This window comes from Apodemus sylvaticus, chromosome 6, assembly GCF_947179515.1.
Source record: "Apodemus sylvaticus chromosome 6, mApoSyl1.1, whole genome shotgun sequence".
Lineage (NCBI taxonomy): Eukaryota > Metazoa > Chordata > Mammalia > Rodentia > Muridae > Apodemus > Apodemus sylvaticus.
In genome coordinates, this window is record NC_067477.1 from 109,334,218 (window position 1) to 109,406,069 (window position 71,852).

General features: G+C 43.2%; 3 protein-coding genes across 4 annotated transcripts in view; all 3 read right to left on the bottom strand.

Annotated features, from left to right (window-relative positions):
* The window catches only part of Wdr35 (WD repeat domain 35), a 56,904-nt gene extending 49,394 nt beyond the window's left edge, over positions 1-7,510 (bottom strand). For both annotated transcript variants that reach the window (XM_052186124.1, XM_052186122.1), the window contains exons 1-4: positions 7,366-7,510; positions 6,518-6,635; positions 3,490-3,561; positions 2,075-2,167 (exon numbers count right to left, since the gene is read on the bottom strand). In XM_052186124.1, coding sequence (XP_052042084.1) covers positions 2,075-2,167; positions 3,490-3,561; positions 6,518-6,635; positions 7,366-7,389 — 307 coding nt within the window. In that variant the 5' untranslated portion in view covers positions 7,390-7,510. The remainder of the gene's footprint in view (positions 1-2,074; positions 2,168-3,489; positions 3,562-6,517; positions 6,636-7,365) is intronic.
* Positions 7,511-11,370: 3,860 nt separating this feature from the next.
* On the bottom strand, positions 11,371-30,768 carry Matn3 (matrilin 3). The gene is made up of 8 exons (XM_052184764.1): positions 30,523-30,768; positions 25,960-26,526; positions 23,126-23,251; positions 20,037-20,162; positions 18,020-18,145; positions 15,667-15,792; positions 13,376-13,486; positions 11,371-11,579 (listed from the first exon to the last, which is right to left on the bottom strand). The coding sequence occupies exons 1-8, from the start codon at positions 30,728-30,730 to the stop codon at positions 11,524-11,526; spliced, it is 1,446 nt and encodes a 481-aa protein (XP_052040724.1). The 5' UTR covers positions 30,731-30,768; the 3' UTR covers positions 11,371-11,523.
* A 9,785-nt stretch (positions 30,769-40,553) lies between these two features.
* On the bottom strand, positions 40,554-58,882 carry Laptm4a (lysosomal protein transmembrane 4 alpha). Its single transcript, XM_052186125.1, has 7 exons — positions 58,622-58,882; positions 46,767-46,887; positions 44,552-44,628; positions 44,344-44,466; positions 43,208-43,303; positions 42,698-42,796; positions 40,554-41,156 (listed from the first exon to the last, which is right to left on the bottom strand). The coding sequence occupies exons 1-7, from the start codon at positions 58,730-58,732 to the stop codon at positions 41,082-41,084; spliced, it is 702 nt and encodes a 233-aa protein (XP_052042085.1). The 5' UTR covers positions 58,733-58,882; the 3' UTR covers positions 40,554-41,081.
* Positions 58,883-71,852: the final 12,970 nt, after the last annotated feature.

The window sequence follows — 71,852 nt, forward strand, 5'->3', positions numbered from 1 at the left end:
TGTCCTAGAAAATAGGACCACTAATCTTAGCACTTGGAAGACTAAGGCAGGAGAATCGTAAGTTTGAGGCTAGGTTGGGCTATGTATAGCAAGACCCTGTCAAAGAAGGAAGGAAGGAAAGAAGGAAAGAAGGAAAGAAGGAAAGAGGGAAGGAAGGAAGGGAGAAGGAAAGGAGGGAGGGAGGGAAAGAGAGAGAAGTTGCTAACTTCTAAAAACACACTCTTGGATAAATAATTGTAAGTGTTCTATAACCTAAGACATTTAACTTCAAAGCCTTCAAATCACCACAAACAAAAGTTTGATTAGGTATTATCCCTAATTGCTTCAAGATTATCATAGAAAATATCACAAATATCCCTCTCTTATTTGATATTTCTCTCTTCTTGTCAATTAAGGAAATGAAATTGCATTTGCTTTCTCAGGGCTGAAATAGAGGATTTTTCTAAAAGCTCAACTTTTACCACTGGGTGATCTATTCAGACAGTGAGGAAACATAACAATAACAGCTTTACAGGTTATTAAGCCCCTGTGATGATTAATTGTCACATTAATCATGATTAGAAATACACACATATTATTAATTAAAACTCAGTCTGTTTTTTAATTTTTTAAATATGGCCTCAGAGAGATAACTCAGCAGATAAGGGTGTTTGTCCCCAAAGCTGAGGACCAGCGCTCCATCCCTAGAACCGCGTGGCAGGAAATGACTTTTAAACACTGTCCTTCATCTCTGCACACACATCGTGACCCATTGGGCACACACAATACACACACAGAGGCACACAAAATTTTAAAGTTCAACTACAACATGACATTTTTTAATGAATTTATAATTGGGAAGCTGGACAGATGGCTCAGCATTTATGAGCAAGAACTGCAGCTGTTCTAGATGTCGCAAGTTCGATTCCCAGCACCCATACAAGGTAGCTCACAGCTGCCTGGAGCTCCAACTGCAGGGCGCTGGCTCCTGTCCCCATCCTCACACACACGTGCTCCCACCAGATGCCACACACATACACATAATACAAAGTAAATCTTTACAACGTAAGTTGTAGATAGGGTATCCAGATCGTCTTACACGTGTACATATTTAACTAAGCCTTTCTCAGCCTTAAGAATATGTATTCTGAGTTGCTTTTCCAATAATAGAGATGCATCCCAGTTAATCTTTCTCTTCTTCTCCCCTCCCCAGCCCTCCCCTTCTCCAGCTGTCTCAGAGACAAGAGGCATGAGCTATAAGTCACTCATCAGCGATGAAATAAATTGGATCCACAAAAAAAAAAAAGGAAGCTCACTGGCCCAATACAGGAAATATAATAATAAAGGAAGTCTTGCCTTTGATTTCTTCAAAAATGTGTTTTATCTAATATTAACTCCAGCTGACCACACAGGAATTAATTCTTATTGGAAATCTGGGGGTGGTGGAGTTATTTTATATGGAAACTATTCTGAGTGTCTCAGTTTATTGTGGCAATGTCAGCAGTCACCAATTCACTTTCCTAATGTGGGGTAGCAGATCAAAGAGCAGGATGCAGGCTACTGACCTGGCTAAGGTCTATTGCAGACATGCTGTTTCTCCATCCAAATACTGTGCTTGCACTCTGGTTTGTAAAAAATATCAAAGCCACTCTCCTGAGCCAGAGAGATGGCTCAGGGGTCAAAGGTGCTTGCTGTCAAGCCTGACAACCATAGTCTAACCCTAGGGTCTCACATGATGAAGAGAACCAACTCCCACAGACTGTCCTCTGGACTCCGTCTGTGTGGCAAAGGTACATATGCACAAAAGACACATTTTAAAAAAATCTTAGCATAACTCTCACATCCATAGAGAGATGATTCAGTGGATAAGAGGACTTGGCTGCTCTTGCAGAGGACCAGAGTTCAGTTTCCAGCATCCCCATAAGGTCACTCACAATGGCCAGTAACACCAGCCTCAGTGGATCTGACACCCATTGTGACTTCCAAGGCTACCTATACACAAGGCACACACACACACACACACACACACATACACACACACACACACAGAGAGAGAGAGAGAAATACTTTTTTAAAAGCAGCTCTTTTAATGTACCTTTATACAGCATCCAGACAATGATAAGCCCATTTTGATCACTGGTAGTCAACTTCTGATACTGTTCATTCCATGTTACAACTTGAACAGCACCTATAACATAAAAAAAAAAATTTAGAAACTCTAAGGTGACTATAACTTGTTTCAAAGTTGTATGTTTGTGTAAATGAGCACAAGATGTTAAAATCAAAAGTCTGTGCATAGTCAGCCTTAAATATTAAAATTTGAATATGAATATAAAAACATCATGAGCCGGGCGGTGGTGGCGCACACCTTTAATCCTAGCACTAGGGAGGCAGAGGCAGGTGGATTTCTGAGTTCGAGGCCAGCCTGGTCTACAAAGTGAGTTCCAGGACAGCCAGGGCTACACAGAGAAACCCTGTCTCGAAAAATACCAAAAAAAAAAAAAAACCATCATGATATGCCATTACTAATATTAATAATTATCTGCAACAAGGCAAAACACTCTTTTGTGTACCTCTGTCTCTCGCCTTCCAGGGCCTCTCACGACCAGCTAACAGCAGTGCCACAGAGCTGATGTGGAGCAGACATCAGCACCAAACTGGCCAGACCCCCCCAGAGGGTATTTCCTGTGCTCTCAGTCGGTGGGTCCCATAATTGATTTTCTCTTTCCCTCCCATGCCAGTTTCCCACGCTGTCCCACACCCTGGAGCACATTTAGGTTCCAGTAATGACTCATTTTGTTTTCTTAGCCCTAAATTACCTTAGTGTGCATTTCTTAATGATAGTCTCTTTATAATCCATACTACAAATATGAAATTAACACTGAAGAAATATCATCTAAGACAGTTCATTCAAATATTATCAACTGCCAAAGTGTCCTACACAGCGCTTGCTCTTCCCTCTAGGCTCCCACCTAAGTCCTGCAGTTCTACCCTTCAGCCTCCTTTAACTTGCTCACAGAATAGATCCTTTAAGAGGATAACATATTTATTTAAAATTAAAATTCCACAGACAGAGAACACAATTTTATAATGTATAAATTATAGGGTTTTCCAGATTTATCAGAGATGATATTTAATTTCTGCAAAATGTTGTATAATATCCCAATTATATCAGACATGAATTATGGTTTAATAAAAGTGATTATTTTTCAATGCTATAAATATTTAAATTTTATTTAAATATTAGTATTTCATTTAACATGTTTGTCTGACATTTCTACCTTAAGTAGATGATGGCTTAAATGTCTAAATGCTGTTTAAACATGACAAGTTAAAAAGTTATATGAAACTGGGCTGTAGTAGCATAGGCCTTTAATTCTAGCACTTGGGAGGTGGAGGCACAGGGATGGCTCTGAGTTTGAGGCCAGCCTGATCTACAAAGCAAGTTCCAGGATAGCCAGGGTCACACAGAGAAAACAAACAAACAAACAAAAAAGTTCCATGACTCACCACTGTGACCTTCAAGATTCTGGTTCATGGAAAGGTTACTAGGGGCTGCTAGGCCCCTCAGTTTTGAGTCATCTAAAACAATCAAAAAGAAGTCTTTGATTAAATATATAAAAGCAAAAGGTACATGATTTTGGCATTATCTTGAGTTATGAGAAGGGTGTGTATCTGTGAGATGGTATAAGGTTTTTACAGTGTTCTTTCTTCTGACCTATTTTTCTCCTGGTACGAATGTGAGCAGTCACATACAGATGCCTTGTGAGACATTGTTCTATCAAAATAAAGCAAAGTGCATGAAGACTTAGCTCAATGTACTAAATATACAACCACCATTACTTAATATCCTCTTCAGATATCTTAAGTAAAAATGTATATAGACATAAATTAAGATCTGTAAAAACATTTAAGGGATTAAATAGCTAAGAGTTTAGAATCTAGTTTTTACTAGTTTTCATACATTCATTCATTCATTCAACAAATGGTGATATGTGCACTGTGCCTAGGCACTATGGAAAATTCTGGCAATGAAATAAACAAAACAGTCCTTTTCCTTCCAGAAAGCTTGTTTTCCATGGGAGCGGGAGGGTCAGACATTACATACATGTAATTATTATTTGGGAAAGTGGAGGCAAAATCAGAAACAGTAACAGAGCTGGTTAATTTAGAGAGACGTGGCACCGGGGAAGCTTTCTAAAGAAATAATATCTTAGCTGAGATGGCACTGTGGCAGCAAGATGCCAGGACTGGGTGCTCTCCCGGGACAGCAAACGGAGAGTGAAAGGACTCTGTACCTTACAGGAACCAGAAGAGGACCTGTGCAGACAACAGGGGGAAATGACCACACGCAGAGCTGCAGTGACAGCCACAAGAAAAGTCATGACATACTTAAGGAAATGACAACAACTTTACAGTGTATAATCACTTAGAAAATGTGTTAGACATAAAACAGAGCACCTAAATCCTTTATTTTAAGTATACAAATATTATGATAACCTTGAGTATTTGTGAAGATGGGAATGATAAAACTCAATCCTTAGGAAATCTGTTCTCTATGATACTACGAGAGGGCTGAAAAGATGGTTCTGTTAAGAACATTCTGCCAGAGGACCCAGGCTCAATTCCCAGCACCCACAGGGCAGCTCACAAATGTCTGTAACTCCAGTTCCAGGGAATCTGACACCTTCACACATACATGCACTGGCAAAACACCAATGAACATAAAAGATAAATAAAGCATTTTTAAAAGACGCTGTAAAAAAAAATTCCTTATTCTCAAAACAGAGAAAAATCCCTCAAGTGTTCTCTAAAACCATCAGTTCTAATTATCTGGCTGCTATCTCAGTAACTTTCTCAATAATATAAAGACACAGTCAAACACTGCACTGAGTAAGAAAGAATAAATGTTAACTCTGGTATGGTAGTACACATCTTTAATCCCAGCAATCAGGAAGCAGAGGCAGGATTTCTGAGTTCTAAGCCAGCCTGGTCTACAGAGTGGGTTCCAGAATAGCCAGGGCTGCACAGAGAAACCTTATCTTGAAAATGCCCCCCCCAAAAGTTCTCAAATGTGTGAATGTCTGTGTGTGTGTGTGTGTGTGTGTGTGTGTGTGTGTGAGAGAGAGAGAGAGAGAGAGAGAGAGAGAGAGAGAGACTTTTTAAAAGATCAAGTGGAAATAAAATCAAGCTGGCTTGAGAACAAAAATCTGATAGTACTGACAGATAGATAGAGAGAGAGAGATAGAGAGATAGATAAATTCTTTTTTTTCTTTTTTTTAAATATTTTTATTTTCTATATTCCTTGTTTACATTCCAAATGACTTCCCCTTTCCCGGATCCCCCCTCCCTATATGTCCCATAAACCTTCTTCTCTCCATCCCTTCTCCAATCACCTCCCTCCTTTTTCTCTGTCCTTATATTCCCTTCCCATGCTAGATCAATCCTTTCCAGGATCAGGACCCTCTCCATACTTCTACATGGGAGTCATTTGTTATGCAATTTGTGCCTTGGGTATTCAGGGCTTCTGGGCTAATTAATATCCACTTATCAGAGATTGCATTCCATGTGTATTCTTTTGTGATTGGGTTACCTCACTTAGGGTGATATTTTCCAGATCAAACCATTTGCCTAAAAATTTTGTGAATTCATTGTTTCTAATTGCTGAGTAGTATTCCATTGTGTAAATATACCACATTTTCTGTATCCATTCGTCCTTTGAGGGGTATCTGGGTTCTTTCCAGCTTCTGGCTATTATAAATAAGGCTGCTATGAACATAATAGAGCATGTGTCTTTATTGCATGCCGGGGAATCCTTTGGGTATATGCCCAGGAGAGGTATAGCAGGGTCCTCTGGAAGTCTCATGTCCAGTTTTCTGAGGAACCTCCAGACTGATTTCCACAGTGGTTGTACCAAGATAGATAAATTCTTACAAAAAAATCACTTTACTGCTGGACCTAAAAAGGCTTAATAAAAGAATGTGCCAATAAAGAAAGTGTCTCCTCGGGAGATGGCTCAGTCAGTAAAGTGCTTACTGTACAAGTGTGAGGACCTGACCTCAGAGTTCCAGAACTCATACACAACACAGGTATTGGAGCATACGCCTGTAATCTCAGAGATGAAACAAGAGGCAGACACAGACGGGTCCCTGGAAGCTTCTAAGCCAACTAGCCTGTCCTACATGGGAACTTCTCAGGCTAATGGTAGACCCTGTCTCAGAAACAGTGACAGTAGGGGCTTGAGAGATGGGTCTGTGGTTAAAAACACATGTTGTTCTTGGAGAGAACCAGTAGTCAGTTCTCAGCACCTACAGACCATCTTTAACTACCTGCAAAGGAAAGGACCCCATGCCCTCTTCTGGCCCCCACAGGCACTACATGCATGTGAAACCACCAAATACATTCAGGCAAAACACCCATACACATAAGAATAAATCCCTTTTTAAAAAATTAAAACTTCATAATGACAAATACCATAAAGCCACTAGCCACTTCTTTCTACCAATTTCACACATCTGTAGTGGTGATGATCACTTACCTGTCTGTGTCTCTAGTCTCAAAACTTTCAGTAATCCATCCTCACCACCACATGCTATGAACCCTTGGTCCTTGTTCCAGGATATACATTTCAGCTTCACATTATTGGGCACAGCAATCTGTAACAAGAATCACAGTGATGCTAGCTTTTGACGAAGGAGCTGGAAAACAGCCATCCCGGAGACATCGACTGACGAACATCTTCCAAGAAGAAACCTCCTCGAACTTTGTCGTGGAGCTTGTTACCAATCCCAACACTTAGGAGACTGAGGCAGGAGGATCTCAAGTTGGAAGCTGGCCTGAGCTTCACAGCAATATCCTGTCTCAAAAAAGAGTACGAAAAAGGGAGAAGAAAGAATAACGCCCTGCAGAAAAATGAGCTATTATGAAAATGGCTGCAGTCCTCTTAGATGTCCCGAGCTCTAGCATTCTGTAAAGAAGTGCACATAAAGGAGGGGGTTGGGGGATCACCTCATGGATTCTTTAAAGGCGGGAAATGAGGCATAAATCCGTACATTTTTTTCCTCTCTTAGGGCAGCCTGTGATAATCTATCATCTGGATCAACAAGTAGCAGAGGAAAGACCACCAGTGCTTGGTGAACACTTTTTATCTCTAAAAAGAAACTTGGCATGACTAGAATGTGGAAGAATCCTGATTTAAAAAAAAAAAAAAAAAAAAGCTGCTGGCTTGGCCAAGGACTGCCCGGGCTCAGAGACCCGCGGGAGGAGATAGGTGACAGGAAGATGGAGCCGCTGCCGGGACAGCCTCCTGCAGTCCCAGGAGAAAGAGGGCACCGGCGGGCTACAGGAATGGAGGCGGCGCGATGGCGGTCCCCAGGAGAAACTCACTTTCTTGCTCAGGTAGAAGAACATCGTGGGAACTCGGAGAAGACGGCCCACCGCGGTCAAGGCCCGCTATGTGTAGCGGGTTCTACTCCTCCATTTGCGAGCACTGGTGGCTCGGAGAAGCTCCCGTCGCCTGGCAACCACCGCCGCCCAGTCGCATCCGGGGCGCTTAGAGAACTTCCGGCGTGGCCTCTGGCCGGGTGCTGGTTGTTGTGCGCCTGCGCGGGCGATGGACCCGCAGTGTAATTGATGTAATTGGTGTGGGGTGAAGTCGACCGGTTCTTCCCTGCCACTGGGCCTGTATCTCGGCTTTGAGCCTTTCTGCTCTCAGGTTAGCGACCTGCCATCCGTGTCGCCCCCAGCGCCATCCCTTCATCCCCGCCGTTGGGCTAAACCACCACGCTAACAGCCGTGCATCAGGTGTCAGTGTAAGTTAAGAGAATGGAGCCCCTTCCAAAAAAGGTCTCAAGAATCCTGTTTTCTCTCTAACCGCTCCACCCGACCCCGACCAACATTCTTGAAAGGAAAAATCAGTTGTTGCATTTGGTAGGCTTACAAATTATAAAGTGGCGATGTGCATTCTGAGGGCTGCCTTCTTTGCAGGAACTACAGAACCCTCTGAAGTAATTTAGGAGTAGGCACTATTATTTTGCGTTGGACTCTGTCTTAGTTAGGGTTTCTATGGCTACGACAAAACACCATGACCAAAAAGCAAGTTGAGGAGCTTGAAAGGGTTTATTTGGCTTACATTTTCATATTGATGTTTATTATCTAAGAAAGTCAGGACAGGAACTCAAATAGGGCAGTAGTAACCTGGAGGCAGCAGCAGAGGCAGAGGCCAGAGAGGAGAGCTGCTTATCGGCTTGATCTCCATGGCTTGCTCAGCCCGCTTTCTTATAGAACCCAGGAGCACCAGCCCAGGGATGGCACCGCCCTCAATGGGCTGGGCCCTCCCCAATCAATAACTAGTTTTTAAAAATGCCTTACAGTATTTTCTCAAGTAAGGTTTCCTCTTTCAGATATCTCTAGTTTGTGCATCGAGTTGACACAGGTCTAGCCAGCACAGAAACCTTAAAACACCTTAAGGATTATGTCAAGAGTCCTTATAAAAGAAGTATGTGATCTGCTTATAAAAAGATAAAGAGAGAGGGAAATATGTTCTATAGATGTGTAGTCAGGTATGGGGGAAGAGGATGTCTCCATGGGCCCATCCCTTCCTCCGAGGGACCAGCCACACACACAACGATATAGTATAGAATAGAGTTTATTCAGGGCATGGGGAAGGGAGTTAAGAGGGTAGTAGAAGCAGAGAAAACAGTGAGAGGGAGAGAATAGAGGCCTACCTGCCTGTTTCCAGGTAACTGTGGGGTGGAGTTTAGACAGAATGCTAACAGTATGTATGACCTTTAGGTCATTAAAGCTACAACTGCATTGTGGCATACCCTCCCATTTAAAAATATTTGAGGTGTTAGGCCTTTTCTATCCAGAGTGACTTTTCTACATTTTAATTTTTTATACATATTCCCTCATCATGTGTGCATGTATGTGGAAGCACATGTGTGCATTTATGTGGAAGTGCATGTGGAAACCAGAGATTCACATCATGTACAATCTTCTGTAACTCACCATCTCCTTTTCTGAGGCGAGACTGCCCAGCCAATGACCTCCAGCATCGCTGGATCCCACTGTCAACCCTGGAGTTACAGGTGCAGCACAGCTAGCCAGGCTTCTAGGGATGCTGGGGAATCCAAACTCTGGTCCTCATGTTTACAGCAAGCACGTCACCCACTGAGCCATTTTCCCATGCCCCATTGTCCTTTTGGGGTATCCTAATGTTAACAAAGTTCCCCAATCTAGAAGTTCAGATAGAGCCACTCCTATGGAGTTATTTGGTTTCATTCATTTTTTTTATTATTTATGTTTTTCCTTTTTAACATAATCTGAAACTATCAATATTGGCTTATATATTCGAGCATGTGCTTCATACAGAAGTGTTAATTTCCCCCACTGCAGTCTTTCCCTACCATAAGCATACAACCTTTGAATCCTTTGACTTCCGGCTATTGTCTCACCACGTCTAGAAGTTAAGAGTCCAGGGTGTTTTTTATTTCAGTGTGGATGTTCCTTGAAAAACAACCAACAACAACAACTAAAACCTAAAGTAGATCTACCATCTTATCCAACCATGACACTATGGGGTACATACCCAAGGAATCCTAACTAACATACAGCAGAGATGCCTGTACCTCAGTGTTTAACACAGCACCATTTTCAATAGCTAAGTGGCACAGTCCACTAATGAATAAATAGTGGCATGTGGGGTAGGAGAGATGGCTCAGTGGTTATGAGCACTGACAGTTCTTCTAGAGGCGAGGGTTCAATTCCCAGCTCCCACATGGCAGCTCACAACTGTCTGTAACTACAATTCCAGACATACACGCAGGCTCTGTGAGGATCTGACACCTCACCGCACAGACATACATGCAGGCAAAACACCAGTGCACATGAAATACAAAGAAAAAATCTTTTTAAAAGGTAGCATGTATACACGCTGGGTCATTATTCAGCCATCAAGAAGAAACAGAAGATAATATCCAGATGGAGCTGGGATTCATGAAAGACAAGTATCACATTTTCTCACATTTGTGGAACTGGGGGTCACAAACGTGGGTGAGGTTTGAGGAGAAGAAGAGAAGAGCGGAAGGCAAATACAGAAAGTGAGATAGGAAACAGGTAGATAGGATCCAGGTTCATCCATTGTGTGTATGTCTGAAAATCTCACGGTAAGGGGCCGGCAAGGTGACTCAGTGGGCAGAGGCACGTGCCTCCAAGGCCAATGGCCAAGCTGGGTCACTGGAACACTGGTGGAAGGAGAGAACCAGTTCCAACGCCCCGTGCTCACACATCCACGTGTGCTGTGGCACACGTGCACTCATACAGCCATAAGCACACACACACACACACAGACACGCGCGTGCGCACAAACACTCTCGCTCAAGCACATGCACATGCACACATCTGTAATTACATCTTTCCGCATTGGTTTTATTTGGGAACTTCCTCTCCATTTATCCTGAACTGAGTAACATTTTAAGCCTCAACAGCCCGAGATTCAATTATTGAAAGAGTATCACCATTTTGTTCTTTCAGTTTCTCAATTGTTACATATTCAAAAATTATTAATTCCGTTTGACATAGTATGCTAAATAGAAAAAAAAACAAACAAGAACCATTAAAACATCAGACATGGCATTAATGTAGAAAGATAGGAACTTTTATTATATTAAAAACAATACAAACCAAATCAGATCAAGTAGCACAAAATTTAAAGAATTGTTTCATTCCAAAAGTTATAAGCTGCACTTAAAAAGTGTATTCTTCAATATATTTTGAGTGAAAAAATAGGCTTATTACTGACATTTTTAAAAGAATATTATATCTTGTTGCTTATTATACTAATTTTATAAATATGTAATTTTGCCAATTTCATGCTAAAACAAAATGATAGAATTCAAATTTTTCCCCTTGGCAAAATTCTTAGCACCATAAGTTCATAGCCAGTACTCTTTAGTTGTTCATTTCTATGACATTAATGAATTAAAAGTGTCATGTAACATCCACTTAGTCTGTGTAAATTATTTTTAGGTACATGTATTATAATCCCTTGATTGTGGCTTTAATAATATTCCAGCAAAAAAACCCAAAAATATTAAACAATTCTAAATTCTCAGTTTAATATTTATCTTTGTATGTGTAAATATTTCATAAAATTTGCACTCTCGATAGTAAAGCTGGTTCGTATTACAAATATGACCAAGAGAAAATAGACCTAAAGTTTTATGAATAAGATCATCTTACGAATATAAACAATTAAAACTTAAATGGCTCAATCAGTAGATAACAAAACATTAAACTTTTCACTCTATCTTATTAATGATTTCACAGTCATAGCTATGAGACATTAAAGCTTGCTTTTAATAAGGGTCTACACATTTATCTTCTTGGGAAATGATACTGGCTCTCCAGAAACCCTTCATACTGTTTCCCAAATAATGCATTTATAATGGCAGGTTATTGGCAGGAGCATCAGACAACGTGTACAAGAGAGTGAGAATCACGCAAACCAAGCATCCACATTTCCAGGCAGGAGTTTTGCGCAGTTTAACGATGTACTTGTCCATATTCCGTGACTTTCAACTTCTTCAAAATGTTGTCAAGTGGCTAGATGTTAAGGCCAAAGTGATTCCGTTTTACACATTAAAAAAAAAAAAAAAAAAAAAAAAAAAAAAAAAAAAAAAACAAAAAACATCAGCACACTCTGAAAGGCTTCAACACAAAAGAAAACGGTATCCCAGCAAGTGAACAAAACTACTTTCTCATCAAAAGCCTACTCTAAAATTCAAAAATTCATTGTGAAATTACACTCCTGCCAAGGTCTTTTCTTTTTCTTTCTTTCTTTCTTTCTTTCTTTCTTTCTTTCTTTCTTTCTTTCTTTCTTTTTTTCTTTTCTCTCATTGAAAATTTAATTGGAACATCTCTCAGTGGGGAGCAATGCTTATGAAGTCTTGATTAAAGGAATTACAGAACTGTCCCTTGGTTTGGCTCTCTGGAGACTTTAGTTTTGTAGGAAATAGACATTAGTAGGTGAAGGAAGAAAGGATTTCTTCCTTGCGTGGTGAGAAGGGCAGCACTACACAGGAAAGCAAAAGGCTCGCTAACCACAAATTCCATCCTAGGCATGAGAGAGGTCTGGAAGCAGATTCCATCATGCTGCCTGGGCTGGCCGTCAAGGTCTGAACACTCACTCCTAGGTCATACTGGCCCCAGCCTGAATTCCGTTCCTCTGAGATATGCCAGAGCAGAGTTGTTAACGTGAACTGTGCTGAGGCAAAGCCTTTTTCCAGAGTGAGTGCTGACTGAAACTTGCTGAGACAGTGTCATGTTACATTTTGAAACTGTTTCTTGATATTTTGGCTTGACAAATTGTATAACCATGTGTCATCTGAGGTACAACATCCCATAGATCTGCTGTTTTTGTTTTTTGTTTTAATTCTGGACATAGGAAGATTTTTGGCTGAGTTACTTTAAAATGGGCCGGAAAGATAGCTCAGTGGTTAAGAGCACTGGCTGCTCTTCCAGAGAAAGGATGCTAGTTCAATTCCCAGCACCCATATGGCACCTCACAACTTACTTTAACTCCAGTTCCAAGAGATCTGGTACCCTCACACAGACATACATCAGGCAAAACACCAATGCACGTGAAATAAAATTTAAATTAAAAGAAGAAAAATGTTTTAAGGAATCATAGCTTAATTGCTCTGTTATGCAAGAGCTCAGTTGCACACATAAATTGCTATTAAAAAGCACTAGGGAAAGAAAAATGTTGCTTTTACATTTAAATGTTGCATGAATAAAAATTGTCTATCGTGCCACTGAAAAAGAACTCTGGGTTCTTTTCAGATGCATTCCCTTGCTTAGCTTCCAGCAATGAATACGAGTCTTGCTAGTAGAACATCCCAAGATGTTCGGTTCAGTTGTAGTAGCTAGGGTGACTTCTAGAAGCCACGGCCATGGTATGATTATATTTATTACTGCCCAATTAGTGTGTCAATCAGAAATGGAAACTTACAAATACATTTTTAAGAGAAGATAGGGTCTGGACTGTAGCATAGTTGATAGAAAATGTGCTTAGCAGACATGAAGCCCTCGGGATAATCCCCAGTACCTCGTAAAACCGAGCATGGCTACAAACGCCTGTAATGCCAGCAATGGGGAGAGGGAGATGATAGGACCAGAAGTTCCAGGTCATCCTCATCTACTTAGCGAGTTTGAGGCTAGCTTTGACTTCATGAGACCCAGTCTCAAAAAAAAAAAAAAAAAAAAAGAAAAGAAAAAGAAAAGAAGAGGAGGAGGGGGAGGGGAGAGGGAAGAGAAAAGGGAGAGGAGGGACCGGGAGGGAAAGGGAAGGGAGTTGAGGAATAGGAGGAGGAAGAAAACCTTCCCAAAAGGATATGTTTGGTGTTCAGCTTCTGGAGATGGGAGCTGACTTTCTCCTGGAACGCCAGTGTGGCCCCACAGCCGCAGGCGTCTTCTATGGAAATGAGGCTTCGTGCTTCTTCAATGTCTGAAGACGAGAATACACAAGATAGTATAGCTACAAGGGATTACAGCAAAGTGGGGACTGTGGTGTAGAACTTCTGCCCAGCACAAGAGGCAAAACAAAGGAAAGTAACAAATCATTCTTTGTAAGAGCAGAGTTGCTAATGTGAGCTGTGCTGAGGTAAAGCCTTTTTCCAGAAGACAGTGAAAGTGAAATCTACAATTCACTTTAACATTGCCACCTTCGCAAATGCATTTTTTCAGGAGGTAAAAATCATATAAAGCAAATAGGAAATAATACTTATTATTGTTAATTTTACAAAAAACTTTATTGGGAAACACTGGGGACTTGTTTGTATTTGTCAGAACTAGGTGACGGTTATTCGAGAGTTCATTTTATTTCTCTCTGTGCTTTTGTTATTATCAGAAACCAACCATTACACAGAGTTTTTTAAAGGTGGCCGCTACAGGGCAGGGGTTCTCAAACTGTGGATCAAGACTACTTGAGGATCAGATAATTACATCACAATGCATAACAGTAGCAAAGTTACAGTTATGACATAGCAAGAAAATTATGGTTGGGAGCACCACAACATAAGGAACTATATTAAAGGGTCTCAGCATTAGGAAGGTTGACAGCCACTGGTAGGGAGAAGCCACAGAGAAGACAGTGAAAGTCCCTCCTATGCTACTGGTGATTTCCTACAAAGGATTGCTCTTCTATTAAGTGATTTGAATTAACGAGTGTAACTTTTATCCTACATATTTTGGAGCTAAAAATTCAGAGCTATATTGATAGCCAATGTAGATAATCCACTGTGTGTGTATGTGTATGTATGTATATGTATGTGTATGTATGTATATGTATGTGTATATCTGTGTATGCGAGTATATGTGTACATATGTGTGTGTCTGCATATGTGAGTATATGTATATGTGTGTATGTGTCTCTGTGTGTACGTGTGTTATGTGTCTGTATGTGAGTATATGTGTATGTATGTATGTATGTGTGTGTATTTGTGTATGTGTATATGTTTGTGTGTGTATGTATTTATCTGTGTATGCGTGTGTATGTTTGTGTGTGTATGCATGTGTGTGTGTGTACACATGCACACACCAGCCATTGGTTATCTTCTTCTATTGCTGTCACTTTATATTTCGAGACAGATGCTCTGACTGCCCCTGGAGCTCAGATTGGCCATGAAGCCCGCAGAATTCTATCTCAACCTCCCAGCCCAGGGATTACAGGCATGTTCTTCCACACACCCAACTCTTTAGTGGGTGCTGGGGATCTGAGCCCGCATCCTCACTTTATCTACAGCCATCTCCCCAGCCCCTGTTTAGTTTTTAAAGCAGAGTCTCAGATTGCCCAAGCTGGCCTTGAACTACTGATCCTGGCTAGACACTATCCACCAACCATCGGCCACATGCCAGCCATCTCTGTACACAGTATAAAATAGGTGACTAATCCTGTGCTCTTGCTTAATAAACACTAAGATCTGTGGAGCCATGTGCTCAATCAGATAGTCTTGTTAAAACACCCCTTATAAAATTATAGAGCAGGGGTATAACAAAAAAGAATGTTGTGAAAGAGAGAGAAAGAAAAAGAGAGAGTTTTAATAACTAAAACAATGTTTTAATAACATTAAAAGAGAATAAAATACTTCAGGATTTTTAAGTATATTATTTGTACACTGAAAATTATAAAACATTATTGAAGAAATTAAAAAAGACTTAAACACGTAGAAAAGCACCCACGATATTGAGTGCACTGAAGATTGTTAAAGTGGCAGTACTCCCTAAATTGATCTAAGGATCCCTGTCAAGTCACAGTGGCCATTTTGTGGGAAACTGACACCTCCCAGGGGGAGGGTGAAACATCAGTCACCGTCCTGTGAGTTCAGAGCTTTGGATAGGAAGGGTGAAAATATCTCGGAGAGAACTGTGGTACACAGTACACAGAACTGTACATTTGAAAACAAGAAAAAAAAAGTAGATCTGATGCTATGCATATCTTATCGTAATAGCAAAATAAACAGATTTAGAGACATTAATTAGAAAGAAAAAATGAAGAGAATCCAATCAAATTACAAAAAGCAAACCATGTAGCAGAGCAAGACAATAACTCAATATAAATTTTTAAAAAAAATGCAGCTTCCTCATAAACTGGAAAGAAAAATATCTACATAAAGGGCCAGTTGTCACCTGAACATGTCTTCTTGTCATCATTCAGGGTGTAGCCAGGGAAACAGTCACAGTGGTAGGACTCTGCTCCATCACTCACACAGATGTGCTGGCAGCCATGAGTGCCCAGAGCACACTTGTCTCGGACTGACCCAAAGCATGCAGGAAAGGAAAGATTTACCTGTTAGTTAAATAGAACACTAAACACAAACATCTGAAATACAAAGCTTTGCTGGACCCAGCCAGCACTGAGAATGGAACCTTCAGCAGTCACCCAGGGCCCTGGGTTCCAAGGAAAGGTGTGGCTCCCTTCCCCAAGACGCACACCCTTGGCTGGATCTGGTGCCTGGCCGGCTCTTGCCCTTGGAGCTCCTGCAGCTGTCTGAGGGGACTTCTCCTCTCTCCTGCCCATGATACCAGTGGGACTGAGTCTTGGCCATGCAGAGCTTACCCTAGGCCCTTCTGAAAGCGATCAATGCTATTTATAGTTCATCCCACAAATGATCGATCAGGGAGTCTGTGGTGGTTAACCTTGATAGCCACCTTGATGGAATCTAGACAATCACCTGGGTCCTGCGTGTCCGGGAAGGACATATAGGAAGAGCCAGTTTAAATGTGGGTGACACCATTGCAGGCACTGGGCTCCAGCACCGAATTCAAAAGGATGCTCACTGGTCACCAGCACTCACGTCTCTGCTTGCTGACTGCTGTATCCAGTGAGACCTCAGGCTCCCACTGCTCTGGCTCCCCTGTAGCCCTCAAACTGTGACCAGAATAAGCTCTTCCTTCCTTCCTTCCTTCCTTCCTTCCTTCCTTCCCTCCCTCCCTCCTTCCTTCCTTCCTTCCTTCCTTCCTTCCTTCCTTCCTTTAAGTTGCATTATCAAGGCATTTTTGTCACATCAAATATCACTGTATGTGGAACTGCACTGTATGTGACTACACACACACAAACCACTGATAATTTGTAGTGGAACAGAAACACTAATGACACATTCATGTCTTCTCTCTTCAGTCTCTCTCTCTCTCTCTCTCTCTCTCTCTCTCTCTCTCTCTCTCTCTCTCTCTCTTTCTCTCTCTCTCTTTCTCTCTGTCTCTGAGCAAGAAAAATAATAATAAGATTGATGATGATATATTCTTGATTAAATAGTGAAGTACTTTTGTCACATAAATAGCATTCAGAGATTAAGATAATTTGCCCAAAGAAAGCAACCAGAAGAGAGCACCCCACCAGTCCTATGTCAGAATGGCCTAGGTCAAGTGAAAAAAAAAAAAAAAAAAGACTTAGTGAATTCAGAAAGACTCCTGGAAGACCCAGATCCGTTCCCTGCTGTTACAAGAGCCTATTCATAGTCTTCCATTGATCACTGTCCTCCTGCCTCAGTCTCTGTAGTGGCTGGGATTAGAATGATTTCATTTCTTAAAGAGAAGAGCCAGGCCTGTGGCACATGCTACAGCCCCAGCACTTGGGGCTTACAGTTACTGCATGTTACAGTTAGTTGAGGCTAACTGGAGTTCCTGGCCAGCCTGGGCAGCAGGAGTCTCTGTCTCAAAAAAAAAAAAAAAATCCAATAATGTGCCATTTCCCTTCATTTATCTTGACAAGATCCCACCATGTCTACCTTCCCAAGGAAGAAGAGAAGCCAGAGAGACCTCTGAAGAGCGCCCGATATGCCAAACTAAGCAGCACCTGGAGAGCTAAGAACGCCTGTCCAAGGGGAGAGCGTCTCTGTGTATAAATGCTGCCCTGTTCTAGCAGTGCGTTTAAATCAAATTAATGAGGATTAATGGTGCTGGCAGGGGCTCATTAGCCAAGTCACAAGGCTCTGAGTCACTAAAGACTGATCAGCTAGCAACGGTCAAGAATGTGCCGCTGCTCACACCCTGGAAGGTCTGTGCCGGTCTAAGCAAGGCCTTCACAAAGTCTCCTTTGCTGAAGGAACCCAGCTTGAAGACCAACACTCCAGAAAAGTCCCAGGCCAAGTTTTAACTGGAGACAGATCAGTTCAACCTATCACACCAAACAGTTACTATACAGCTGACTTCCTCTACATGCCTACAAAGTCCCCAGTATACACAGCTATAAAATCTTCCCTGGGTAGGGATCCCCACCGATCACCAGCTTTTCTCATATTCCCTGTTCCTTACCTAGTCCCCAGAAATTTTCTGAAGTGATCAATATACAAAAGGCAGAGAGCGCAACAAAGCCCCTGGGCAAGGAGTGCCTTAAACGTGCAAGTTGGCCAAGGCCTGAGCCTGATTCGTTAAGTCTCCCCACCCCACCCCCACACCAACGACCTCTCCTCTGGTGACTTATGGTTGCTTTCACCACCATGGAAAGAGTCAGGTAGGAAGGGACTTGTTGAATGGGCTTTACCTGAACATGTTTTCTTATCTGCATTCAGAGTGTAGCCTTCAAAGCATTCACAGTGATGGGACCCGGCTCCGTCGCTCACACAGATGTGCTGGCAGCCATGGGCACCCGAGGCACACTTGTCCTGAGCTGCCAGGCGAAGGTCCAAGAGTGAGAATTTAAACTTAGAAGTCAAAGAGTCTTTTATTACCCATAGATAGACACATGCTTAAGCACAGAAATAGATGAGGGGGAGCTGGCTGGAGGCTAGGCAAAGCTGTCAGCATTATTAGCAGACTTAATAAAATCCTTCACACACGGTAATTACTCTCTGCCGTTACACTCAGTTCTTCTTTCCACATCATCACTGCTGAGATTTTTATAACCTAGGCATCTCATAAATACTTAATGCATTCCTTTTAGGTTTATTGCATTCACTCCAACCCAGAAATAAACCAGCTAATTATGCATCTAATTACACTAGATTCAGGGAAAGGGGGAATTAGACTTTGGAGAATTTCTATTTTAACACTTCTTTCATTTCATAAATAAGGTACAAGAGTCCCAAGGAGACCAACTAATTTAGGGAGAACCTGAGACCCAGCTCTTTCTTCAATGTACCTGCCTGTGAGAGACAGATGAGCAGGGGAAGGAGCTAGGTAGGTAGATAAATGGATATATAGACAGACAGACAGACGCACATACATACATACATATATACATACATAATACATGCATGCATGCATACATACATATATACATACATGCATGCATACATACATACATACATACAGATATACATACATACAGATATACTGTAGATATACATATTTGGGATGGTTTTGAGACAAGATCTTACTATGTGGCCAAGGCTGGCATGAAATCTTCAGCCTTCAATGCTGGAAGTGAAGGCATGTATCACCACAACCAGAAATAAGGGAAAAGACTTGTATTGACATATTTTATACAATTTTGGTGAGGGATTGAGACAGTCTGATCTATAGCCCAAGAAGACCTAGAATTTATAGTGACCCTCCTGCCTCTGCCCCCATGAGCCTGTACCCAGCTTTAATCTTTTTTTTTCAAGTTTAAACTTTCATTTTAAGGTAAGTTCAGACTTCTGAAAAATTTACTTCATCTAAATCCCAAATACCAACACTTTAGATGTCTAATATGATAACAAAAACATACAGCATGATGTTTTTTATCTACACTCAATACTCAGCTGTTTCCAATTATTCTTCTAATGTCCATTTTCTGATCCAGGATCCAACCCAAGATCCCACAAGACATGAAGTTATCATGTTTTGAGATGTTTCAATAGTCTACATTTGTTTTACAGCTTTGAAAATATTGTGAACTAATACTCTCTTCCTCTTGGTTCTAAATTCTTAGCAAGAATAGACCAGGTGTGCTGCCGCTTCACGTGATACTGTCAGTGAGGTCACCTCTAGTGATGTAAACACTCATCTCTCGTTACATGACTAAGGTGTCCACCAGCTTCCTCACTACAGAGTCTCTCTCTCTCTGTCTCTGTGTGGGTGTGTGTGTGTGTGTGTGTTCTTTGTTGGCTTGGATTTCTGAGTCCAAGTTTCCTGTTGCCCAGGCTGGCCTCAGCTCCCGATCTGGCTGGGCTACCTTTGAGTTTGTGATGCTCCTACCTCCATATGCCGTCAATGCGCGCCTTTGTAAGCAGTATTTTGTAGGGTGTTATTTGATACTAACTTACTATACTGTCTAGCATTTCTGTTTTCTCGTACAGAACTTAGTTACAGGAATTCCAGCTAGGCAGAGGTGTTGCATGCCTTAGTTCCATCACTTGGGAGGCAGAAGCAGGTGGATCTCTGAGTCCGTGGCTACCCCGGTCTATAGAGAGAGTTCCAGGACAAGCAGGGCTACACACAAAACAAAACAAGCAAAAACAAGAAAACAAACAAACAAAAAGAAACAGGAAATTCCAGGGTGGCAAGAGTGGAAAACTGGCCCAAGTTCCCAGTTGTAGCGGGTAGGTGGGCAGTTGAATGAGTACACAGACACTCACCTGCACAGGTTCTCCTGTCTGCATTCAAGGTGTAACCCCCATAGCACTCACAGTGGTAAGAGCCATTTCTGTCGTTGACACAGATCTGTTCACATCCATGAGTGCGAAGGGCACACTTATCAATGGCTGTCAAAAGATGAGCACAGCAAATGTGAACACGTGGAAAGGGGGAGATAAACAAATTCATACCAGTTACATTATTACACACACACACACACAGCCAATGGAGATAGTGGACACAGGGAAGGGCACTGATGGAATTTAGATCCCACGTTCTGGTCTTGTTCTTTCACAACACCAACTAAGAAGGAACCAAAATGAAGCCATTTTGAATAGAACTTCCATCTTGAATAGGAGTCAAATAAAGCTTTAGTTCCCAAGACTTTCATGGATAACTGACATCCTGGTTGGCAAGTTGAGAATGCTAGGCCAGTTGCCCCGCCACAGTTGAATAACCCAACCAATGGGAACAGGATAAGTGTACCACAAAGACATGTTCCTAAGGAAGTCCTCTATCCCTACATCCTGATTGGTGGGATAACTTGGCATAGATATTCGTAAAATTCAGGCTTAAAAATTCTGTAACATTTTGACTCTGGATTGCAGTTCAACTCCCAAGTCTGTTCTGCAGCCCTGATCCATCAGGAGAAGGCTGAGTACAATAACTTTTGTCATCTGATTAAATACTTCTAAGATGACCGTCCAAGGATACAGTCAGCCCCTGAGTCTGTGCTGTTGCCACAGACTAGTCAGTTTTTTCTGCCTAATGCAAATAAAGATCTTGCTTTGCTGGACTCTTGCAAGTGCTTGGGTTGCTTTGGATTTTCAGATCTTAACACTGATACATATGTCTCTCCCCTTCTTTGCATCTCAGTTTTCTTATCCATAAAATTATCACTTTGACCTAAATGATTGGTCTTCTTCCTCACAAAAACCTTCCTAGAATTGAAGAGAAAAAATCTAAAGGAAAAAAGTCTAATCTCTATTCTTTATTGACTCCGTGTGGTGTTTGAATACCAGTGAGCAGAGCCTTCAGTATTTGCCTCTACATGTCTATGAGTATTGTTTTTGGTTTTTTGTTGTTGTTGTTTTTTCGAGACAGAGTTTCACTGTATAGCCCTGGCTGTCCTGGAACTCACTCTGTAGACCAGGCTGGCCTCGAACTCAGAAACCCGCCTGCCTCTGCCTCCCAAGTGCTGGAATTAAAGGAGTGTACCACCACTACCCGGCATGTCTATGAGTGTATATGGTCATAAAAATAAATTAGGATGCTCATATCTAATGAATTAAAACCAAGGAAAACATCAAATATTCAAAAGCATCGAGAGTTTTGAATCCTGGAGCTGGAGAGTTTGCTCACTGGTTAAGAACACTGGCTGTGTTTCTGAAGGACCCAAGTTGATTCCCAGCATCTACATGGCAGCTCACAACTGTCCCTAACTCCAGTACCAGTGAATCCAGGGCCCTCTTCTGGTTTCTGCATGCACTGCAGAAACATGGTGTGTGTGTGTGTGTGTGTGTGTGTGTGTGTGTGTATCACTTATTTATAAATTTGTAAGCCAGGCAGTGGTGGCGCATGCCTTTAATCCCAGCACTTGGGAGGCAGAGGCAGGAGGATTTCTGAGTTTGAGGCCAGACTGGTCTACAGAGTGAGTTCCAGGACAGCCAGAGCTACACAGCGAAATCCCTGTCTTGGAAAAAAATTGTAAACTAACATGTATTTTTAAAATAAAGAGCTTTGTAGACCTTCTTCTTGCCTCCCCTTTTATTAATGTTTTTCTTTAAGAACAATAACAAAGGGGGCTGGAGAGATGGCTCAGTGGTTAAGAGCACTGACTGCTCTTCCAGAGGATGCTGGTTCAATTCCCAGCAACCACATGGTGGCTCAAACCATCTGTAATGAGATCTGATGCCCTCTTCTGGTGTGTCTGAAGACAGATACAGTGTACTCACACACATAAATTAAATAAATAAATCTTTTTAAAAAGAATAGTAACAAAGCACAGTAGTAAGGCCCTCAAGTCGACATAGCCCAGAGGTTCTTGCACATCCATGTTTGCAGCTACACTATTCCCAGAAGCCAGGAAGTGGAAACAGCCTACGTGTCCATCAGCAAATGAATGGATACAGAAAACGTGGTACAGACACACCACAGGAGCTTGTGGAGATATGAAGAAAACTGAAACCATGATTTTTTTTTTCAGGAAAATGGATACAAATGGAAATTACTATTTTAATCAAGAGGGAAAAAAAGCAGACTCAGAAAGACTCTGCATGCTTTGTCTCACACGAGGAACCTAGATTTAAAATTGGATGTGTGTGTTTGTATATGTGTGTTTGTATATGTGTGTTTGTGTATGTGTGTTTGTATATGTGTGTTTGTACATCACAGAACCAGAAAGGAGTTCACAAGAGAAAAGGAAAAGATCTCAAGGGGGTGAGAACTAGAGGATAAAACAGTCGCAGGGACGCAGATGGGCGTTAAAGGGGAGGAAGGAGGGGGACCAACGGAGAGCGGAGAGGACCCTGAGGAAGGCAGCAGGGAGGGAAGATGCCGAGAACAAAGACACTGGCATGGCATATGAAGATGCCGTGATAACTCGATTTAATACTAACCTGATTAAATTGTAGAAAATGAAGAGGCCAAACAACTCTGTATTTATGGGGACATACTGCTTTTTCAGGGGATCTGAGTTCAGTTCTTAGCATTTACAGTGTCTTAATACCACCTCTAACTCCAGCTCAAGGACAATCTCTGACACCTCCAAGCTCCTCAGACACCTGCATTCACGTGCACATATCCACACAGACATGTGCATGAATTTAAATTTATTTTTTATTGTAGTGGTTTTTCTTTTTTAAGATTATATATATATATATGAGAGTACACTGTAGCTGTCTTCAGACACACCAGAAGAGGGCATCAGATCCTATTACAAATGGCTATGAGCCACCATGTGGTTGCCCTGGAACCCACTCTGTAGACCAGAGTAGCCTCATACTCAGAGATCTCTCTGCCTCTCTGCCTCTCTGTCTCTGCCTCTGTCAAATAACTCCCACTCAACCACAGTTCCCTAAGGAAGCCTTACCTGAACACGTTTTCCCATCAGCGTTCAAGGTGTACCCTTGGCTGCACTCACAGTGGTGCCTGCCATCACCATCGCTGACACACACGTGCTGACACTGGTGTGTGCCAAGCATGCACTGGTCCAGAGCTAGGCAAAGAAATGCACAGTGATGACACTGATACCCAAGAACCAGTTTAGACAACTCCTCTAGTTCCAAGACACTACCCTCCAGATTTCTTTCTGACTCCGTCTTGACTTTACTATTTGAAAAAAAAAGCCTCTGGTTTATTAATTTGAGATGCTGCAAATTTAGAGTTATAGATCTTGCTATACCATCTTTCAAAGATGAAAGTTAATTCTGAGTTTGGATCTGCTAGAATCAAACATTTCCACCGGTCAGGCAATGTTATGTTGTATTTGGTTGAATTGTGTACCCAAAAAATAAAAACCATATTCTTGCCTCTCAACCCTAAGAGTCAAGGAGAATAATAATGCACTGTCAAGAGTTCTGTGAGCTAGCGGGCCCGCTGTAACTGAAACCGGGTTTGCAGCAGTTCCACATTTCGTGCCTAAAGGGAACTGGAACACAAGCATGCCTAGCCTCCTGGACCTGACTCACCCCTGGGCAAATCACGTAAGGTGCTCGGTCCATCCAGCTAACGACCTCCTTGTGCATGCCCAGCGTGGGTCTAAAGCCCAGGTATCTACTTGGGCTCTTAGTAACTTCAAAGATGATAGATTCAAATCATAAATGCAAAGAGATCAAAAAGAAAAGCCTGAGATCATGTCAGCTAGATCACATCTCCATCCTCTTGCCCCTGGAGACACTTACATTTCATTGGAATGCCCCTCCCACACCCAGTAATGTGTTTTGAAAGACAAATCAATGAATTTAGTCATTTCTACAAAACCAAGGCTTGTCAGAGGAGGCTAGCACTCCCATGGCAGGTAACCCAGCCTCCAGTGCCTTTGGCAATAGGACAAGGCTAATATTTTCCCAAGGAGGGCCGTTTTGTGGAGTGATCTTTCCAGCCGTTGACTACAACAAGCTGCCCCTCAGTCGGTTTTTTCCAGAGAGGACATTCCTCCCCACCCCCAGAACAAGTAGGTCTTTTGTAAGAGAGGGAAAAGATTGCCACTCACCACTATAACTTTATGGCCTTTGAGCCCACCCCCAGTTGCTAACTTTAAGACCTAACTTAGCCACAGACCAGAGTCCTGTCGAACAGTTCTCACCCACAGCTTGAGGGGGTTTTCTGGGAAAAAGAAAGAAAGCCACTTTCTTTCTAGAGCCTAGCGAATGCCAAGTAGATGCCATCATAGCCAATGGTGGTTTTGTGAAGGCCTAGTGTCCTGAGACACGGAAGACAGGGGGATCCCAGCCAGGTCTGGCAGAGACAAGGCCAAGGCTTCATCTCCCATTTCCCGACCAATTGATGATTCTGGACTCCACATGAGTTTAGATAGAAAGTCTCACTGATATTTACAACTGTAGCTCCTGGCTCCCTTGCATGCCTCTTCACCAACTCCATAGGTATCAGAAGGCTGTGAGGAGCTACTTTTAACTTTGTATGTGGTGGTCAATATGAATAGGCACAGGATGCACATGGCAGAAACTGTCTTAGGAAGTCACCTAAGCTGGAAAGGGACTGCACTCAACCATTCTACAGAAGCTTTCACATGATCATCACATTTTTTAAAATGTGAATTCCACAAACCATAATTCTATTTTTTTTTAATTTTTTAAAGCTTTCTTTTCAATTTTTCTTTTTTATGGCAGGGTCTCAATATTGCCAAGGCTGGCCCCAAATTCAAGATGCAGCTGAAGCTGGCTTTGAACTCCATCTCTGGAGTATTACTACCACACCCAGATTACATCCTGATGGGAGTGAGTGGGGGGGGGGGATTTCCAGCACTGAATAGATTCGTACTGTTGCGTCTGATTAATTCATGAAAAAAAAAACTCTAATAAAATTAGCATGTTCCTATTCAAATGCCATCCAAAAGAAAGAATAGAAGATTTACAGGATGATTTGTTTTTTATTTGTTTCTTGTGTCTCTTAAGTGAATCAGAAACCCCAGCTCTTCTGGTCTCTAATCCAATTATTCCACAAAAGGATAAGCAGAGAAGGAGTCGAATCTGAAAACAAGTGTTATTAATTAAGTGCACATGGCCAGAGACATTGGGATAGAGCCCACTGACTTGCAGGGCAATGCCACAGTGGGCTGCTGTTAAATCTGAAGATGTAAAAGCTAAAGGAAACATTTGGAGGAGAGGGGAGGAATGTTAATGGTGAAGAAGGGGGAGACAGGAGAGTTTGACTTTGTCTTGAGTTTGGGTGTTTGGGGTTTGGATTTTATTTCTGACCCCATCAGGGAGCGGCAGGATTGTTTATTCTGGTTATTTCCAGAACTTAACATGTCTAACGCAAACATGAAGGTTTTATGAGCAAACCAAGTTACATATAGTACAGCCTTGTACTTCTAGACCAACACCATGTGTTTAGGTTGGGTTTAAAAAAAATTGCATGTGTATAATTCTTCCAGAAAATTTCTACTCCCGCCCCCCAAAAATGAATAAACTTCTTTTTTCAGGGGGCTGGAACATTGGCTCAGCACTTAAGAGCACATACTTCTCTTGCAGAAGACCCAACTTTGGTTCCCAGTACCATCCTGGGTGGTTCACAACCACATACAACTCCAGCTCCAGGGGATTTGAGGCCACTGACCTCATCCGGTACCCATACTCGTATGCACGTAATTAAAGATAAATCTTTTAAAAAAACAATTTCCAGCCATGCAAAATATGAGCTATAATATCCTTGCTAGTTGGAAGCTAAGACTTGGCAGCTTACCACAAAAGGTTTCCTGGAATCTAGCAGAGAGTTTCTCGATGACCCCATAGGTCTCCACGTAGAAGACGTGCTCTTCCAGGGGCCTGCTAGCCATCATCTTGAGGGACTCCATATCTGCCCGGTCCACACCCACAGCATAGAGCTCAATGCCAGATGCACGAGCTCGGGCAGCCACCTCATTCACCTGGTCCTGGGGCCTCCCATCTGTGACAATAATAGCCACCTTGGGGATGTTAGACATGGGCCCCCGAGCTCCGGCCTCCACAGTGAAGGCTTCCTCCATCGCTGTCTGGATAGCTAGCCCTGACATGGTGCCTGTTGACAAGGGGGTAATCCGTGCCACAGCCTGTTTCAGGGCCCGCTTGTCTGAATAGGTGTTGAGCTGGAACTCTATCTTCACAGTGCTGGCATAGTTCACCACAGCCACCCTTGTGTCTGCGGCCCCGATGTCCAGAGTGTCGATGATGCGGGAGACAAAGGTCTTCACCTTGGTGAATTCCAGAGGTCGGACGCTACGAGAACTATCAATGATAAACACCAAGTCCAAAGGCCTGCTCTTGCAAACACCTGCGAATAAGGGTATAGAAAACATAAGAGGCTAAGCCTCGGTCAGATCACGATCAGAAATGTCCTCACTCCCAAAGAACTCTGGGATTCTGGGAAGCCAGACCCAGGAGCATCTCCTGCTCCCAGCAGTGCCTTCCTGGAGACCATCCTACCTTCCTGGAGACCAGCTTGTTCCTTCCTGGAGACTATCCTCCCTCTGCCATTAAAAGGAAGGCCTTGAGCCTTCCCAACATTTTGTGAGGACTTATCCCACCATTTACAGTCCTGCTCCCCGGGAGTCCTTGGAAGTGCTGGTACTGAAAGCCTCCCAGGCCTTCCTTGGCACTTGGCTGAGTCAGTGGGACAAGGACTTCACTTAACTCACATGCACTGCATGTCAGTCTTTGGGAGCAGAGCTTGTTTTAAGGAGCGGAAACCATGACCTGGCACCTCTCCTACTTTCCTGGAACTCTCCTGGCCACTTCTCTGTGCTTTTTTCCCCTTGTCAATTGCCTACAGCTTTGCCACAATGACAAAAAAGAGGAATCGACGACTTCAAAGCTCTTCCTTACATTCTTTCTATACAAAGGCATCTTATGTCTTCAGTAAGTCAACTCATGCTCCTAGCCATGTATTCTCTTTCTCTGTGTTTTTACTGCTTCCTCCAACCTGCTTTGTACAGACTTCTCTCAGCCAGCCAAACCGAGGCTACTATCAGCACTAGATGGGGAGACTCCAGCTATCACATCTCTTTTTCAGGCCATTCTGTGCTTTCAACCAACACTCACAGGAATGCAAGTACATATGCGCACGCGCGTGCGCACACACACACACACACACACACACACACACACACACACACATGCATGCACAGCACAGCCCTAGGTGAAAATAGGGCCCTTGGGAGGTGTCTGCCAGGGCCCCTTCTTTCCTAATGGAGAATGGATCGATGCTCTTCGCTCAGTCGGTAGGGAGATCCAAAACAAATTCTTAGCTGTGAATGGTAGCCCCAGCTGTATTCAGAGTGCTTAGGAGGCAAAGAGGAAGGAAAACAAGTTTAAGATATTGAGTGAAGTCCTCTCAGCAAAACAAGTGATCTCCGTTTTTTAAAAACCAAGTATTTAGACTAAGTCATTTCTGAGAGGAAAGTCTTTGTCTGGGACAGGGACTTTTTCCCTCTGCCATTGCTTGATGTTATTTGTTGTTGTTGTTGTTGTTTCATTCTGAGGGCTGGAATCAAGCCCAGAACCTTGTGTACCCTAGGCAAGTAGGGTACACTACTACCCTCTACCACTGAGCTACATCCCTGGCCCTTCAGTTATATATTTTTTTTATACATCAGTCAATCTATGTACTTAATTATTTCTTTGAGATGGGGCCTCCTGTAGTACAGGTTAGCTCCTAACTCAACTATGTACCAAGAATGAGTTCACTGTCCTACCTCCACTTCCCAAGGTTAAAGGCACATGCCCCCACTCACAGCCTTCATATTTTGTTTTCAAAACGCAGAATTTTAACTTCTTGGTTTTACCTTATCAGCTGGATATACTGCCTTAATAAAATAGCACCTCACTTTGGAAGGCACTGTAGGAACCCCAGCACGCTAACACAGGGTCCTGTGAACTAGGCAGTTATCCCCACTTGTAGAGGTTTGAGTGGAGCAAACCCTGAAAAGCAGCCCTGTAAGCCTGGCCTCCCTGACTCCTGTCTCCCTGCCCCAAGGCCTTTCCAGTACCCGGCAGCTGCTCTTACTGAGGCAAAGTTTTCCACCACAAGAAAATCAACATCATCTTATGTGCCCAGCCAATGTTCAAATGTTGACTCTGAGCCACCACCCAAAAGATGCTGTATGTGTCATATATTTGGTTAAGTCAAGAGGAATTACAAATCACTTTTTAAAACAGTTCCACAATTTCCTTTAAGATTTCCAGGGATCAAGGCACAAAGGAAAAGGACTCGTGTAGAAAATCTTACCTGGACATGGGTCTATACATTCTTGCATGGTTGGAGTGGAGGGAAAAGAATCATGGTGTAAGCACTGTAACTCAAGGCTTGCACTAACCCCCAAGTGATGGCCCTACAAACCCATGTCCTTGTAACTAAACATGCCTGATTCTATTCTTCTCTGTGTGGTTTTTCCCAATAAATCTGTTGGGGGAGGAAGCTCTGAGATGCAATAGGCAGAATAACTCCTGTCTTTATTCCAGGGACTTACACTTATTATCTTTGGGGATCAACAGAGTATAGCTTTTAGTGTGGGGCCAAGTCGGAATAAACAGAATACCAGGTCTGTAAACCTAGCAAAAGACCACAGCTGTGATCGGAGGGCTTTTGATGAAAAGTTGGCCTAGATTTTCTCAGATGGATGCAAGAGAATTACTGAGGCCCCTAGAAGTGGAAGAGGTTAGCCACAGAGCGGCCTGGGTGAGCAGATGTAAGAGGGAAGACAAGATGGAGGTGAGGACTACAGTAGCCTCTGAGAAGCTTGAAAGGCCAGCAAGTACTACTCTCTGGTGCCTCCTTCACAAAAGGGCAGGGATACAAAACCTGCCAACACCTTGAAATCAGCCCAGGAAGAACAGCATCAGCCTCCGACCTGCAGAACTGTAAGATAATACTCCGCATTGCCCTAAACCACTAAATCCCATCTTTATTTGTTTTGCAAGCAATAGAAAAGGAATACAGGAATCTCGGCCAGGGCGGCAATGATTGATCCCAGGACCTGCACGCTCTTGGTACAGCCCCACTCCCTTTGCAAAGGTACTCACTTGTTCTTTAATCTCAGTCCCAAGATCAGCAGTTTGATTCTCAAGAAAAAAAGAGTTGTGGGTACAACTCTGGTGGTTGACTTCACTTGCATGGGTCCCACTTGTCCCCATCTAGGTGCCAATGCCCTTGCCCTTTTCAGTCGGATTCCAAATCAGTTATGATGGAGAGTTTCCTGAGCTGATTCTCCACATATCCAGCAAATCACAGGAGAGGACAAGACCATGCAAATCATCCAGACAGCATCGCTGGCCAGAGGAGCCTAGGCACCTAAACCACGGTTTGCTATAGCCTCGTTCAAGCCAAGACCACACAGACCAGGTAAGGAAGAGGCAACCTTCTGTACGTGGTGCAGAAAGTTTGACAAGCTGTAGGGTGGATGGAGCCCTTGCTTGGCTTTCGGGTCTCTGAGTTTCACTCAGGGGATCTGATACTGATTTTCTGGGTTTTTTTTTTTTTCACTATGTTAAGCCTTGGGGCCCCTGTATGTCTTGTGAGGGGTCACAACAGGTGTTTATCAGCTTCTCTGGGCTCTGCAGATTGGTTCTGCTCAGAGCAAAGTTGTGGCTGGGGGAGTGGGGGACAAGGAATGGAGTTGTGGGAATGGAGTTGTCCCTCAAAGACCAGACCTGCCTAGTTATTTGGGGATCAACAGAGTATAGCTTTTAGTGTGGGGCCAAGTCGGAATAAACAGAATACCAGGTCTGTAAAGCACTGATGCGGTTATAAAACAAGAGCCTCCTAGACCCTAAAGGGCAACTTGGTTTGCCTTTCTAGTCTCACTTCATACACTACTGCTAACATCCCTTCTTCCAGATCCTGGGTCTCCTCTAGACCCTTTCTTCTTAGGAAAAAAGTCACACACAGTGAATGCAAAATAGACGATTTCCAGGTAACTACAGAGTATCAGGAAAAGTTTGCTCTCCCTAACCAAGAGATCAAGGCCAGATAGAGCTAGGAGTCCCCATTCCCTCCCTGGCGCTCCCACAGGTACAAGATGCCCCCTTTCCAAATCACAAGGAAATTCAGGATGTCAGATGCTATCATGGTCATGCACTCTAGCCCTACCTGCTCCCGTGCGTGGTCGGACCCTCAGTTTCTGAGCAGGATTGCTGGGGAAAAGGATGCTTCCTCCAGCACCCTGCCTGCCTGGGATAAAGGCACTTTCAGTAGATGTTGCATGCTGCGTTCCTGGGTCCCCGGCCCCTCGTCCCTCCTCCAGCCATGTCTGTGGCACCCACCCCACTGTACCTGCGCCGCGGACCCCGGAATACGGCGCGCGGGTGGAAGTAGCCAGAGCTGACAGATGCCCGGGGCTGCCCCCGGGGACTCGTGTCCCCAGTCGGCGGACGCTCGCGCGGGCCAAACGTCCAGGAGCAGCTGGGGGCGGCAGGACCAACAGCGGCCAGAGCAGCAGCAGAAGTCCCGGGAGGTGGCGTAAGGGGGCAGAGAGTAACATGATGGGCTTGACGACCTGCCGGGGTCTGTGAGCCGCGAAGTAACCGGGATACCGCAGGGTCAGACGCGAGCGCAGGACCGCACATTGGCGACCAATTTAAAGGTCCCGCTTCTGAGGCTCCGCCCCGCCCCGCCCACTGGAAGGCCCTGCCACCGGAGCCTGGGAGCCGCCAAAGGCCAACAAGAAACCCTGTCTGTGCATTCCAGTGGCAGGAGCGGAATGTCTGGGACTAGGCGGCCAGCGACACCGTGGTCACTACCCTCCTAGTCCGGTGGGCTCGGCTGGGTGCCTCTTGGCCGATTGCCTCCTTGTAAAACCAGACTAGGGTAGGGGGATTCCTGCTGTACCCTCTCGTGCCCGCCAGATCTGTTGACAAACCTCGAGTTCTGTACCCACTCAGCTGCAGGTTAGCTGAGAACAGGAGCCTCACAGCCTCACACAACACACCTTTTTTTTTTTTTTTTTTTTTTTTAGGATAGGCCTCACAGATTCTAGCATCATGAATAGGATGCTTTCAGCCCAGTTTTAAATATTCATACACATTTAAACTTATAGTACTAGAAATAGTAAATCAAACAAACACTTGCCCAGGAGCCTCCGGTTTGCTGGAAGAACACCCACTTCCTCTCTGGAAAAGTGACCAACACAGGGCTGGAAACTGCTCGGGGGACCCTCAACTCACTGTGAGAGAGAAGATGCTCAGATAGTGTGCTGTTAGGGGGAACTGATGGCTTAGAAACGTAGCCTGGGCGAGCAGGAAGGCTTCAACCAGCAGGGGAGAGCTAAACTGGATCTTCAACCACGGCGATGCGCATGAATGAGTCTCCACAGAGCCAATCCAGTCTTTCTGCCTCGACTGTTGCCTTTCTACCATCCACCCACGTGGTAACCTGACCATCGCATCTCCTAGATTATACAACAGCTAAGAGGCAGATGTAACCTGGTGTCCTCTGGGAGAGTGGATTTACAGAAGATGGTGTCTGCATGTCTTAGTTAGGGTTACTATTGCTGCGATGAAACACCATGACCCAAGTAGTGTTGGGAGGAAAGAGCTTGTTTGGCTTGCGTTTTCACGTTGCTGTTCAACATTAAAGAAAGTCAGGACAGAAACTCAAGGCAGGAACCTGAAGACAGACGTGCGCTGACGCAGAAGCCACGGAGGAGTGCTGCTTGGTGGCTTTCTTATAGGACCTGGGACCGCCAGCTCAGGAGTGGGCCCACGCACTGTGGGTTGGTCCCTCTCATATCACTCACTAATTAAGAGAATGTCCCACGGGCTTGCCTACGCTCAGTCTTACAGAGGCACTTTCTCAATCGACACTCTCGGCCTCTCATGACTCCAGCTTTCCCCAAGTTGACAAAACAAGCCAGCACACTGCATAAATGAATACTAGTGAGCCTTCAAAATAAAATTCTAATGCAGGTTACAACATGGGTGAGCCTTGAGGACTCATTGCAAGGTGAAATAAGCCAGCCCAAAGGAGACGTGTTTGGAAGGATACCGTTTGTAAAGGGTATCTAAAGTAGTTTGTGCTGAAACAGTAGAAGGGCGGGTCCCCGGGAAACAGGGAAGGCAGGCAGTTGGAATTGTTTGGTGGGTTTAAGTTTTCAATTCTGCAAAATGAGAAGTTGTGAAGTCTGATCCCACAGCAACATGAATACACTGCTGTAGTTACAATGTGTACCCTTCAAGTCCAAGAGTTGAGAACTTAACCCTCAAGGCCCCATATTGATAGTATTTAAGGGTAGAGTATTTGGGGAAAAAATGTGCCTAAAAGAAGTCACAAGGGGACATTGCACGATGGCATTAGTGGTTTTATAAGAAGTGTGGATCTAGTGTTGGCTCTGGTGGGTGAAGTTCTTGCCACACGAGTAAGAGGACCTGAGTTCCGGAGCCCAGAATTCACACAGAGCTGGATACAGTAGTACACACCTGGAATCTTGGCACTTCTACAATAGGACATAGCCACAGACAACAAAGAGTTCATAGTGCAAACAAAGCTGATGGTCAAGAACTACACTAGAAATTTTGACCTCCACACACATGATATAACAAACCCATGCCACTACATACATGAACACAAATGCACAACACACACACACACACACACACACAGGAAAAAAGAGAACGTGGCTGGGGATGTAGCTCAGTAAAGTGTTTGTTTAGTATGCATGAAGCCCTGGGATTGATCCCAAGCACCATATAAACCATGCAAGCTGATAAATCCAGGCACACATGGAGGCAGTGTTGGTATTCTGTCTAGACTCCACCCCAACAGTTACCTGGCAACAGCCAGATATGCCCCTCCCCACAGTTACCTGGCAACAGCCAAGTAGGCCTGGCCCACTATAAAAGGGGCTGCTTGCCCCCTCCTCTCTTGACTCTCTTGTCTCTTGACCTCTTGTTCCCCTCTCTCTCCATTCCCTCCCCCCTCCTCTCCATGTCATGGTCATGGCTTGCCTCTATACTTTTCTACTCTCTCCTCTCTGTCCTTCTCTGCCTCTACTATTCTCTTAACTCCCCTCCCCATGCCCTAAGTAAACTCTATTCTATGATATACCATTGTGTGGCTGGTCCCTCAGGGGGAGGGGATGCCTTGGCATGGGCCTGCGGAGACATCCTCTTCCCCCACACCTCACCATACTCCCCATAGAACATATCGTCTACCTCTCTATCTTTAATCACAACAGGCAAAAAAATTCGAAGTTTAAATGTCATCCTCTACTACATATCATGTTCAAAGCCAGCCGAATGTCTCCAAGAGGTGAGCTGACCTGCTGTCCTTCAACATGGGATGAATTCTTGAGTATAGGCACCAGGAACACAAGGACAACATTTGAACTGTTCACTGCCCAACTTCCAGAAACTGGACCTTGGCACATGAAGGCTCTTGGTGAAAGATAAGATTGAGATGCCAGAGGACAGCACTCCCTGGAATAGGGCTGCTTTGACTTACTGTGCCAGGGTGGTCATGGGCGTGAGAGAGTGTTTGCTTTTTCAGAGGAAAGGCTTTGCTCTGTTCCATCTCAGGGACTGACAACAGACTGCTCTGTGTTAGGACATCAGTGCCACACAGTAGCCTTCCTTGACCTTCTTCAGCAAGGTGTTGGTTCCTCAGCCACCACCAGGCTCCCCCTGGGGTAAAGGAACACCAAGACAATGGTCTGACTTATAATTGCCTGTGAGCAACTTTAAAAAAAAAATGATTTAACCAAGACTAAGGAATAAATTATGGGTAGTTTTCTTTAAAAATATATTCCATCTTAATGTTTCTGTATTGACTTTTTTGTTATGTTTGGGTTTGGGGAACTTTTATTTTTGGCGATAAGGGGATATGTGGCTCTAGCTAGCCCAGAACTAGCTATGTAGATCAGGCTGGTTTTAAACTCACAAAGATGGACCTGGCTCTGCCTCCCAAATGCTGAGACAAAAGTCATGTGTCACCATGAGTGGATAAGATCTATTTGTTTTTAATTTATATATATGGGTGATTTTGTGTGTGTGTGTGTGTGTGTGTGTGTGTGTGTCTGGGCCTGTGTGTGTGTCTGTGGTGTGTGCACATGAGTGTCTAGTACCCACAGAAGCTAGAAGAGGGCACAGATTCGTCTAAAATGAAGTCCCAGATGATGTGAGCCTCCTCCTAGATGCTGAGAACTGCACTCTAGTGCTCAGCAGATGTATGCACTTTGAACCATCTCTCCAGCCCACTCCCTAGTTCCCCGACTTATACTGTACCAACTATATTAGAACTTGTATCTACAGGGAGACCAGCTACCCTCTAGGACAACTTCTCAAATCTGTACATTACATTTGTAACTCTCCTTTGGAACTCTCTCCTTAAAGATAACAGAAGTGCTGTCTTCAGCACATCTAGGAGTGAACGTCACATTTTCCCCATAACCAGGTCTCCCTCCTTTCATTCCACTATCGCTCTGGCCACACAGGCATGATCCAACCTTGACATCTCTGGTCCCTCTGGTATTAAATAAACCTCCAAATCTTCTAGTCACATCTCCTGCTTAATCCAACTATCAAGAATGAAATCAGCCCATGGGAAATATATCTTTATTTTTCCAGCCAGACAGGATGCCTGAAGGAGGGATGGGGAAACAGAAAACATACTTAAAGAAATAATGGCTAGGGCCTGGAGAGATGGCTCAGTGGTTAAGAGCACTGACTGCTCTTCCAGAGGTCCTAAGTTCAATTCTCAACAACCACATGGTGGCTCACAACCATCTGTCACAGGATCTGATGCCTTCTTTTGGTGTGTTTGAAGACAGCTACATTGTACTCATAGCAATAAAACAAATCTTAAATAAAAAATGGCTAAAGAATTTCTAACATGATGAAACCCACAAATTTGAAGCTATCAATGAACTCCAGGCAGAGCAAACACTTAAGACTACAAAGCCAACCTTAAGGAAAATCATAGCCAAATCAATCAAAAATCAGTGCTACAAAATGTTTGAATTGCTCAAGGGGGGAAAATGTTCTATACAGAGTAGAACAAAAGTCAGTAAATTTCTTTTTAGAAACAATGGGTGGAGGAAGACAGTGAAGAAGCATCTTTTATACCCTGCAAAAATAGCTTTAGAAAGCAAAGGTAAAATAAAGACACAGCAAGGCATACTAAAAGCCAAAAAGCAAAAAACAAAAAACAAAAAAAAAACCCCTATCATCATCAGAATCACCTGTAAAAACATGTCAATGAAAGTTTCTCCAGCAAAAGAAAAATACTACCAGATGGGAAAGGAATGCACTGTGCTACAAAGTTAAATTAAATGGATACCTACATCATTTTATGATTAATCTCTTTAAATGACAACTATTTAACCAAAAATAAAAAGTACATAGATCAAAGAAGGGAGGAATCTGTGAGGATACTCTTTGTAGTCTGAGTTACTCTCTCACTGAAGCCATAGGAGCTGTGGATGAGCCAGCCATGAATATAAACAAGGTATCTGGGGCTGCCAGCATGAACCATGACAGTGCGATTCAAAACTTCTAATAGACAAGAAACAAAGTCACTCTTTCTTTGGTTTCCAGGTCAAATACTTTTTTTCTCCTTCTTGACCATTCCCTGGTCGTGGCTCGCTCTCTCACACACCTCAAGATAATATTTGCAGAGCGATTTGTAGGTAGCCAGCCCTCCAGTCTGTCACCTTGATTGATCCTATAAGAGAAGTACGGAAGTCAGGATTTACATCTTCCTGGTTTCAAAGAGGAACTGAAGCCTGTTGTCCTAAATACACGTCACAGGGTCCTGTGATCCCACTCCCATCCCCACCCGTGCTCCTCCCTCTACACCCAAGCTGCCTCCTTCATGTGCTTAGAACCCCACAGTATTTGGTGACACTCATCTTCAGTCTAAGTTTTGTTTCATTTTTTAAAGATTTATTTACTTATTTTATATGAGTACACTATTGTCTTCAAACACACCAGAAGAGGACATCAGATTCCTTTACAGATGGTTGTGAACCACCATGTGGCTGCTGGGAATTGAACGTAGGACCTCTCGAAGAGCAGCCAGCGAGTGCTCTTAACCGCTGAGCCATCTCTCCAGCCACCATCTTGAGTCTAAGTTTATTTCCCATAACCCAAATCACATTTTCAGAGAACAGACCAACCTCAGAAAACAAAGGAGCAGGTTTGCCTTTAGGTCAGTGCTTAGGCTAATTTGTAAGAAGTTCTCTTAAAGCAATGGTTCTCAACCTGTGGATGGTGACCCCTTTGGGGATTGAACGACCCTTTCACAGGGGTGACCTAAGACCATCTTGCATATCAGATATTTATATTATGGTTTATAACAGTGGCAAAAATATGGTTATAAAGTAGCAATGAAAACAATTTTGTGGAAGAAACCAGGCAGAGATTAAAAGGGGAAAAGGCTTCTTTAACAAAAGCCAGTTAGCCAAACAGAGACAATAACACCCAATTTACAGTTTACCTATCTTGCTAGAAATAGTTCCAATCACCAGTTTATAGAATTTAACCTTACTTACTAAAATAGCTACTAAGTGATAATTTGTCTTAAACAGCAAGGTATGTACGTAAGTACGTAACTACCTTCCTTCAGTATTCACCGTTGTCTGCCTTTGCGCTCCTTCCTCTTCGGGAGCTGTTGTGTGCAAAGCTCACAGAGGATAAGAAGTCTGCACATGCTCAGACAATCAGTGACAGAATGGAGATTTAAAATCACATTAAAATAAGTCTTCTTGGGGCTGGCGAGATGGTTCAGCGGTTCCCTGCAACCACATGGTGACTCACAACCATCTGTAATAAGGTCACATGCTTTTAGGATTCTATCTAAGCTCCACCCCAGTTACCTGGCAACAGTCAGATAGGCCTGGCCTACTATAAAAGGGGATGCTCGGCCCCTCCTCTCTCTCTCTTATTCCTTCTCTTATTCTCTTTCTCTCAGCTTCTCTCTTGCCCCTCTTGGGCTCTCCTCCCCTCCCCCTTCTCCACGTGGTCATGGACAGCCTCTGCTTCTCTATTCTCTCCCTCTCTGCCTCTACTACCCCCTTAACTCCCATCCCTTGCCCTGAATAAACTCTATTCTATGTGTTTACTACCTTGTGTGTGGTCCCTCAGGGGGAAGGGATGCCTCAGCATGGGCCCACTGAGGCACTCCCTTCCCCCACACCACCATAGAACATATTCTCACACCTCTTTCTCTTTTTATGATCACAACAGATGCCCTCTTCTGGAGTGCCTGAAGACAGCTACAGTGTACTTACATATAATAAATAAATCTAAAAAAAAAAAAAAAAAAAAAAAGTCCTCTTCACAGCCAACCTTACAGTAACTGCTGGTTTCTGGCTATGAACAAGGTAGCCCAAGGTGACTGTAGCTCACTGTGTGGGTGAGACTGACCTTGAGCTCCTGATCCTCCTGCAAACACCTTCAGAATACAGGCATGTGCCACCATTCTGTCTTTATGTGGTGCTGGGGACCAAACCCAGGGCATTGCACATAATAGATAAGCACTGCACACAGTAGATAACCACTTTACCAAAGTCGCATCCCCAGCCCTGTTCTTGTTTGTTGCCATTGGTATTTACAACGGAGAGGTTTTGGTAACTGTCACCCTGATGGTGAGCCGGATTTAAAGCAGCATGGAAAGTCAGTTCATGACTGTCGTCTGTTCAGGATGCCCTAGGGGTTTCCTGGTCTACTCAGAGTCATAGCAATAAGCGGTTAGCCCAGCCTCCCTGAACTCTCTCCCCTCCCCTCAGGTTCCTGCAGGCCGCCTGTCTGTAATGTGCATCCTCCCCCATCTTCAGTGCTTACACACCATTTTCTAAGTGACCCCTTTTTTAAAGATGCTTAAAACTTTACCTGTGACCCATCTCCAGCCTTTACTCCAAAGTTGTATCACTAACATGTATCCTATGTCTCTTCCCCCCCAACCCCCCGACCAAGATTTTAATTTTTCTTTTCATTATGTCTTCAGCACCTGAGCAAAATTTATGCTTGGATTTACAATTTTGCATGAGGTCACACAAGAATGAATTAAGGAGCACACTAGATCACCCCTAATGCTATCCCTCCATTACTCCAAACATGTGAAGGACCCTTGGGGAGAAGATTGGGGTAGAAGCGTTCTACTCAACACGTGGGCCTTCTGTAGAGCCTGGAGCCGCATTTGCAGCGGCAAGAAAAAATTGAGAAGATGAGGCAAGAAGGCCAAGACACAGGTAAAAAGTTCTAGAAGGGACTGAGCAGCAGAGCAGAGACAAACCTTACAACACAGCTCTGAGAGCCGGGGTTCGTAGCGCTATCGTTTACAGCTCACTGTTTGACATCAGCATTTTTATGTGTGCAGTTGACTGTACACTCCTCACTGCTTGAGCTCTATACCCATCAGTAACTATGGCCCTCTCCCGACAGCTCTTGGAACCATGAATTCACCCCTGGGTTCTACAGGTTTGACTATCTTAGGGGCTCAGTGGGTGGGATTATGCCGATGTCTTCCTGTGACTGGCTTTTCTAGTTGTTGCTGATCACAGAACTCTTGTTTAAAGACTGAATTCTGGTAGACTTCTCTTCCCATCCTTCTGCATCCCCCCCCCCCCCCCCCACACACACACACACTCGTTTTGTTATGAAGTGTTGTGATCAGGAGGGCTTGCTTCTCTGGGACCCTATTTTCAATTGCTTTGTATTAATGGCTGGAAGTAGGACTGCTTGGCCATTTCTGATGTTTTAGGGCTCCCATCTTCACAGCAGCTACACAGCATGTTAGACACCACAAATAGTTCAGTATGTCCAGACACTTGGTATAATCTTAGCACTAACAAGGGAAAAGAATCTAGCTAGTATTTAAATATTGCCAAGGATGGACTTCAACACAGAATTAGAAACAGTAATAAGGACTTTGTCATCCCTGTATGGGTCACATTCCACCCTCCATGGGCGCCACCACCATCTACTGTCCATAGGCCAACCTGGCTAGGTACTTATAAGTACCCTAGGTGGCCTTGACCATGCATCTCCAGGCTGGAATTAGAAAAATGAGTCACCATACCCAACTTCACATTTCAAATCATCTTAAATTCAGTCCCTGCAACCAGAATAATTAAGAACATTTAAACCCAAAGACACATACAGTGGTCTGAGACTCTGAGGAAGACAAGTTCTGTAATATGTCAGAAGCCCCAGTATTTGGGCAGGTCAGGCCAGCCTAGACTACAACATAGTGAGACAAACAAAATCACCCTCAAATGAGCTGGGGGTAAAAGTCACTTAGTGCTGTCCCATGGATACCAAGTCACAGTGCAACAGATTATCACACCCTTGTAGTATTGCTGGTGTGGAACCTACTGCCATACAAAAGTATATAGCAGTTATGCATGATACACAACTTAGTAAACAACTGCTAGATCTGTATTTGCTGTTTTAGTAGTACGGTCCTCACTAAAAGGCTGCACTGGCAGCAGCCGTGCCACCCAAGTACTAGTTCGACAATCTTAGCTGTAGGAGTTGCAGAGCAGCCTGGGATACACAAGAGAACATTTAAATCCCCCAATCAAGGTGTAGTTACATGCAGGCTTCATGTAGTAGCATTGTGGTGCTGCAACCATGCAACCTTGTTGGATTTTCTGCATTAGGGACTTTTCTTTATGGCCAAAGCCTGGGCATGCTTTGCCCAATACGTGAGACTTGCTCCCTTTCTCCCAGTCCCTGCCCACCGCACGGTTGCTTACAAATACAATGACCTTTTCCTTCTTTCCCACCTGTCTCTGGGCAGCTAAAGATTTACAGCCTGCCTGCAATATTTACTTTCAAACTCTAATAAAATGGTACTATTTCAGGATGCAACTCTGAAATCATACTACGCTTGCAGTGCCCCAGCCATCCGAGTGTCTGGAACTGAATCCTGGATTAGTTGCCCTCCAGTCAATCCTTGGAGGCTAAAGGGTTGAGGGCTGCAGGACACGATGAAGCACCCAACAAGCCAGCACGTACAAACACTCGAGAGAGCCTACTGAGGGACTCTAACTGGCCATCTTACCGTGCCCTGTCCTGGCTTCTCCTGAAATGCTGGGCTGGACTCCTGCTCCTGTGCAGTGGAATCGCTCCCTCTTCCTCTGCCCAAAGGCCTCCAGCCTCACGTCCCCTCCTGCTTTGACTCCATCATCCCTCTATCCAGAAACCAGTAAACCAGTTTCTTTCATCACATTAGAAAAGAAACAATAAAACAAGTAAAAATTTTTAAATAAGAAACTTTCCAGGAACCCTTCTCCAAACATATTCCTGTCACAAGGACAGAATCACTATAAGTTGTAGCACAAACATCAGGCACATTTAAAAAAGGACGATGGTAAAAGGTAAGAGCTTTATTAAAGCATTTTATCACAAAGATGGGAACGTACAAATGAGAAGCATGCAGCCATCCTCTTCCATGGTCAGGTCGAAATGCTATTCCTCTCTATTTCACAGAGCTGGAAACTGCAGATCTTACGCCCAACTCATTCATCTTAAACACTGTATTCACTCCCCAGAAACTATTCAGGGCATCAAACATCCAAAACATAAACCATTATACAAAGAAAGTGCAAAGTTAAAAAAGAAACTATGGAAAGCCCCTCCCCCTCAGTTAAAGGCTAACAATGGCACTCTGCTTTTGCCTAACCTAGATTGTCTTCAGAAAATTTCTAAAATGTGATCCTTAACAAAAAGTTTTTAATAAATGTCCAAAAGCTCCTTAGTGTTTGAAAATAAATGCTCAGACAAGACAGTGCACTTTATATCAAACAAGTCTGATGAGAGTCCTGCATTGCAGCTTTCTGTAAAATAAACAAGACAAGAAGCTGGTATAGGCTTTATTGAGAAGGCAGAATGTCCTCAGGCAGGCAGGTAAGGAGGTGGCGGCTCTTTCTCAGGAATCTTCACAGCCATTTCATAGGTTGGCAAAACATACTGAAGAGAGAAAAGAATCACTTCAGACAAGGTCACTTTAAATTCTTTTCTAAAATAATCAGCTTTCAGACTCTGCGTCCTAACTAGGAGCACACAGTCCTAGGAAAGGGAAGTCAGATCAACAGTTACCGAGACAACAGACAATGCAGCAGCTTCAACTGCACACGCAGTGACACCTGACCCAAGATCAAGAGCTCTGCAACTGTAAGGCTAGGTGGGTGGGAGGAGGGGTGGTCTGACTAAGAATGGCCACCCCATAGACTCATAGACTTGAATGCTTAGTCACCAGGGAGTGGACCTCTTTGGTAGGGTTAGAAAAACTAGGAGGAGCAGCCTTGTTGGAGGAAGTATATTATTGGGGGTGGGTCTCTCTCCTTTCTCCCTCCCTCCCTGTCCCTCCCCCTCTGCTTGTGATCTGGATATAGCTCTCAGCTACTTCTCTAGCACCAGGAGTGCTGCTATGCTCCTGCCATGCTTATATGATAATAGACTAAGCCTCTGAAACTATAAGCAAGTCCTCAATTAATGCTTTTTTAAAAATAAAAGTTGCCTTGGTCATAGTGTCTCTTTACAGCAATAGAACAATGACCAAGACAAGATGGACGGATGAATAATGCAGAGGATGGATGAATGAAGTGGATGGATGGGCAGATGAGTAGATGGATGGACAGGATGGATGAATGGGAATGGATAAATGGATAGGTGGATGGGATGGATGGAGGGATGGATGTGGTAGATGGATGGATGTGGTAGATAGATATAAATCAGTCAGAAATAGAATTCTTCCTCTGAACTAACCTGGAAGATAAACTATCAAGCTAAATTATATATATATATATTTAAAAAATACAAAGGGTCTTTTGACAGGCAACCAATAAAGTTCCAGTGCTATTGTATTTCAAGAGCTGAGGATCAGGGGGAAGAGGCCCCACTAACTGCTCTAATGGAAGCTGTCAGTGTCTGAAGTTTCACAATAATAGGCACTTACAGGACAATGAGTTTCTATCCTGCTCTTTGGGATAATAGAAAACCTTTCTAAAGGTCACTCTAGCCTAAGGTCCTCCAAGTAACAGGCTGGCTCAGTATGGGACATGTGTATCAAATATACTGAAAACCTGCAAAGTAGCAAACAGGGTTCTGAAAGCTGGGCTCAGCACGCAGATACCATCACAATCATCTCCCCAGGGTCCAGGCTTTGGATCTGACAGGTGTATACACGCACTCGCACACGTGCACACAACCATTAGCCCGCATCCCTTAGAATTCTCAGTCAATTATGGAAATTCCGAGCTCGTATCTGTCCAGAAACACTGGTGGGGACCACTAAGAAATAAACCTAACAGTAAATCTGGGCAAACAGCTCTAGTTAGCCCTGGGGGCACAAGATTCCTGGTAGAAAATACTAAATCTTAAACATTCGTGGGTTCAAGCTATTCAAATCTTTGCCACAGTTATGGCAAAGAACGGAAAGTAAAGCCCCCACAGTCACTTGTGGAGGCATCAGTAAGAGCGACAGTTTAGTGAGTGAAGCAGGAGTTAACCTGTGGAGGTGCTTCAAAGGCAGGGTACACGGCAATCTCTGGCACATTTCTGTTGTTGATGTATTTGTAGCAGTTCCAAACACAATTGATTAGGTAAGCCTGAAAGGAGAAACAGAGCTCAGCAGGCTGCTCTGGGAGCAGAGGCCCCTCATCTCTTCTGCACTGCCTGTGGAAAAGGGACCTAGACAAGCCAGGCTCACTCCTGACTTGAACATTTAAACATCACAAGTTTCTCACAGAGACTCTAGCTAGAGATTTAGTTCTGCTAACCAACAGACTGTGGAGGAAATTCCTGTGCTCAAATGTTAGGAATTTTAATGGCTTTCCCTATAAACCCGTAACCACTTTTGAAAACACAAAAGTTCTACTCACTGGACATAAGACAGAGGGGACCCCATCCCTTAAATGTAGTGACTCTGTCACTACAAATCCTACATCAACTACAATCCTGGAAAAAGGTTTACTAAGCAGTCTCACCAGGGCCCCAAGAGTAAATCACAAGCTCCTTACCTTAAAAATGATGAATACCACAAAGAACACAAGAACAATGAACAGGAGGCAGCTGGAATCCAATGCCAGGAGGTCATCTTTGTATGGGAAATCAGGCTGTTAAAGCACAAAAGCACTGGGACTTACAGCATGCACTTGAGCATTTTAAGAACACAACAATGCAGCAGTCAAGAGTGACAGACTACTACAAATCTACACCTAAGACTGCAGCACATCCGAGACCCTTATCATCAGTGGACTAGTCACTTCGGTCTGCCTGATTAATAGCTGAGATAACTAAAAGGTCTGAACTGAGCTAATATTCACTTTACTGGCCACTATCGTCCATTTTGTGCTTTTGACAAAAATATAACCACTTGTATAGCACCCCAACCTTCTTGTCCTGGTTCAGAAAGTCAGGAGGAACTGAGATTGCTCAGGTTTCCAGGACTATTTAGTTTCCCATGAAGAAAAGTAACTTTTCTGGGAGTCAAATATTGGTCCCAACTCTTCATTAGATGGTTAAAAAGAACACAAGCTGGGCAGAAGGGCGTGATTTAATGCTGACAGACTCACTGTGCTGGAAAGGATAGGCTGCATTCTTCTGACTCTGGACAAGTCAGGGGAAAGGCATCAGAAGGGAAGGGAGGGTCTAAAACTGGCCAGGAAAGGAAATACCTTCTAAAGGAAAGGAGCCAATCAGAGGGTAAAAAGAAGAGTCTATAAAAGAGCAGGCTTTCCTACACAGGGCTAGAATACAGCAGGCATGCTGACAGAGTAGAACTAGGGTACAGTGGGCACACAGACACAGGGCTAGGATACAGCAGGTACCAATTAGGGTACAGCAAGCATGCAGACACATTATGATAAAGATGAAACACCAATTCCTTAAGAATCCTAAATACAGTCAAATATTTTACTGAAACACAATTAACTCAACTATCTATTCCACACTGACTGTCTTTATAGACTTCTTGTACTGCATTATCCAAATGGTATGGTTCAACAATCATTTATGTCTTACAGGTCTTAACATGGGAATGATTTTAAGATACTGTACAAAGCAAAGAGAGTTAAAAATAGTACCAAGGCCGCCTCGGGATTTCAATTAAAATGTTTTACTTAAGTGGAAATGTTTAAACAGTACACTCACTTACCAACTGATCCAGATATTCTTTGATTCTTGGCAAGTAAGTGAGAGAACTGATGGCCACCAGACAACTGAGAACGAAGTCAAAAAGTCGGTAGCAGAAGAAAGGAATCAGCCAGCCCACTTGGTACTAGGGAAGGAAAGCAACACTTAGTGCACACAGTTACTACCCCTGGTAACGGACAAACGAGGAGAAGAAAGCACAGCAGACTTACAGAAATGGCTCCATAAACCAGCATCGAACTGATTATAAACATAAGAACAGAGACGGCAAAAAGAACGCAGGCATTATCTACAAAAACAAAAACAAATCTAATTAAGCAACATATGCAATGAAAGAAACTAAATTCTTCATGACAAAATGATGCTTTAAAATGTTTCTGTGTAAATTAACTGTAACTGTTTTCAAAATTGGCCCTCAAAAGATATAAAACCAAGAAAAAAACCCTAAGCCTTATATTAAGAAATCCTAACTCACTGACTCTGTGTAGGACGGAACATGAACCATGTAAATATAGGAAATAGGTCCCTTGTGTACATGTCTAAGTGCAGAGAGACAAAATCTACCAGGCAAGTTGCAACACATGGAGAAGCAATGAAAAACTATGAAAGAATTCACACAAGTTGGGTTTGTGAGAAGAGGGCAAACCTGAAAGAGCAGCTGCTATTTGCTTAACAGATGAGTTATACATATAACAGATGAGTTATACCATGATGTACTACTTCTGGCTTTGGTAAGAATACAACCTGAAATTCAAAGTTCTCCATTAATCCCACCCCAGTGCCTCACACCTTTAAGTTTCACTTCCTTCAGTTGGCCCTCTTTCCCCAACACATATCTATTTTTCTCAACTTCCCGTCAGTGTACATTAACCCATGGTCACCACTCTCTTCAGAACACAGCCAAATAGTCCCAGTCAGCATTTGGCCATACGTGACTGGGTGAGTATCTTCACAGCCTACAGCTGACCCTGGACTCTGACAGACACTAATGAACTAAGAGGAGCCGGAAGTGGAGAGCTGGCTCAGCTTGCTGCCCCTGCAGATCCCAGTTCCCAGCACCTGTCAGGTTGCTTGCAATCGCTTTAACTCCTGCTGCAGAAACTGGACGCCTCTGGCTTCCAGGCACTTGCACTCACATATGCATATACTCCTACACACACATAAGTGAAAACTTAAAAGGAAACAAAAAAGCACCAAAATTGAAGATATTAGATATTTATACAAATGTAACGAAGTTCAAAACTTCATATTAAAAGTTAATAAAATCTAAAATCCTGGGAATTAAGATCTGTAGTACTATAAGCACACTTGTGATCTGGGAACACTTTTCTAAACTGAAATTTAAAAACTAAACATGGAGAAATTGTATGCCAAACTGAGACATAATTTTTTGTTCAAATATTAAATTTATGATATAATTATATATAATGATATAAACTCAACTGAAATCATTTTATACCTGTATTTTAAAGAGAAAACTGATAATGAAAAACAATTGCCATCAGGGATTAAATCAGTTTAAAAGGACAATTTCATTGTTTCTTTTTTTTTTCCTAAGAATTATTTATTTTATTTATTTTATGTATGAGTACATGTAGCTGTCTTCAGACACACCAGAAGAGGACGTCAGATCTCATTACAGACGGTTGTGAGTCACCATGTGGTTGCTGGGTTTTGAACTCAGGACCTCTGGAAGACCAGTTAGTGCTTTTTTTTTTTTTTTTTTTTTTTTTTTTTTTTGGTTTTTTCGAGACAGGGTTTCTCTGTATAGCCCTGGCTGTCCTGGAACTTACTCTGTAGACCAGGCTGGCCTCGAACTCAGAAATCCGCCTGCCTCTGCCTCCCAGAGTTCTGGGATTACAGGCGTGCGCCACCACCGCCCGGCTCACAGTTAGCGCTCTTAACTCCTGAGCCATCTCTCCAGCCAGACAATTTCTATGAATGTTCTAGTGTTACTCCATTTTTAATAGTGGTGTTAAGCCTCTTTGTACTAAACAAGAGAAGTGTACAGTGCATTTTATACTCTACTATAAGGGTCCATCTGACCTACACACCAATTTCTGACTCTGGCTATACATCACAGAAACTCCTCAAAAGTCTCAAACCATTTTTATTTCCCATTTCCCTGTCTGGTCTCTATAGTCAAAGCATACGTACGACCTACTGCCTACTGTCCATTACATTTTATTGTCTAGAAATGCTCTACTGCAGCTCTTGCTGAACAACTTTGGGAAAAGTCATCAAAATACAGTCTCAATAACAAGTTTAAATAACACCTAGCTTGATACTTATTATGCAAAGTATTTAACCATTTGAAGAATAACGCAAGCATAATTTTATCAATTGTCCTCTAATATTCATATATAGTCTACAATTGGCTTTATATATAAAAATTTGGCAGTGATATCTTTTAAAGTAAAAACTTACCAGCCATTCTCTCAGATGAATAGTAATTGCCAATGACTTCATACTGAATGTTGACAGCCGGCATGGAATTTGGATGAGTCACCTCCACAGTCAGCAAAATTGCCATCAACAGGTTGACCACCTGAGAAAGAACACCTTTACATTAACTCCTACCAGGGAACAGTCTTCACAGACTCGATGCTGCTATACTTAATACTATTTCACCTACAGTAACAGGACTATGAAATAGGAGACACTCAGATAAAACATGTATTACCACTGTGAGAACAGTTTAAAAGTCATAGCCTGTGCAAAGATGCTTAACCCTGTGCTAATGCCAAAAAAAATAAAATAAAATAAAATAAAATAAAAAAACAGAATGAAATGCAGAGAAAGTAAAATTGGGGACTCACTATAGCCTGTTCATATTCAGAGGCACATTATTTCCTCACACACCCATTAGAGACTGGTCAGTTGATTTCCCACATGCAAATTCTGCCACTCCTCCGAAGCACCCCCATGTGTTTTGTTTAAATTTGAGGGAGTCCCTTCCCTCTCCCTACATTGGCCTTAATTCTACCTTTTGAGTCAATATGTTCATCTAATACCCAAAAGCAGCTTCCAAACACTGTAGTAACCAAATATTTAGGTCCTCAAACCACCCCTCTAGCATATTTTAGCTACCTGCTTATTTCCCCTTTGAGTACGTTTCAGTGTAAAGGACAAGTTCCCCAATCTGGCTTATAATTCCAAAGATAACTGTACTGGCTCTGTACATTTTTGCAATATCACACAAGAGTAACTCTATACAACACCTATACTTTTCCTATACTTGAGCCAATAAACTACCTGCCAAGTGCAGTCAATATATCTGTAACTAAATTCATCTTTAGATTCCTGCCCACCATGATTTCCTAGATCTGTATTTTGACATTTTTCTCTAGTTTCATCATTCTGAAATGTAATCATGAAATAAGTCTCTACTTAAGACACACACACACACACACACACACACACACTAAGGCTTATCTTGAATCACTGGCAAACATGTTGCTGAAATCTCATCATAATCCCATAAATTCCTCTAGTCTTATCAGAAATATAAACCCTAGGTTTGGAGAGATGGCTCAGAGGTTAAGAGCATTGACTGCTCTTTCAGAGGTCCTGAATTCAATTCCCAGCAACCACATGGTGGTTCACAGCCATCTATAACTGGATCTGATGCCCTCTTCTGGTGTATGTGAAGACATCAACAGTGTACTCATATAAATAAAATAAATAAATAAATAAATATAAACTCTGTTTTAAAAGATCTACTATTTAGAGCTCTAGTTGTAGTTCCTTGTAGTTTCTCAAGAGGTATGGTCTGCAAGTATCAGAACAGTACAGAAATCAGTAAGGTCTGAAGAGAATACTAACTCCATAACCAAACTTCACAGAATTCACCCTCCTCCTTGTAGAAGTCTAAACATTCGACACTCCCGATCTTCTATCTGCAACATCTGAAACTACTCTCTCCTGTCCACCCTAAATGAAGGATGAATGATGACACCCAAGAAAGGTATTTTCTTACAGCAGGCCAAGTCTTCAAACATGTAGAGAAACAAGCCATATTTTATTTTCAATTTAGGAATGTTATCTTGTGTTGGGAAATTAAGTTTGAAATTCATTTGGCAAACTCTTGATGAGCAAATTATCATCCTAGTAAAACAGCTTTGCATAGCTCAGAAAAACATTCACGTTAAGAAAAACATGCAAAACTAACTACCAAAGGAAGGAAATGAAGTGCCAAAACTACTTGGGGGGATTTAAATATATACAATATATAATATATATTATACATATGAAATATATATATATAATATAGATTCACATGAGTATGTGGTTATACACATGCACAGTCCACAGGTCTAAAATAATATCACATATATGACTCTTTAAAAAGCCATTTTTTCTTCTATTAAAAACGTCAAGTTTTCCACTGTCCTGGCCTAGTATTATTAGCAACATTTCCAGGTTCATTTCACTGTGGTCCGTACTTTAAATATGATAATAACTATCCTGAAAAAGCAGTACTTGTGATCCTAAGCACTTACTACTGAGCACATATAGAAATTTCACTACTGAACTCCTTGTTGGATTTTTCAAGAAATTAAAACCGTTACTCTATAATTTAAGAAGTCTTTAAGATATTCTACTACAAACTACTCCAAAATATTTATGACTCTTATTCTACTGTACTCAGGAAATTGAAAATAAAGGCTTGTGAACCTAGTACCAAGGCTAGGTAGAATACAGCAGGTGTCAAGAACAGGAGAAGCACCTATCACTTGAGAGACTTTAGAAGTCTTCTGTACACATAATATGAGTAAATAAGCAGTAAGAAAACAATGAAGAGTCTTTTATTTGGTAGGAAGAAAGAAGCTCAGGTCCAGACAAACAATTTCTCCTTGTTTCTTCTTTAATGACAGTATTTATACATTTGACATTTGTTATGTCTTAGTATACTTAGCCAGCATGGACTGACTGGTCAAATCAAGACATAATATTCCATAACCTTAAAACACTTCACTGTGGTGAAAACATACTCACCCTGCATAGTACTTTCAGATTTTATAAATGTAAATTTTGACAGCCATAATTACCCTCTGTGCAAGAGAACACTAATTATACTCCTATCCCAATGCTTACCGGCCCCTCCTCTTGCCTTGTAGTCTCTGGTGGCCACTATCCTGTCCATAAATTGAGCAATTTTGTAATCTGAAAGTAAAGTCATTTATTTGCCTTCCTGTAGCTTGATTATCTCAGTTGTATCTTCAGTTCTATCCACACTGCTGCACATGTCAATTTGGTTCATTAGCACTAACAGTATCCCTTGTGAACATAAACCACATTTTCCTTATCCACTCTTATCAATGGATACCTCAGCTCCCTCCCTCCCTCACCTACAGTGAAGAGGACTGCATTAAACTAACCGTGGGCTGCAACAGACCTCTTTGATCCAATGATTATATTTTCTATGGGTAAACATCCACTAGTAGGATTTCTGGGTTCCTGAGAGCCTTTCTAACCTGAGAGCCTCCGTACGGCTTTCCCACAAGTGTCTATACTACAGCCCTGTACAGAGCAGGTCTTCCTTTCTCCAACATCATTTTTTGGTCTGGTGACTGGCATTCACTCACTGGAGGAGATGCTACCTCATGACTTAGAGGGTTTTCATATATGTGTTGGTCCTGCTTATCTCCTTTTGAGAAATGTCTACTCAGCTGCCTCCTTTTAAATGTGACTATTTGCTTTTGCTGTTGGGTTCTTGATATACTTTAGGTATTAATCTCTTGTGATAAAGTTTATAGAGTCCTTCTGCCATTTCTATAGGCTGTCTGCTCACTGTTCTGATTCTACAGCAGTAAAGTAGCTTTTCAGATTGATGCAATCCTGTATGTGTGTGTTTTCTTTTGTTGCCTATGCATTTACATTCTTAAACAACAATTTCTTATTCAGACTATCCTGGTTGCGGGTGTGTGTATTGGGGGGAGGGTTCCCTCTGGTCAATCCTACAATCACCTGGGAAGACTGGACTCTCATTTGAGAAAATGCCTAAATTAGATTTTCCTGCAGTCAAGTTTGTAGTTCATTTTCTTGATTAATAATTGGTGTGGGAGGGGAGGGCCCAGCTCACTGGACATGGTGCTATAGGACAAGTGGTCCTGGATGGCATAAGAAAGCAGGCTGAGGGCTGGAGAGATGGTTCAGCAGTTAAGAGCACTGACTGCTCTTCTAGAGGTCCTGAGTTCAATTCCCAGCAACCATATGGTAGCTCACACCCATCTGTAGTGGGATCTGATGCCCTCTTCTGGTATGTCTGAAGTCAGCTACAGTATAATCATACACATAAATAATTCTTAGGAAGGAAGGAAGGAAGGAAGGAAGGGAGGGAGGGAGGGGAAGAGGGAGGAAGGGGGAGAGGGAGAGGGAGAGGGAGAAGGCAGGCAGGCAGGCAGGCAGAGCAAAGCAGTAAGCAAAGTTTCTCCGCACCTCTGCTCTAGCCTAGGTTCCTACCCTGACTTCCCCTTTATTATGGGCTTGTTATATGCAACTGTAAGCAAAATAGTTCATATCTATTTTTGTACCAGGACTAGGCTATGTGGGTTATGACAGCTTTACATTTTGAAACTGGGCAGTGTGATACCTCCAGCTTTAGTCTAATGCTTTTAGTTGCTTTTAGTGATGGTATTTCATCACAGCGACAGGAACCCTAAGACACAGACTTTGTCAGTACTTCCCCTATATTCTCTCCTAGTAGGTTTAGACTGACTCAATTTTATACTAAAATTAAAAGTATTTTGTAATATTTAAGTTGGCTTTTATTACGAGAGCAGGGTCTAGTACGTGTCATTTTCATAGTAGTGTTCCCTGAAGAGAATGTGCTTGCCCAGATGTGTATCTCTGGCACGTCTGTTGACAATCACTTGGCTGTGGGGAGTGTGGGTTTATTTTTGTGTTCCCATTCTTTTCCATTGGTCTCTGTATCTATTTTTGTACCAGGACTAGGCTGTGTTGGTTATGACAGCTTTCAATTTTAAAACTGGACAGTGTGATACTTCCAGCTTTGGTCTTTTTACTCAAGACTTCTTTGGCACAGCCTTGAGTGGTTCCACTCAACATTAAGGAACTGTTTTCAAGCACTAAATGAAGGACAACATAGAGGCCCTACCTTACACTTGCAGATCCGTTTGGGTACGATAGCATCTAACAATACTAGTTTGGATTCATGATCACGGGATCTTTTCATGATTTGGGACTTATTCAAAGCCTTTGTGGCTGTTTTCTTCTAGCTGTAGATTAGTTTTCACCTCCTGGTTAAAATTACTCTTAGGAGAGTTTGTTTTGCTTGCTTTGCTTTTTTAGCCATGACACATGTGCTTTCCTAACTCCTCTTTCAGATAGTCCACGACTGTACATAAACACACTATTTTTGAAGTTGTTTTACTACTCTTTAAATTTATTAATCCTGAGGTTATTTTCAGTTTTCAGGAATTTCTATATACTTGATTGTATCATCTGCAAATGCAGAGCCTTGACTTACTCCTTTCCTATCTCTGAGCTCTTCATCTGTTTCTCTTACCAACTCCTCTGGCTAGGACTTTCAATAGTATGTTGAACAGAAGTGTTAAACAGAAGCAATGTTAATTTGGTTTTTGATCTTAGAGAAGAGCTAATTTGGTATGGTGCTAGCTGTCAGTATTATCTGACTTTTATTGTGTTGTATATCCACTTTAAGAATAAATACTTTCAACTATGATGTATGTGGATGTTTTGCCTGCATGCCTGCTAGTTAGTATGCCACTTGCAGACCTGATGCCTGGAAGAAGCTATAAGCTGTCTGTTCCCTGGAACTGCAGTTATGAAGTTGTGAGTCACCATGTGGGTATTGGGAACTGAACTCTGATTCACTGGGTCATCTCTTCAGCCCCACCTTTTTCATGTAAAAGGACGGTAAAATGTATCAACCATGTAACTGCAGCTACTGAAATGGTCAGAGGGATCTGGTTCTCTGTTATGTATATCTTTTACTGATTTGCATGGGTTGAACCATCCTTGAATCCTTAGGAGGAAACCCACTTGATCCTGAGGATTTACTTTATGATGTGATGTTGAGTTCTGTTTACCAGTATTTTGTTGAGAATTTCTGCACTGTTCATCAGAGATACTGGCCTAGAGTATTTTGTTTAAGAGGTTTTTAAAATTATTATTATCGTTTGTTTGCTCCATGGAGAATAATTTGGAAATATAGTAGTGGCTCTTTGAATATTTTGTAGAATCTATGGTGAAATAATCGGACCCTGGGCATCTCTTTGTTGGCAAAGTCTCACTCCTGATCTGATCGCACAACTTGTTCTATTCTGGTATTCTCCTTGTGGCCCATCTTTGACAGGCAAGTTTCCCAATTTATTGGCAGATAGCTCTTTGTACTAAACCCTCAAACTGCTCTGTGTTACTGTAGTATCAACTGCATCATTACCTTCCTCATCTCTGACTCTGATTTTTTTTTTTCTTCCTTTTAGCCTAGCTAAAGGTTTGAAAACTTTTCAAAACCTCACCAGGCAAAGGGAAGCATGTCTATAATCCTGGCACTTGAAAGGCTGAGACGGGAGGAGCGCTGAGAGTCTGAAGCCATCCAGAGCTGCAGAAGACCATCTGAACGAAACAAAAACTAAACATTTTCAATTTTGTGGCCTTTCTAAAAATTTCTATTTCTGATCTTATCTTTTATCTCTTCTTTCCTTCTCCTAGCTTTGGGCTTAGGTCTTGTTTTCCTAGTTAAGAAGTATCACTGGTTTTTACCTCTCTACTTCTGATGTAGGTACCCTGAGACTGTGAACTCCCTCACACTATGTCCCTGGGGCTGAAACACTGTTTTTATTTTACTTGCTTCAAGAAAGTTTGAATTTGTCCTTTTTAATCTCTTCTTTGTCCATTATTTAGAAAACTGAAGTTTCATTTCCAGGTTTTGACATCACTTCCCCTATTCCTCCTATAATCAGGAAGGTTACTGTATATGATTTCAGTTCTGAAAAAAAATGCTCAACTTGATTTGTAGCCAACATCAATTCTGTAGAATGGGCAACTCCATCCCTGCAACCCACAATGAAAGCCATATAGAGCCGGATGTGGTGGTCCACACCTTTAGTACCAGCACTCAGAAGGGAGAAAGAGGTAGATCTCTGAGAGCTAAGGCCAGTCTGGTTAAATACAGATCAGCCAGACAGCCCACACCCTGAAAAAATAAAGCAAGCCTGTGTCCAATCCTAGCACTCCTACTGTGAGAAGGAAGTGGAAGAGTAGAGGAATGGAGGGTCACCCTAACTCCAGGACAGCTGCTCTGGAGTAAGCAACCTGGCAGAAAACTTTAACAGAAGGAAAGGCAAGAACTCTTTTTACCTAATCCATACACTCAGCATGACACATGCATGAACACACACACATACTCACATATTTAAACCTAAATCTTACATCAATTACCCCAAAGGTGGACTTGAGGGACGAATACATTAAAGTTTTTTAAACAACACATTTGAGTGTTTCACCTCCATAAATGTGTGTTCCCCATTTGCATCTCTGGTGCTCTCAGAACGGAGCCAGAGCATATTGGCTCCCTGGGAACACAAGTTGTTGATGGCTGTGAGCTGCCGTGTGGATGCTGGAAATAGAACCCAGGACCTCTGAAAGAGCAGCCGGCACTCAACCACTGAGCCATCTCTCCAGTATCAATCCTTTAAAATTTTGGGTTTTTTTTTTTTTAGTAATCATCATCCCCTCAATCTTCCCTCAGCATATTTTGTCCCAACCCAGTATCTTTTGAGACTATTATTATATATCTGCTTTAGGATAGAGCACCTTCAGGTGAACCAGTCTATAAAAATAAACACAGAATTGTCCAATGATAGAGATCAAAACTGATCATCTTCAGAAAAGATTTTTTGTTGTTGTTTACTATGTTTAATTTATCAACTGATTTATCTCTATTATTGCTTAAGAGATAAGTCATTCCATAGTGTCTATTGAAGACCTCAAATGTTCTAGTTGGTAATAAGTTAGCTTCTAGATGCGGTTTACAGACTAAGACTGCTCCACCCTTCTCCTCATCAATGAGAGCCCCTACACATAAGATTTTTGGTGCCACAGGGATTAAAGTCAGGCAGCACTCTATTTCATGGAGGATGACCACCAACTTCTGATTCTCCTGCTTCCACATTCCAAGTGCTAGGATTACAGGTTACATGCCACCATGTCTAGTTTCCTTGGCATGGTAGATGGAACTCAGGGCTTTATGCATGCTAGAACCATTCTATCAGCTGAGCTCTGTAACATCCCCAGCCCCTAGATGACCACTCTATACTCATCTACAGCTCCAGCCCCAAAGGACACTTTCAGTGGAAAGAAAAATGAGGAAAAAGATAAGCATACTCTGTACAGTGAGTACATAGAGCAGACCCCCACAATGAAGAATCCTGTGCACGAGCTGAGATGTAAAGAGCACATGCATTAACTAAGAAAGATTTACCTGGAACTGGCCAAGTGCTAATGGCTGACGCTGGATGAGTTTTAGTATTATTCCACTATTTTTGTAATATTTCCCTTAATAGATTATTATAAGGGAAGATTATTATTAAGAAGATTTCCTTAATAGAGTATTTAATTTAAAATGTGAATTATTGGCCCACAACTTAGCTCAGGGGGTAAAAACACTTGCAACACCTGCTTGATGACCTGAGTTCAACCTTCCAAACTGTCAGAGGCAGGAGAAGCTCGACAAAGCTGTCCTGTGACCTGAACATTTTAAAAAGAATTTTTAAATGAATTAAAGTGCAGAAGAGCATTTCAGAGAGAAGAAATAGCAAGTACTAAAATCACAAAACAATGTGGGGAAGACAGGAACTGTCAGCTATAGTTATTTAAAGAGCCAAGACTAACAGATCAAAGGCCCCTGTGGCATGAGCAATCTGTCTTCACTTCTTCCTAACACTAGGTTACTTAAGGCTAAAACACCCATGAGAAAGTCCACCTCTAGTCTACAGGGTGAGTTCCAGGACACTCAGGGCTACACAGAGAAATCCTGTCTCAAAAAAACAAAACAAAGAACAGAACAAAAATGTACATTTTATCATGAGGGTTATTTCTTGAAACAGGCTTTTTAATCCGATATTCATGACTTAGTATGTACTTGAGTTCAGATCTCCTAAGAATTTTTTAAAAAATAATCTGGCTTCAAATGATAAAGAAGTAAGCTTGAGGAATGTAGAAACTGAAGCCTGAACTCATTCTAAAGTCACATAATATTATTTATGCACTTCTTGCACATTTAAACCATCAAATGCAAACTCTTCAGGCTTGGTACCTCTGGCAAATATAACTGATTCTGGTTCTATGCCCCCTAGGACTATTCAACCATTAATACTTAAGGGTTGGGTTTGGTTTGGTTTTAGAGCTAGCATCCTATGTACCCTAGGATGGCCTATTGCCAAGGCTGAGTTTGAACTTCTGATCCTCCTGATACCACCTCCCAAGAACTCACATTATAGGCTCCATTCAATTAACCCTTTGGCATACATGATGGTATGTAAAAACCCTATCAATGTTAATTCAATAAATCAATGATATCATTATCAGTCACTAATAAGAGTGTGCTGGCCCAGAAGGAGAAGAGCTGTGCCTCCAAGTTTCAAACACCACAGAGAGAATTATAAATGCAGGCCTTGGTCCTGAAAACCTGGCTCATCATTATTCTCCCACAGATCTTACTGTCCTCCTGGAATCAAGCGGCAGTGCTCATGACAAAATGGTGAGGAAGGGAACACTGGCAAGGCGGAAGGAAAGAGGAGGAAAGGTCATTCTAGCTGTTGTCATCTTGTGTCTCTGCTATGGCAGTGGAATGCATAATTTGGACAAGACCTCTTTATTTGGAGGCATTATATATTATACTGTTTTCATCTCCCAAGTGCCCCCAACTAGCAGAAAGGATCTCTTCAAACTACTATAGAACTAAGGCTTGTACATTTTTTAAAGTCACCAACAATAAGTAAAACAAATGTTCTTTTCCGCCCCTTAGTCTGATTAGAATCTGCCATCACTGTGTACCTTTCTCCTTTGTGCCTGTAAGTTCCATTTTCCTGGCTGTGCTCCAAAGTTCTTTGTAATACCATCACCATTAAGGGATGATGTCATGACCAAAGTAAGCAGAACTAGAATCTATCACGCACAATACCAAAGTCATGCAATGTGGGTGATCTATCCCCTTTGTCTGTTTCTCAGAGCCCTTTACACTGAAGACTGGCAACAAATCTCTTAAAGGAATTAAAACAAATCAACTGAAGCCGTTTGCAATATTCTAAGCTGAAAGTTGATCTAAGACAGCATCTTTTCAAAGGGGGGGTGGTCACACCAAGAGCTTCTATTGTGCTACAGATTTAGACCTCTCAATCCTTACTTTGTTAAAAAACAAAAACTGTCCTTGGGTGGGGGAGGAAGGGGTGCAGTTAGGAACACTAGTTGCCGTCCTGGGTGCAATTCCCAGCACTTACACAGCTAACACCCATCTGCAACTCCAGTCCTAGGAGGATCTAGCCCCTTGGCCTCCATAAACACTGCACACAAGTTCCTACAGACAAATATGCAGACCAAACACCACACAGTGAAATAAAAATACACAAAAACTAAAATAAAGGGGAAAGTGCTTGCTATAGAACTTTTCAATCTGTTCATTTTTATAAACAAAAGTCACAGCATCAAAAACTTCGCCTAACAAAAAGAAATGCTGCCAATATAGCTGAATGGGTGGGGTTTTTTCCTTCTTCAAAGGGTTTGAAGCCCTTTGTAAGTGCAGAGATGGAAGAAGAAAAAGGAAGATGAAGTTTTCAGGCAAGAGTCCCAGACTCTGATCCTATTTTCTTTGCTAAGCTCAAGGTGAGGTCATTTTCTAGGAGAAAGCAGGGAGGGTGTAGGTAAGACAAAGATGGGGAAGATAGAAATTAATCATTTAAAAGAATGGAAGAAGGTGAAGGACAACGAAATTAAAAATCCATACTCTCAGCAAAAAAGGAAAATAAGAGAAATTGAGATATACAACCCAACTGACTGACATTAACTAGTCCAGGTCCAGGTCAGTTAGTGTGTGCAATAGGCAGTTTCTTAAAGAAAATGTAATTAATTCTACAGAAACAGTAGGGTAACTTCCTGAGTACAAAGGTACCGAAAACGTGAAAATAATCTCAGCGCTAGCAAACCAAGCCACATTCCTGCTTCTCTGGAGCTCTTTTCTAGTGTACATTAAGGATACAAGACTGAAAAAATCAGCAATCCTGCAGAGGTCTGATAATCCCCTGGGGTGGGCTGTGAAACCATCTGCCTGAGAAAGATTTTCATTTGGTGTTCTGCCAAAGTTACTAATGACTTCAAGATACTGGGCGGGGAAGAGTAAGAGAAGGAAGCGAGGCAAGGGGCAAGCCTCTCCCCCCTTTGCTCTTCATGTAAGTATCACTGCACACTATCTCTAACGCTACTTCCTACCACCCACTCCCCACTCCCCCACCCCACGACGAAATCCCAAAGTCATCCAAGAGGTCATGACAAATTCCTCAACGCTTCGGCAAAGTTTAATTGCTTAAAACTACCTTCAAAAAAAAATCATAGTTTTGGAAATCGCGACAAATTAAGCCCAATATAAACAGATACTAGGAACTAATTTGGAAAAAAAAAATCACAAAAAGACTTTTTACCGAATCAGGAACCAACAAGCCCGTCCATCTGCTGTGACAGAATCACGCAGATCCTGGAGCCCAGAAAATGTCAGTAGGAACATAGTAGGCTCTCAATAAACATCTCTTCCAAACCCAGGCGGCCTAGCGATGAAAAACCACCTGACAAGGCAGGGAGAGGGGGGTGTACTGTGGAAAATCTGACCCACTGTAAATCCTGGCTAACGTCTTGACTCAAAACAGAGGCTTCTCTGGCTACATCACCGAATGCCTCAACCAAAACTGCAGGAAGCCACCGGAACTGGATTTCGCTTTCCATTCGGACAAAACAGTATCCGAACAGGCTGCGTAACTGCAGGACATTAATGGTTTCGATGGGGGGTTGGGGTGAGGTGGGTGAGGGCTGCGCACTTTTCGAACCCGAAATAACGATCCTATTCCCGTCCCCTCCTAAATCCTGGTGAGCCCCATCTCGTAAAGTCCCCAGCCTCAGTTCACAGTTAGAAGCACCCCAAAAAATAGCGCCCCAACAACTTTCACGTCCCCGCCCCCCGCCCCCCAAGCCCACTTGTCGCGCAGGCGCACTAGCCTGGTGGAACGGCCCTGCCAGCCAGCCCTTACCATGTACCAGGTCCCCAGGATGATCGTCCCGGTGCGGACATGGCAACAGCCGCAGCACCGGGTGCTGTAGAACCGGTCGCTGCGGCTCCGTTTGAAAGTCATGGACACCATCGGGAACCCCGCGGGCCTCGTTCTCGCCCAGGCCCCTGACAAAAGCTTTCGGCCCAGCGGTCCAACCGAGACGACTCTGCGACGCTGTCCAAAGCCAAACGACGCGTCTTCTGGCCCGCCCTCGGCCCGGGCCCCTGCCAACTCCTGTGCGCCTGCGCTCTGAGCGCCGGGCACCGTTCTCGCGGGACCTCGACTCGTGATGTCTCCCTCCGCCTTCTGCCACATACAGACCAATGAAGAGTGGAAGGCCGGGTTACCTGCCTTCTGATTGGAGAAGGTGTGGAGATTGAGACAGCTCACGTCCAATCAAAAGTTCAACTCTCCCCGGCACTGTTTGGTCGCGCTGCGCGCGGCTAGGCTCTCTGTCTGGGGTTGTGTGAATTGAGGGTAACTCGGTAGTTCACCATCCACGAGACAAGCTCGGTAACAAAGCGTATAATCTGAGAAGGATGAAGCAAGACGGGGTTGGTGGCAGACAGCGGGCGCGGAGATATTTGGCGCTGTCTTTTGCCACGTTGTCTTTGTCACTGCGATGTCCACGTGACGTGTTCGTGCTCTATTGTTGGGCCTGTCCGGGCGTGCCCGTGGGGGAAGGGGGCGGTGCCTGTGGGGAAGGGGCGTGGCTACCCTTCTGGCGTGGTCCTCTAAGCTCTGATTGAGAGGAGGGCTTGCAGGAGGATAAAGGATTGGATTCCTGTCCTTCCCCCATCTCTCTGAAGCCTTGGAGGGAGCCAAGAAATACCACTGGACTCTGCCAAAGGCCAAGGGATTAAGGAAAATGACAGCATGATAACGTGGAAAACCCGCTTAGCTGTTGAGTTTATGCAGATAATAGTGATATTTTTTTTCTTTTGGACAGAAAGATTGTGAAGAACATTGAAATAGGCCAGAAAAACAAGCAAAACAAAATAGGGTGTCTTAAGTGAGAAACAAGCCACACTTCTCTGCATGCTCTGATTCCAGTGTGAGCCTCGGCTTTCTGTGGGATGCTGGACATCTCCAAAGCAGGTTCGTGAGACTCACTGAAGCTTATCTTTTCTCAGAGAAAGCCATTTGACATAAGTTGGGTGATTCATTTATCATTTTTTACTTCAACAATGGGTGCTTTATATTCAGTCTATAGTTCCTTCTACCATCTTACGATCCTCATTAACTGAGTCAAGTTTTTAACTGAATTTATTTTGTATTTGTGTATGCTTTGTGGCTACCTTGAAAGGGGAATGTAACAGCATACCACAGTGTGCAGCTGTGGATAGTAGGCATAATCAAACACTGAATATTAATTTCAAAGAACCTCAAAAGTATTTTGGAAAGAGAAAGGGAAGATGTGACGGGACAGAACCCTTATCTTTTTTTTTTACCATAATTTAATCCAGTAGACAGTGCTAAAAGTTTATTGATGAAAACATACTGTATCTGAAGAGATGGCTCAGTGGGTAAGATGCTTGCAAAGCAATCGTGAGGACTCATGGAAAACCCGGCACTATGGCTTTACCTTTCTGTAAGACCCAGATGTTATAGCCAGACAGATGTCTTGAGTGAGGAGACCTCCCCGGAAGCTCACTGGTCAGCTATCCTAGTGTGTGAGGAAGCAAATGGGGGGAATGCAGGGTTCGTTAGTTTTTAAGGCTCCTAGAACATGTGTGTGAGTGAATGCTAGAGATGGAAGCCAGAAGATGATATCAGATCCCCCTGGAGCTGGACTTGCAGGCTCCCTGATGTGGGTCCTGGGATCTGAACTCTGGGCATCTGAAAGAGCAGAAACTTGTTTTGTTTTTTTAAAGATTGTATATGAGTGTTTTTCTTACCACAAAAGGAGCCAGTAGATAATGCTCAAAGTTTATTAATGAAAATATGCTATCTATGTCTTATGGCCTGGGCATAAGGAGATGGCTCAGTGGGTAAAGTGCTGGCCAGTGGAGGCCAGAAAAGGGTGCTGGATCCCCTGGAGCTGTAGTTATGGCTGGTGGCTGGCGGGAAGCCTCCATGTTGGTCCTCAAGTGTTCTTCACCACTGAGTTATCTCCCCAGCCCCTCTTTAACTTATAGTCTCAGTTTCTCTTCCCCATTCTTTCTCTTTTCCTTTCTACTTTTGTTTTATGACATGATTGCAACCCAGCGTCCGGCTCAGTATGCAGCTTAGGATGATCTTCAGTTTCTGATCCCCTTGCTTCTGTCTCCTGATCCCCATCTACCTCTGCCACAAACCCAGGGGTTTGTGCATGCTAAGTAAACACTGTACTGAGCTACTTCTTCAACACTTACAGTCTTATTTCTTGCTTCAAAAATATGCTTGGTGCCTGCCTCAATTTTCCCTTTAATCTGCCCCTCCCCATGCCGTTGCTGTTAAACCTAGCCCTGTAACCCTAAAAGCCTCACACGGTTGAGCTTTGCCATACCCAGTCTTTTCTTACTTGTTACTCTTGGGAATCCAGTGATCACCTCATCCCCTTTATTCTGACAGTCATATTTTATCACAGCCGTACATCGGCTGTATCCAGAAGCCCACCTTCTCAGGCCCCCTTATTTATCCCGCCCACGACCCCACAGGCCCTTCCGAACTTCCTTTGTTTGAAGCTTATGGCCAGCAGTTCTTCCCATCTTTGCAGGAGCCTCTAGTTCTATGAGGAGGTGCAAGCCCAGTCTCTCATCCCTTTAGTCCCTTTCACTATTCCAACTAATGTAGGACAAACAAGCCAAGCGCTTGGGAAAATGGTAGTGCCTTGGCCTTTCCATGTCAGTCCTTTTGCAAAGCCTACAGAAAGTCTAGGCGAGCCTATGCTATCTTACTCCACAGCGAGGGAGAAACAGGGTAATCTGTACCCGAGGAGGCACCAAACCCAGGACCAGATGTGTGCAGATTCTAGATCACCATCCTCAGGTCAGTTTACCAGCTGACCACAGAATTCAACTGAACTAATTCAAACCAGAATAGACATCTGGTTACGAGAAAAAAATTTAAATATACATTGTTTGAAGCCCAGAGTTTCTATGTGGCTTATTACTAAGCAAAAGCTAATGCAACGAATTCAGCTTTTCCCCTTACACCCTATACAGTTTCATATGGTTTTTATTACTAGTATAGACATTGTGTGTGTGTGATGTATGTGATCTGCTTGTGGCAGTCAGAGGACAGCATGTGGAAGTTGGGTCTCTTCTTCTACTGTGGGCTCTGGGAATTGAGGAACAAGCACTTTTACCTGCTGAGCTAGCTAGCTGCACCCCCTCCACTTTAATCTGTATGTTTATGTATGTGGATGTCTCTTCATATAAGTTTTGTCATGCACATGCCACAGGCTATGTGAAAGTCAGAGGACAAACACATATTGCATACATTCACACAAACACACACATTGTCTTAGTCACTATCCTATTGCTGTGAAGACCATGACCAAGTCAACTCTTAGAAAAGAAACCATTTCATTGGGGCTTGCTTGCAGTTTCAGAGGCTTAGTCCACTATCATCATGGTAGGGAGCACGGCAGCTCCCAGGCATGGTGCTGGAGAAGTCACTGAGAGATACATCCTGATCACATGCAGAGAGAGAAAGAGACTGAGTCTGGCATGAGGTTTTGAAACCTCAAAGCCCACCCAAGTGACACACACATACACATGTTTTAAAATCTAAAAATTACAGGACAGAGTGAGATGCTGACTTGATGCACTGTCAAGTCAAATCCCTAACAGACCATGACTGATGTGTTTCCATATCTCTTCATATGCACATTCATCATCTATCCATCCACCATCTACATTGTTTCTCTACTCATCTATCTGTCTATCTGTCTGTCTGTCTAATGATCATCTAGGGACTGATATGAAATAGAATTACATGTAGGGAAGGTAGCTTTAAACTTAAAGTCAAGGATTACCTTGACCTTCTAATCCCCTCCCCTACACCTCCCACATACAGACATGCGTTATATGCCCAGTTTTATGATGTGCTATGTTAGCGTTAGGATTAGGGTTGGGGATAAAACTCGGGGCTTTATGCATGTTCATCGAGCACTCTACCAACTGAGTTACATCTCCAGCCCCAACCTTTTCTATACTATGGCATTTTAATGGAAAGACTAAGAAGCCCTCCGTAGATGCAAAGATAGTGCTTCATAATAGGCACCCTTCACGTGACACTCTGTGTATGGACACAGTTCACATCTATGGCTGGTCACTAGCAACCCACACTGGTTTTGCTCAGTGTCTGAGCCATGTTTCTGCCTGACTAAAGTAAACTTCTGGATGGAATGGACATGTTTGTATATCTTTTTCTTACCAAACTACCTAGCACTAAGACCAGCTTGATAAATACTTGCTGATGGATGAGCAATCCAGAAATGGGGTCGGTAGCCCTGAATGGAAGAAAAACAATGGACCATTCAGACTCATTTTATAGAGCTCCATATGCCTGACTCCATGGGGCTTAGGTGTTTGGTGTTAGTACTGACCATTTAAAAATGTGACCCTCTGTGACACAAGATGTTTCCTACAGCTACATGACATGACCACGGGTCTCTGCATCTGCTCCAGGGTCAGTATCACCCTCCCTTGAGGGGTTTGATAATGAGGGATTCAAGAGCCACAAACACTGGCTGAGTCTGGAAAGCTGGGAGTTGGATTAGTCATGGCCATGACTGACCACTGTTTATGTAGCCTCAAAGCCACCCAGGTTTACCTGGATGTCTCCCAGAGGCCCCAGTGATTCTCTATAATATTTTAAGCATTAAGATCTGAAACCTAAGCCGGGCAGTGGTGGCGCACACCTTTAATCCCAGCACTTGGGAGGCAGAGGCAGGCAGATTTCTGAGTTCGAAGCCAGCCTGGTCTACAGAGTGAGTCCCAGGACAGCCAGGGCTACACAGAGAAACCCCGTCTCAAACAAAACAAAAACAAAAACAAACAAAGATCTGAAACCTACACTTGAAAGACTTCTTTAATGTAAGATTTTAAGTAGCTGAATTATCATAGACAGGATCCCCATGAGCCTGTCTACCTTCCAAGCAGACACCAATAAGCAAGAATTACTCTGCAGACACAGTTTTCTGCGTGCTAAGTTACCCTGCTGTAATCAACGAAAAATGAGTGCCGAGATCTCCAAACAAGACAATGAAAACAACTCACAAACAAGACTTGAAAATAAAGGACTGAACTGACCACCAGAATCTAGTAAGATGGCTATGAGCAGATGGTTTCTCCATGCTCAACTTGTTCCTTCTAAAACACATAAAGGGAAAAAAGGGTATCCTGCCCCCTATCATCCACAAGATCCGAGTCTTGATCCATGTCTCTCCCTCCAGGTTGGGGATCTAGAGGGTGGGGCAGGAGTGGTATGTTGAGAGCCTTGAAACCATTCCCAGTGCTCTAGGCATAGACAGTGTGCTACAGTATGGCTTATGTGTCTCCCCAAAGGTTCATGTCCCAGACATTTGGTTCCCAGTGGTACCTTTAAGAGATGGGGCTTACTGAGTCATTGGATGGACTGCCATTGGAAGGTGTTAGTTTTATGGGACACTTATTAGTTCCTGAGAGAGAGTTGTTAGAAAAGATGTTCACTGGTTTCCCTCTCATCATATGATCTGTCTTACCCCTGCCATTGTGATGTCCCTGCCAAGGGCCCTCACCAGAACCAGGCAAGCCTGGTGTCACGCTCTTGGACCTCCAGAACTGTGGTGGTTCCAAGTCATCAGCCATACATATTTTGTTATGGCAATGGAAAACGGCCTAACACCAGTGTAGCCTGTGAGCCCAGGGTAGAGTCTGCAGTTAGAATCGTTCTAATGGCGTAGTCTTCAAGTCCTCTTGATTCCTAGACTAACGATCCAATGTGTGACTTTATCCAGAGTGCCGAAAAAGTAGATAACTCCTGACCCTTCTGAGAGAATTCTGAGGTACAGACAAAACTTCAAATCCTGGGGGTGGAGGGGTAGGAAGCCTTTATCATACCCAGCTCCTGAAGTGGGTGAGCAAGAGGATCCCACTGGCTGTGGGAGGCCCAGGCTCATGGCCCCAAGAGCCTGAGCCTGAAAGCAGCTCAAACTCATCCTCTCCCCAGAGAGTGACCCTTGAGCCTCTACTAAAGCTCCAGTCTTTCTAGCTCTGCAGTAAGAAGGTGTCTAGAAGGGCCTAGCGTTCCTTCCAGATCTGAGTTTGAGGATATGTCCTAGCAAGTCTTTTTTCTTCCTCTCAGTCCTCTGGTTCCTCTCCATTTTGCAGATTGTAGACTACAGCTTTGTTTCTAGCTGGCCTTGATTGGTCATTAATCGGCCTCACACTTCTTCAATAGAGAGTTTTGACAAAGTGCACCTAACGGCTCACCTGCTCTGATAGTCTGGTCCTAGGTATGTGTGATGTAAAGTCCCATCTATAAGACAACAAAGTGGTGCTGGACAATCTTGGTTGGGGCTCTTCCTTTTACCATCCTAGGAGACTCATCCCTCAATTGCCCAGCTATGACCTCACCCAGAGACCCACTAGCCTTCTCAGAGGCCACAGGAGAATCCGTTGTAACAGCTTTATGTGCCAAGTGACCAGACAGCATTCTCCTCATTCTCAACGACTAACCTGGGTGTTGCTATGTGGGTGTTTTGTGGATCGGGTTAAAGCCCCTAAAGCTGACTTTAAATAAGATTGTCTGCTCTAGGTCATCGGGGTGGGTCAAAGCAGAGGCTCCCTCTAGGGAGGAGAATACCCTTCCTGGGACAGCAGCTTCACCTCCACACTGTGTATTTCCATCCTCCTCTTCCTGATAGCTGCCTGAAGATTCAGACTCACCCGGCCAGTCCACACCAGTGCAGGCCAGTTCCTTCTAGTCATCTTTCTCTCTCTTTGTAAAAAAGATTTATTTATTTTATGTATGGGAGTACACTGTCATTCTCTTCAGACACACCAGAAGGGGGCATTGGATCCTACTAAAGATGGTTGTGAGCCACCATGTGGTTGCTGGGAATTGAACTCAGGACCTCCAGAAGACCAGTCAGTGCTCTTAATGGCTGAACCATCTCTCCAGCCCACAATCATCTCTTAATATACAACCCCACTTTTGGTTCTATCTCCTTTTGAATCTTAACTATTAGACATAGATAGGTGGTAACTCCTCACATGACGTATACATACAAGTCATTTCCAGAAAGTATTAAACATGCTACTCCCTGCTTCTCTAGTCCATGTCTTCATGACCCAGACAACAGGGAGTCAGATATTTTTTAATTGGGGAGGATAAATTTGCTCCTACTCAAAAAGGAAGCTCCAGGATACACTTAATTGAGGTTTGTTTGTTTGTTTGTTTGTTTTGTTTAATACTGCACACAGTCTCCATTTAGGGATTCTTCGTAAATCTAGTTTATTCTGTGCTGTTTTTAATGCTGGAATCTTCTAAGCACATCTTAATGAGAATGAAACAGTTCACTAGCATCAACATTCACTTTTACAGTTATTGCTGAGTATCTAAAATCAAAACAAACAGCAAAGTTTAATGAGCTGTGCAAGTCTTCCAGGGACAGGAAGATCCTGTATCCATGAACTCTGGCAAGCCTGCGGATTAGCAGTGTGTGACTTTCGGGCAAGTGAAATCAAAGAACGCAGAATCAGTTGCTTTTTTGTTTTCAAAGATCTCAGCTTTAGAGCATCTCTCTCATCCCTCTGCAAAGACAGACTTGCCAAACATCTGGACTTTAATTTTTAAAAATAATAAATATCTCGGGTCACATGCAGCTCTGCTCCCACTGGGCGAGCAGGGGATGGGCGAGATCTGCTCCATCTCTAGATGGAAAATAATCTCATCTTGATGTAAGCATATGGCGCCAGATGCTCCTTCTGCTGGGACAAAGGGTGCGGGGTGAGGGGAGGAATGAGGAGGAGGCTGGAATGAGGACTAGTGGGTGTCTGAAAACGACATGGACGACATCAAAGTTTACCTAGGACTTTGCTTCTGGAGAGAACCAGGACTGAGGGTCAGAGTTCCATTTAATATGAGAATGTGAAAGGGGCCAGCGCCTCTGGTATACAGCCAAGGAGGGCTGAATCAGCCTTAGCCTATAGGGTGCAGCAACTTCTCCTCTCAGTGCACCCTTCTTGTGGCCTCCGACCCAGTGCTCACAATAGCAGGCACCAGTGGTTTCATAAAGGAACTTCCCACTGGCCACAGCAGCATTCAGTCCCAGGCCCTGGGCAGTTGCCAGGGTTCTGTCTGGGCATGTTGGATGGCATCTGCTCAGGCTGTTAAACGACGAGAAGTCTCTGGCCTCTCCCTTGGTGCTCTGCAGTGTACACTGCTGCACACTCATCTTGTGCCTCCCCACTTAGGCCAGGCACAGGGAGCTGGGCTCTGGGTGGGGGTGCGGGGGTGGAGCCCATGCTGGAGACTTAGCCACTGGTCTCATGGTAACAGGCTGGTGTGTCTGGAAAACTGAGAGTTCCATGTGGGGCAGCTAAACTGACCACTTGAAGCACTGGAAACTGAGGTAAAAGGCAAGGTGAAGATTAGGGTTACACACAAATAGAAGCTTGCAACTGGGTGATAATTTTCAGAAACTATTACTATGCTTTTGCTTTGGAATGTGACATATTCTCTGAAATCTGTATGACCGTTTCATTTACATGGAGATTCAGACTGTTCTAGAAAGACAAAGCATCAAAGAAAACATCAAAACTTACTGATGTACATTCAAAAAATAAGAGTTTTAAAGTTGTGTTAATTTATAATTGAGATGTAGTAAAGTTTACAATCTGACGAATTTTACCCAAGTACATTTCTGTGAAACAACCACGATACTCAAGACAATTAACACACCTGTCACTCCCAAGATTTTCCTTGACCCCTCAACACACACACACACACACACACAGAGAGAGAGAGAGAGAGAGAGAGAGAGAGAGAGAGAGAGAGAGAGAGAGAAAACAAAACAAAACAAAAACAAACAAAAAATACCAACATGGTTCCCAGGCAACCCTGATAAGCTTTTGGTCACTGTATATAAATTTGAGTTTTTTAAACTGTTATACATCTTACAGTGCTTATGTTGTTTCTCTAATTATTCATTTTGACTACATGTAATTGATTTGAGACTTGGCTTTGTACTGCAGGAGCACAATATGGGGGTGGGGAGCACAGATTGTTATCAGCTAATGAAATTTGGTTGTTGCCAGTTTTTGACTACTACAAATAAAGCTGTGTGGAGAATTGCATCACAGCCTTTGTGTGAACTTAGACTTTTGCTTCCCTTACAAATGGGATGCCTGGCTTGCAGTCTAGACACATTTGTTTGTTTTTAAGGTGCCAAACTGTTTTACAAAGATGCATTGCCATTTTACACCCCCATCAGCCAGGTGTTCAAGTTCCAATGTCTCCACATCCTGTCTTCACTTCCTATGACCCTAGTTTTAGTGAGTTTAGAAAATAGATAGGGGGCTGGAAGATGGCTCGGTGGTTAAGAGCACTGACTGCTCTTCCAAAGGTCCTGAGTTCAAATCCCAGCAACTACATGGTGGCTCACAACCATCTGTAATGAGATCTGACGCCCTCTTCTGGGGTGTCTGAAGACTGCTACAGTGTAGTTACAGTATAAAGTTACATCTTTAAAGAAAAAAGAAGAAGACAAAAGAAAATGGATAGGATAATCTATTATGATTACAGTTTTTACCTCCTCTAATGACTAGTGACTCTCAAAATGAGACTTACAGAGAGACATACTCACAACAGTGTGGCTCTGGCTTGGATAAATAATTTTCTCAAATGAAGCAGAATACCATAGAGGGTTGAAGATGGGCAGGCCGTGTGCATGATGGCAGGTTTGAAAGATTAGCTTATTGTAGCACTGTGAGAGTGGAAAGATAGAAACACAGTGTCCACTAATGTGCTTCTAATTAAATAGACTACGGTACCATAGTTGCATATACATAGGAATATATATGCATACGCACATGTATACACATATGCATACATATATGTACACATACACGTGTATGTGTGCACATGTGCATGTATTATAAGGAATGGTTTCATTTTCATATTTGGCAACTCTGATTCTGATAGGGTAGCCAGCAGGTTGGATTCTAAGGAAAGAATTGCAATTCAAAGCCAAAGGTCCTCCCACTGTATCTCCAGGAGCCTGCTAATGCCACTTTCAAGTCTGCAGGTTATCCGCTGGCAGAATTCTCTCTTGAATGAAGGAATGCAACTTTTTTGTTGTGGTTCTATTCTGGTTTTAAAATGATTGAATAAGGTGCCTCCACATTATGGAAGACAATCTGCTAACTTAAAGTTTACCAACTTAAATGCAAATCTCATCCAGGAATGCCTACATAGGAACCTCCATAATAGAACTTGAACAAATACGATACCCACGCATCTAGTAGTCCAGCCAAGTTGATACAAAATTACCCAGCCCACTTATTCATGGAACCATTTAAAGAAAGACGAGTCTGGATATACCAAGATGAATACATCTCCAATATACAGTAAGTAGGGAAAAAGCCAATTACAAGACAACATATAACATATGCTGTCACTGTAAAAACATTTTTTCTTTTTAAATAATTTATGTGGTTACTTTGGTTGTATTGGATTGCTCTGAAGGAGGAGAAACTTGCTACAGAAAAGACAAACTGAGAGGCCGGGAATAGGACTGTGTGCACAGCCTCTGCCTGGCATCTCAGCTCCATACCTACGAGATGCATCCCAGCCTCTGCACCCAAATGCTGTCGGATGGAGACAGCCATGTGTAGCAAGAAAGGCAGCGACTGGGGCTTGGGAGAGATGGAGGCTAGAGATGTGCTCTAGACTGGCCTGCATAGGAGCCAAGCACGCCACCGGTCCTTTTGTCGGGGAGGACTGAGGCAGAGAGCTGCGCGAGCCAGGGCAGGGCAAAGCCAAGCAGTGTCTTTGGCTCTGCAGTCACGTCCAGGCTGCTGGCCTCTGGGCTGAGGATGGGAAGGATGGCATGGATTCCCAGGCCTGAGATCTCCCCGGCTGAAACCCCTGCTGGGCCAAGGATTATGCTCTGCTTTGACCTTAGGGGTTGACAGATCTGTACCCAGGGCCCACCTCCTACCTGGGAGCTTGAGTTCCTGCAATGGAGCTTGAGTTGTGGGGAAGGGACAATTGAACCCCTGCTGCTTCTAGAGTCTTTAAGGTTCTGGTTACACAATAAAAGGAGTTTGCTTTAGGAGGGAAAAAATAAGGGCAGCACAGGACGCAGTTCAGGCTCCCATATGGTAGTAGTTAAGAGATGTGGAACATCTACTGTGTGATTCCAGATGCCTCCAGCCCTCTGTCCTCCTCCTCCAAGTTCTCCCGCCCTCCTGCCTTCTCCCCCTTCCCCTCACTTTCCCCAAGCTTCAGGCTGGCTCTCTCCCACTTTGCCAACCTGGCCTTGGCACTTGCCCACGCTCGGATGGCTGTGTCTAAAACCAAGGCCAAATGCCTCTCCCTCTCTCCACCCAGGGCTCGTATTCAAGGAGGCCTTTCGATGTCTGTTTGCTTTGTTGGAATTTATCATCTGGAGGCTGGGGAATTCAATGATTTCCCTTTTCTTTTTCCTTTCAGAAGGCTGTTTCGTGGTTCAGGGTCCAGTAAAGAATCGACCGCTGACTCCCAGCTAATACAAACGAAAAAAGTTAATAAAAGTTTGTCCGATGGGTGTGGTTGACTTGAAAAATGTTACAGCCTTTTTTCCCCTTCACTGTAACCGAAAACTCGATTCTTGTTCATTTCCTGTCCCCTTTTCAGAAGCTTAAGCACATTTTTGTGTAGTTTTGAGAAAGCACGGTTTGTATCTTCCTTTGTTCCCACAATGTCGATATAAACCACATTCTGGGAGATAAATGGCACCAAGACGCCTCCAAAATATGAAATTGCCAGTGGTTTTGTGCAAGCCTGCCTCATGTGACAAGGGCAGTGTCCCCTAGTTGCCCCTGGATTTGGGTTTTTTTTGGGGAGGTTGTTTTTTTGTTTTTCTTTCTGTATCCTAGGGGGGAGGGAGGAATCAGAGTGTTCTGATGGTTTTGTGACTAGTCAGCCACAGGCTTTCCCTGCAGGCTCAGGCCTAATCCAGGGCCTTGAATGTTCCCAGGCACTGATAAAGATGATTAGGCTGTTGCTTAAAACACTGAAGGAAGCAGGTTCTGGCCCAGTGCCCACATTCTTTAACCCCTACTGTAAACCTTGCGTCCTGACCCCTGGTAGCAGCCAATCCTGGGTGGAGTCTCTCTCTCTCTCTCTCTCTCTCTCTCTCTCTCTCTCTCTCTCTCTCTCTCTCTCTCTCTCTCTCCTCTCTGTCTCTCTCTCTGTCCCTCATGAGCCACGCTGCATCATGCCAGTCCCGCTAACAGCCTGACCACCCTGGTGTGTTGGACTTCTTTCTGGTCCCATCCTCAAATGGTGTGAGGAAGCTCTTGTGGCACAAGAATAGGGACTGAACTGAAGCAATAACATATGAAACCAGTTTGCAGAGGGAGACTGGAAGCCCTCCCTTGCCTGCAGATAATGGAACCCGTGTCAGCACAGAGCAGTACAAAAGGAAGAGGCAGGAACTCGAAAGGCTGTGTGAAAGTCCACACACAGCACAAAGGGATGTTTTAGGGTTTTTTTCCTCACCCACTTCATCCTTTGAATTTAATTGTCTTAGTAAACACTCTCTCTACTTCTGTTTCTAACACCTTGACCCTGGGCAATCTTTGCCCCAGGACACAAGAGCCTAGAATTAACCATCCTCTGAACTAAGATCTCTGGCTCAGCTCTCCTAAGCATGCTTTTCCTGACCCTCAGGACCCTCTCACTGTTTCTCTGACCTCCATAGCTAAATTAAAAGGCAAGCCTTTCTCTCCATCTTCTCTCCTGGTGGTAGCTGCTGGGGTTTTCAACTTGTCAGTACTGTACTTTTTTGTTTTGTTTTGTTTTCCTCTCAAACTCTAATTAAAAAGGTTCTTTTAAAAATGATTTTATAGGACTGGAGAGATGGCTTAGTGGTTAGAACCACTGACAGTTCTTCTGAAGGTCCTGAGTTCAAATCCCAGCAACCACATGGTGGCTCACAACCATCCATAATGAGATCTGGCACCCTCTTCTGGGATGTCTGAAGACAGTTAAGGTGTACTTTCAATAAATAAATCTTAAAAAAAAAAAAAAA

Excerpts from the sequence above, each read along its gene's own strand:
- Laptm4a (XM_052186125.1), bottom strand. The coding sequence starts at position 58,732 with ATGGTGTCCATGACTTTCAAACGGAGCCGCAGCGACCGGTTCTACAGC. Across the intron at positions 44,467-44,551 it reads TGGTTTATGGAGCCATTTCT|TACCAAGTGGGCTGGCTGAT; the intron begins GTAAGTCTGCTG and ends TTCCTTCCCTAG. Across the intron at positions 41,157-42,697 it reads CCTTTGAAGCACCTCCACAG|TATGTTTTGCCAACCTATGA; the intron begins GTTAACTCCTGC and ends TTCTCTCTTCAG.
- Matn3 (XM_052184764.1), bottom strand. The coding sequence starts at position 30,730 with ATGTTACTCTCTGCCCCCTTACGCCACCTCCCGGGACTTCTGCTGCTG. Across the intron at positions 15,793-18,019 it reads AGATAAGAAAACATGTTCAG|TCCGAGACAAGTGTGCTCTG; the intron begins GTAAAGCCCATT and ends GCTTTGGGTCAG. Across the intron at positions 11,580-13,375 it reads CCAGAAGCTGAACACCAAAC|TTGACAACATTTTGAAGAAG; the intron begins ATATCCTTTTGG and ends ACATCTAGCCAC.